Source organism: Sorghum bicolor, chromosome 5 (assembly GCF_000003195.3).
Source record: "Sorghum bicolor cultivar BTx623 chromosome 5, Sorghum_bicolor_NCBIv3, whole genome shotgun sequence".
Classification (NCBI taxonomy): domain Eukaryota; kingdom Viridiplantae; phylum Streptophyta; class Magnoliopsida; order Poales; family Poaceae; genus Sorghum; species Sorghum bicolor.
Window position 1 is genome coordinate 69,900,312 of NC_012874.2, and position 72,089 is coordinate 69,972,400.

General features: G+C 41.7%; 4 protein-coding genes, 1 long non-coding RNA gene and 1 other non-coding gene across 7 annotated transcripts; 3 read left to right on the plus strand and 3 right to left on the minus strand.

Annotated features, from left to right (window-relative positions):
- On the minus strand, positions 11,531-15,216 carry LOC8082095. Its single transcript, XM_021462178.1, has 7 exons — positions 14,971-15,216; positions 14,443-14,529; positions 14,070-14,315; positions 13,786-13,953; positions 12,880-12,933; positions 12,619-12,765; positions 11,531-11,908 (listed from the first exon to the last, which is right to left on the minus strand). Exons 1-7 carry the CDS (start codon positions 15,130-15,132, stop codon positions 11,531-11,533), a joined length of 1,242 nt encoding a protein of 413 aa, XP_021317853.1. The 5' UTR covers positions 15,133-15,216.
- On the plus strand, positions 20,761-20,832 carry TRNAP-AGG. Its single transcript has one exon. It is a non-coding gene; the product is annotated as a tRNA-Pro (tRNA).
- Positions 20,961-28,176, minus strand: LOC8082096 (uncharacterized protein DDB_G0286299). Its single transcript, XM_002451207.2, has 2 exons — positions 27,851-28,176; positions 20,961-22,765 (listed from the first exon to the last, which is right to left on the minus strand). The coding sequence occupies exons 1-2, from the start codon at positions 28,148-28,150 to the stop codon at positions 21,242-21,244; spliced, it is 1,824 nt and encodes a 607-aa protein (XP_002451252.2). The 5' UTR covers positions 28,151-28,176; the 3' UTR covers positions 20,961-21,241.
- LOC110435444 lies at positions 31,801-34,328 on the minus strand. Of its 2 annotated transcripts, none has more exons than XR_002453135.1 (4): positions 34,111-34,328; positions 33,684-34,046; positions 32,881-33,313; positions 31,801-32,273 (listed from the first exon to the last, which is right to left on the minus strand). It is a non-coding gene; the product is annotated as an uncharacterized LOC110435444 (long non-coding RNA). The 2 variants fall into 2 exon arrangements; XR_002453134.1 differs by having other exon boundaries at positions 31,801-32,793.
- LOC8082097 (dual specificity protein kinase shkE) lies at positions 43,138-51,664 on the plus strand. The gene is made up of 13 exons (XM_002449933.2): positions 43,138-43,989; positions 45,207-45,636; positions 45,767-46,373; positions 46,823-46,863; positions 46,972-47,040; positions 48,385-48,485; positions 49,361-49,439; positions 50,046-50,144; positions 50,212-50,280; positions 50,392-50,441; positions 50,535-50,616; positions 50,916-51,010; positions 51,128-51,664. Exons 1-13 carry the CDS (start codon positions 43,691-43,693, stop codon positions 51,231-51,233), a joined length of 2,127 nt encoding a protein of 708 aa, XP_002449978.1. The 5' UTR covers positions 43,138-43,690; the 3' UTR covers positions 51,234-51,664.
- Positions 52,899-54,532, plus strand: LOC110435708. The gene is made up of 2 exons (XM_021461654.1): positions 52,899-53,022; positions 53,692-54,532. Exons 1-2 carry the CDS (start codon positions 52,991-52,993, stop codon positions 54,071-54,073), a joined length of 414 nt encoding a protein of 137 aa, XP_021317329.1. The 5' UTR covers positions 52,899-52,990; the 3' UTR covers positions 54,074-54,532.

Below are 72,089 nucleotides of genomic sequence, written 5' to 3' on the forward strand. Positions count from 1 at the left end.
CCCTTCCCTCTAGACGACCCTCCAAACATTTTTACTTCAACTGAACAATCTCCTGTGAGTAGCAACGCTCTTACCACTTCGTATATATATAGGAACCCAATACTTGGTAGCCGTTGTAATATAAAATAAATGCACCTGAAAAGGCTAGATTCGAATACTGAAAAGCCTAGTTGAAAACTGAAAAGTCTATTTGGATTGTCATCTGAAAATCCTAGATTCGATTACTGAAAAGCCTAGTTGAAAACTGAAAAGTCTATTTGGATTGTCATCTGAAAAGGCTAGATTCGTTCACTGTTTTGGATGTGATGATTCAATGAAAAGCACATATTGGTTCACTGTTTCTGAAAAGCCTACACTGCGATAACCAATAGGAATGGACCACAGAATATGTGCACTACATTGAATAATTCATGGAAAAAATTTGCAAGAGTTTCCCCTATTTTAGGTACATCCAAAGTTATAAATAGACATCACAGTACAATACAAACATTGATTCATCCAAATATCACAACACAAGCACATACGCCATCAGAAATGATAGTTCAAATAGTCCACAAAGACCATACAATCTCATATAGTACAAATAGTCCACAAAGTTCACAGTGTCGATACATGCAAAATAACAAAAGTTATGCCATCAATTCTAAGCTGCTACCATGGTGTTAGCATAGAAGTCATCCTCACTGCCTCCTAGTCTTACCCTTACCCTTGTGGCCAAGAGCATCGGTGCCTGGAGTGTACCTAGAAGGCGAACGACGTCGCCTTCTTGCAACCTGCGTAGGCTGAGTAGAAGGAGCATCAGGAAGCTGAGATAACCCAAGCTCGTCATAGTCACGCTCCTCGGCCACCACCTCTTCGTCCTCATCATCATCGCTTTGAAAAGTGTCCATGGTTGGCCGAGACGAGCTCTGTCCTCCAGATCCTATCAACATTGTTCAAATGATGTGTGCACATAATTCATTATATCATACCATAAAAATTGCTCAGTTCAAGTAAACAACAAATTTGATGAAATTATACCTCCCAAAGAAGATGTACCATGCACAACAGGTGTGTTGCATTGTTGTTCCTGTGGCACATGCACATTCATCGCAGCACTAGTACCGCAACCGCAACGAGCTACAGCACGCCTAAGCCTACGTGCTAGTCTCTATTATGCAAAGATTAAAATTCATATTGTTAGATATATAATAAATGAGGGTCGTAATACTTGTTCTTAGATAAATTCGATGTCAAGTACTTACTCCAAGAAAGTTGTTTAGTGTGTGCTCGTCCACACCTGTTCTTGGAAACCGTTCAATGTCAAGTACAGATTGCTTGATTGCGTTGCCCTATAAGATAAGACATGTATTAGTTTATATAGGTGCAATTTATTCAATACAACAACCGTACAATTGTAAAGTGGAAAGGACATGTACCTCTCGGTCCAAGACAGGTGCTGCCTCGATAAGTGTCCCTTGTCGTGCTACAAGGTTATAGGAAGTGTCCTCATCCTCAGATGATTCGAGGTACGCATAATCTGCTTGGGTCCACTGAATTTTCAACCTTGTTCGTGTAACACCTAGGTACCAAGTAAGGTATGCACGAAAATTGTAGTTGGTATGTGGTTGCTCATTTTCGTAGAGGTTGTCATGAAACTGGTCCCACACCTCTATGTGCTGACGATGCAGCGTCTCAAACTCAACTATCTTCTTCTACTTCTGACGATCAATCCTGAAATTAAATATTAAAGATGAAAATAATAAAACAGATTAAACAACATTGATTCAAAAACTCAGTAGGGGGTTATAAATATTGAACTAGCAACATGGATATAGGGGGTTATAAATTTCAGCAAGCATTTATATTGGACCAAGTATGAAATAAATTTCAACAAGCATGTAAATTTTAGCAAGTAGGTTGGAATTGAATGCATCAAATACGATGGAAATGACTAAGAGTGCCTTTGTTTTCTCTCTCCACCAAAGCAAAAGCCAAAGGAACCAATGCGTTGTCTGCGTCACAGGAAATGGCTACCAAAAGAGTGCCCATGTACTTGCCAAGCAGAAAAGTACCATCAATTGATAACACTGGACGGCAGTGCCTAAAGGCTTGGACACACTGTGGAAAACACCAGAAAGCACGAAAGAATATCTGCCTCCCATTCATTAATTCATTAGGCTTCGGAATGTACTCGTAATGCATGCCTGGATTTGCTGCTTTCATTGCATTGAACATTGCTGGCAGCTGCTCGTACCCCTCCTCCCAGTCCCCATATATCATCTTCCAGGCCCTTTGCTTTTCCCTCCATGCTTTACCATACTTTATATCATACTTAAATATCTTCTGAGCCATGTCCATAATTGTTCTGACCTTCAAGTTGGGCTGACCCTTTAAAGTTGTGCATAACGTACTAGCAATAAGGGTAGAGGTCAACTGTCGATGCTTCTGTTGAAGGTCAGTCTGGGCACAAGTGTGTGGACCTACAATTTATTTTTGTGATCTTAAACTTCCCGGTGGCCTTCTGTTTATGAGCACAGACCCTCCAGTTGCAATCTGACATCTCACACACAACCGTGTAGCGGCGCTCAACATAGGAGTGCAGCACCTTGAAGGGTCTTTTACGTATTACAGAATACTCCTGTAACCACCTTCTTAAGCTGGGCAAGTCAAAGATCATGCCCTTCTGAATTTGAACACTGTCACTAGCCTCAGGAGCCTCCAGCAGCTCGTCATCTCTTCCCACTGCATAAGCATTTTGAGAATGACTGAGGTCACTAAACTCGTGAACTAGTGGATCACGATCAGGACAGAAACGTCTAATAAGCTCCATTTCTTGTTCACTTAAAGGTGCAACTGGGCGTTCATCCTCGGAATCAATAGCTCTAGCTGTGCCATAGGGCTCCTCATCATCCTCAATATTAACATCCAAACTATTAGATGCTATAAAAGCTGCGTCAACATTAAATGATGGAGGCACAGGATGACAACAATCATTACTTGGATTGTCACCTACAACAAAACCACAAATATGGATACAATTGAGACAACTAAATCAAACGAAGGAAGGCTAACAAAATGAATAATGCAACTACGACACTTACATTGAATTGTCTGGGTCATAGGGGTCTCTAGGCAGCCAACCTCATTGGGACCGGATTGAGCATCAGGAACGACAACCACATCTTCCACACCCACCTCGTGACTGGGTAATGGTGGAGCTGAGGGTGCTGGATTGTCCGGTTCCGGCGAGAACCCACCAAGGGGTGGTTGGACAGGTTGCGCACAACCAAATCCAAACATTGAAACTCACTCTTCATCACAGTTTTGACATATTTGTCCCATTGAACCTCGGATACAATTGGGACCAACCGCCTAAAAATTGTCCCTGACCGGCCATGATGAAGTACCCCCTCAACTAAGATTTCTTCTTCATTCGAATTACATTTAAGCTCATCACGAGCACTAACCAACAATTCAGAAAACAAGGGCCGCTCATCAAACATCAAAGGGACCCTTTGTATTCCAACAAAACCAACATTACCAAACTGATCTTCCTCCACACTTCCTCCATGATATAGAGTTACTACATTGTCCATCTAATTGATATACAAAACACCCAAGTTACTAGGCATATAACTAATACAACTAGAACTATAGTACACATACAAATTATTATGTATATGTGTATCTAATTTAATAAGAATCTACCTACCCAACTATATAACTAAATTTGCTAACTACATAACTATGTTAATAATAACATACGACATGAAAATACATAATATTATTACATTTCCTAACTATCAAACTATATAACTATGTTTGGTAACTACATTTATTACAAGTACTACCTATCTAACTTAATTGACACCAAAACTATACTAAGTAAAAAATTGCTAGATGAATTACCTAACTAAATTATAACACTAATAAAACTAATAACTAACTAAATTAATATTTACTAATAACTAACTACAAATAAATTCAAAAACAACCTAAATTATAAAAAAAGGCAACTACAAACTGAAAATTTAAAAAATACCTCGGGTGGGGGGCGGCTGCCCGCCCGCCGGCGGCCACACCGGACCGCGGCACGAGCCGCCCACGCCGCGGATGAGGACGCGCCCCGCTGCCCTTCCGAGGCCGGCCACCAACCGAGGCAGGCTACGCGGGGAGGTGCGCGGGGCAGGCGGTGCGCGGGGCTGCGGGGCGCGCGGCGCTGCGCGGGGCGGGCTTGCGGGGGCACGCACGGCGCGAGCGGCGCGGCGAGCAGGGAGGGAGGAGGAGCAGCGCGGCGAGCAGAGAGCAGGGAGAAGGCGTCGGCGCGTGGAGAGAGGGAACAGGGAGAGGGCTGGTCCGTTTTGGAAAGAAGGATGTCGACGCCGTGATCTACGGCGTCGAGCTCGACGCCGTGATCTGTGGTGCTGAGATTTTTTTTTTTGCCACGCAAGCCGCCACGCAGACGCTACGCTGGGCTCGGCCAGGGACCTCGGCGCCGTGATCCATGGCGTCGAGGCGTGTAACCTCGACGCCATGAAGCATGGCGTCGACTCCCTGGGTCCAAAACTGAGATTAAGTTTTCCAGGGGTCCAAAAGAGAATTTTCTTAAAAAAAAAAGGCCAAATTGTAAAAGGGTTCAGAAGTCTTCCGGTTGGGCTTGAGCAGCCGCTTGGGCCTGGACGAAGATGCTCCTATCTGCTTGTCGTTCCGGCCCAGCGCCTCTTCATGTCATGTCCATCAGCAGCCTGGGCGCCGTTAACTCAAATGAACCCGTGTCCTAGATCGGATGCGATCGTACATGGTGAAGGGGCTAGCCCCGCGATGACATGTTTTGAATCCGATCACGACACCACGACTCGATTCCACTCGATTCCGAGTTGGATCGCTGCGCCGCCATATACGCAAACCCAGCCCTTATATATAAAAGACCTGTTTAGATTCAAAAAGTTTTTAGATTTTAATACGGTAGTATTTTTTTAACAAATATTTGTTTAATCATAGAGTAACTAGACTTGTTTTATTTGTATAATTAGTTTTTGTTTTCATCTATATTTAATGTTTTATGCATGTGCCGTAAGATTCAATATGACGAAAAATCTTGAAAAGTTTTTTATTTTTGGAGCGAACTAAACAAGGCCATAGTAACGTAGCGATTCAAACCAATCAAGAAGAGAGCAAGTCAAGACGTCAAAAAAAAAAAAGTCGTTGTCTTCGTGTCGCTACAAACAAACTAGCTAGCTGTAGGCGTGTCGGCTCTGCTTGAGCCAACTCGCATGTCGTCGTCTGCAGTAGCGGTGCTCTGGTCCGCTTGCTATGCGCTGCGGCAGCGGCTGCCACCTCCATTTCCGCGTGCCCTTAACGAGAGGCAGCCGCCGCCGCGGACATAGCACACGTCGGTTCTACAGTGTCGATTACACCGCCGTGGGGAAGCCGGAGATGAACAAGCGGGCGACGACTGTGGAAGACGGTGTCTATCGACCAAATAAACCGTGCCTTCGATGCACATAATGCTGCGTGGAAAGAATTAGCGGAACGGGTCAAGCGTGATAGGCGCCTATAAGCGTTGGTGCGTCGTACCATCTTCGCTGGTGGCGTCCTAGCTGATGTTTATGTGAATGTGAAGAAGCGTGTTTCTTTAGCACAACTAAAGAGGACAACGAGGAGATGTCGGCTGCGAACAATTGAGGGGTTAAGTGTTCATGCTCCCATTTTATATATAGCGAAATAGTAATGTTGCTCTCTATCCTTGCGATTTTCAAATGTTAGAGGGAGTTGGTATCTATCCTCTAAAGTCCTATTAATGCTGTTACTTTTTTTTTATTATAAACAACATGTTTGGCTATGTAATTTTGCTCCTGTCTTTTCACCTCTATTTTTAGATCAACAATTTAGTATTTTTCATGTGAAATAGACAATTCAAACAGTACAGAAACTCTGAGGAATTCTAGAAAAGTTGTTGACCCCAACTTCCGCGCTCGAATTTCTCTTGTACACTACTCCAACTAAAGTGATGTCTGTGAAGCAAGGCAAATAGTCTAATCTCTATCTCCGGCTACATCTAAATATACATACATACAACTATAAAATAAAACATTCTAAATGATTCCGAAACTTCTATTTATAAGTGAGCCTATTCTTTAGTAGAATAATTTCTTATTAGAAATCCTTTTTTAATAGACTGTAACATAGATAATTTACCCAGAAATCATGTCCTCCGTTAGTGCAAAGAAAAGAATGAATCCCTTGAGTCCCCCCTCTGGTACCGACACACGGCTTAATCCTGATCACATCCCGAGGCAATAATAGAGCGAATAACTAAAAGAGTACTCTATCGCGGACAATAAAAGCATGCTCAACCATTCCTCACTCAACGGCTCCGTCCTTGCTAAGGAAAAAGTGGAACCACTCATAGACGGATCTTTTTTCTACCTTTACAACTCGATCACTTTGTCCGTCCACTAGCACCACACATATTCATGTCATGAAAGAATAGATTTTAGATTAAAAAAATATATACTAGCACATATGAATTTGTGTCATTTACTTGATGGTGGATAAATTTGGCCAATCAGATCAATTCCCTGTCCTCTAAATGGCTATGGCTTTATTATTCAATTCATAGTTGATGTAGGTGATTTCTGAACATTGCTAAGCCGTTGACAATTTTGTCACCCCTTATAATAACTAAAGCAATCTTCTAAAATAGGCCAGAAATACCTTGCCCAATGCCTAAGTTGACAATTCGTGAAATAGTGGTGTTGAAAGAAAATGGCTTCATGAATAGTAGCAGTGCTAGAGCTGTTAGGATGATCCAAGGTGTCAGGTTGGGTCTATGGCTTCCCAATGCCTAAAGGTGACCCTAAAGAGGCCGGTATCACGATCAAAGGTGTCAGGTTGGGTCTATGGCTTCCCAATGCCTACCATGCCTGTAGATTAAAGAACGATAGTTAGGCAACCAGGCAAAATAAAGTATGCACATATATGTCGATAAAAAAGTTGCCACTTACTTATTGCTTATGTTTGATTTGAACCACAAGTTGTTTAAGTAAATGCTTGAGCACAGATTGAAGAAAAGATACCTCTTCTAAAATCTAGCTGAAGCTACCTCACCACCCTCAGACTCCCTCCCTCTACATTGGACGTTGGAAAGCCCAATCCTAACCCTCACCATGTGTGCTCTAACACGAAGAACACGTTGCTGTCAGAAGAGGAAGAGGATTCGAAAGCAGCAGGAAGGGATTGATCACCTCGATGCACTACCAAAATGGTGGAGTTCTTCTAGTGTTTTTAGTTACTAATAAAACACTACCACTAGTCAAAACACTAGGGAATGCTCACTAGGAGATATTTACTAGGGAAAGTTTATACTAAATTTTGAATGCTAAAACACTAGGAGAACCCCACACTACTAGGAGAAATTGAAAAATCTGGTTGTGATGGGCGCAGAGCTACTCACGAATAATCGGCCTTCCAACAAGGCACCAATCCGATCGAGTTGCCCTGCTCGCTTGCGATTAGGGTATGATGCATGGTTACACACGGTCTTCGAGCCGACGGGCTGCCACCTCAGCGATGCTGCGTTGGCCGGGCTATAGTCCTACGCAAGGTACGACACATGCATACGCACGCACTATAGTCCTATGCTGGAGTCACGGTAGCGCTATTCTAGGTGTAGAATATTATTCTACACCACAAGTCAAAACCGAGTAGAAAAAATACTGAGTAGTACTGAACAACGTTCAGTATCATCCAGCCGTACACACAGGACCACGAAATAATAAACAATACTGAAACAAGGGTACTGGACAATACTGAATTCTGTTCAGTATAACAGTTTGGTGTAGAATATTATTCTACACCTAGGGTGTAGAATAGCACTTATATATATATATATATATATATATGGCCTTGTTTAGTTCACTCAAAAAACTAAAAAAATTTTAAGATTTTTCGTCACATCAAATCTTGCGATATATGCATGAAGCATTAAATATAAACAAAAATAAAAACTAATTGCACAGTTTAACTGTAAATCGCGAGATTAATCTTTTAAGTCTAGTTAATCCATAATTAGACAATAATTACCAAATAAAAACGAAAGTGCTACAGTGACCCAAACCAAATTTTTTGGGAACTAAACAGGGCCTTAGTTCCACCAAAAACCCAAAATTTACGAATATGGATAAAAAATATAACTAATTACACAGCTTAACTATAAATCGCGAGACAAATCTTTTAAGCCTAGTTAGTTTATGATTGGATGATAATTATCAAATAAAAACAAAAGTATTATAGTGCTTAAAATTTTTTTATTTCGGCAACTGAACAAGACCATAATAAATTGCGTAAATTAAGCACACATGCATATCCATGTCGCCTGTTGCATGCTTGGTGGACCATTCAAGTTAGAGATTGAGATTTGAGACTGAAGATGACCGATTGCGTGTTCACCGACTGAATAAGCTTCGGAACTTGCTGCAGATTCAGAGATGAAGAAAAACACATGCGTAATAGCTGGCTGTTGCGTGTAATCGCCGCTTAACAGTCATCGATCAGATGCGGCCCGGATACCAAGGCCCGATGCAACGAAACCAGCCCAATTCGTCTTTTCATCAAGCAGGCCTTGCCGGGCCTCGCTCGCAGGCGTATGGCCTCTTACCGATCGCAACTATTAGCCCAGCGGCCCAACTAGAAAAAATATCTCAGCTCTGAAAACGTTGTGCTGAGCGGGCCAACCGGCACTAGGAATTATGCGGTTTCAATTCTATATATACCCAACCCAACCCAATATTTTGTTTCTTCTAAACTAGTAGCAATAGGGGAAATTATTCTTGTTTGAAATAAACTAGCAAATATGCTCGTGCGTTGCAACAGGAAAAAACATTAAATGTCCATGATGACATAATGTTACATATCTTTTTATATTTATTATTATATCTTTTTATATTTATTATTTTGAAAAAAAATTAAAGTCTATAATTTATTTTATTGATAACCATGACATCTATGGTATTAGATAGTTAATATTTACAATAATATATAGCTTGGAGACATATTTATTTAATAATAAAAATAGAAATTAGTCAAATTTTATCTTACTCTAATATTACCTCTTAATATATATTAGTATTATATTAAAACATGAGAAGTTTGTTGGTAGCTTTTTATTTAGATTAGGATTTCTATGAAATATGATATATCAGTTAAATGTATGTAGATTATAAACACATGGGCTTATGAAGTGTTCATGTGATATAACAACACATCGTGCAAAGATAGTGTAAGCATTCTCAAGCATAAATTTAGGTATCAGTTAAATATATGTAGATTATGAATACATGGGCTTATGAAGTGTTCATATGATATAACAACACATCGTGCAAAGGTAGTGTAAGCATCCTCAAGTATAAATTTAGGTAAATTAGTAAATTAGTGAGATATGCAGGAATGGTGCTAAAATTTTTACCATAAATTAAACATCACATTAAATAGACTACCATAAAATTTTCATAATAACTGCAGCAAGATAACTACAATTTCAATTTTACACTAAAAAGCATAGTCAAGCATCTTCAAAAAAAATGAACTAAAATTTGTGATAACTTTTGTTTACTACATGGATCTACATATGAGGAGCTGAATAAAATTTGTTTTGTAATTTTTAGATATTTCTATGATTTACTATGCATTTATCAATTTTCAGCCGATCAATTTTATACTAAAAAGCATAGACAAGCATCTCCAGCAAAAGAAATATATTAAAATTTGTGATATTTTTTATTTACTGCATGGATCTACATATGTGGAGCTGAATAAAATTTGTTTTGTAATTTTTAGATTTTTCTATGAATTACTTTGTATTTATCAGTTTTCAGCTGATTTAAATAATAAAAGAAAGTAAACTAATACGATAAACATTTTGCATCCAGAACCCTATACTTTATTTATTTTCAATGTGGTGTAATATATAAAGAAAATTTTGTATTGGGAACTCTAGAAAAACTTTTATTGTTTTTTCCTCAGTGCCAGCGTTGAAGGCACCGGGATGGAGATTCGGACGGACGAGCGGGCGGGCCAACTCGGGGTCAAGGACCGAAGGGAGCGACAGAAAAATTTTGGCAGACTGAAATTTTTACAATTTAGTAGTAGGGATAGATATTATTCCATAGATCAGAGAAAGGATAGGTTGGAAGAAAATATTATTTTACACAAGAAATAAAATGCTAAGTCAGTGAATGAACGAAGGAAGAAAAAAAAACTATTTGTCCAATGTGTATTTATGTACTCTACGTGGTTGTAATTACATGAAAACTGCTGAGCGACAGATGACGTGGCTGGTAGTTTGGAGCCACACATCTTGGCTCTGAGCTGTGGCTTCAAGCTCAACGCTAAAGACTGTGGCTCTCGAGCTACCAGCCTGACGCTGAGATAGCTAACCTAACCAGACAAATCGCGTCTTTTTCTTTCTCTCCCTCTCGCACTCTTTGTTTCTCCCTCCCTCTCCCTCCTCGCCGCCAGGTAGGCCGCCGCCACTGACAAGCCGCCGCGCCTCCTCTGCCTTCCTGTGCCCACGCCATCGCAGCATCTCGACCACTGTCGTTGCCCGCTCCCTCATGTCCCTGTACGCTTCCTCGGCCGCCCTTGTCTCCCTATCATTGTCTTGCGCAACCGACACCCTCACCTCATCTATCTGCCGATGCCCTTGGCAGCATAGTAGGAGGCCACCAACCACAGTTGGCCGCACGCTGGCACACTCCCTCGCGCCTTAGTGTGATGATTTTTCTGGGTAATAATCAATATGAATTTGGGATTCAGGTGTTTTCTGGAAACTTGCATATTGGAGAGTCAAAAAGCACATGGTGGATACTTGGGTAAAATGAACCATGACAAAGAAAAAAAAACAACAAAATTGCTGATGAAAACTACCTGATTTGATCCAACTCAACATTCAGCACATGATCACTAACACGATCCCTATAGTTAAGACACAGAATATCAGCTTGGTGCTATGACAAAACAAAGGAAATTGGAGACCACATCAACAATTTCAGAACCAAGTTCAATTGTTTCAGATTCATCATGTGAGGAAGTTCTGGGGAAGAAATATGTGTAAGTCTATGGGGGTGACAAAGAGCCTATTTACATACTCCCACCATAAGCCCACCCTGAATACAGCTGTGTGTTCACAACCATTAAACTTTCAAATAATATTATTCAACGGGGTAGGGCCGTAGGGGAAAATTATTGTAGTTTGAAATAAATATTATTCCATAGACAAAGGACAAACGTTGGTTGGAAGAAATGATATTTTACAGAAGAAAGAAATCAGTGAATGAACGAATAACACGCTCCAGCTGGCAAGAAAAATTGCCCAATGCCCTTCTTCCAAAAGAAAAAAAAAAGACTATTTGTCCAATGGGGAAACAAAAAAAATGTTTTGCTACCAAGATTTTCTTTGTTTATTTGTATGATCTATAAATGAATTCATCAGTCACATGTATCTATTTACTCTTGTGTCAAGGAGATGTTTGGGCTCTAAAAGAACAATTCAATTTTTACCAATGCAGTTAGGGTTCTTTCCGGGGCCCCCATAGTAGATGTACGTGCCCCAGTTCCGGTTAGTACCATTCTGTACATTATAGCAGCCGAATTGCGAACTTAGCAAGTCTAAACTGTCTGGTGATTTGAGAATGTTGGACGAACCCAAAACTTGTATGTTCCTAATATAGCTGGCCTTGCCGAAACCTTCCTCTGGGAAGTGTCCACTACCCATCTGTGTGGAAGTTTGGACAGGGTTAGGTGAGTACACCTCGCCGCCCCACATGACGGAGGAGGCACTGTCTGCCAAGTAGGAGAATATGGACGATGGCCAATAGCCCACAACATAGCTTCCCACTTGCAACCACCAATTGCCTCCCTTCGGGTCCTGCAACCCACAATTTACTAGGAAATTTAGCTAATAGGTTTATGCATGGTAAGAGAACATTGTTATAGATCCCTTAAATGCTAAAATTATGCATGCACAAAAGTCAATGTATATCATAAGGTATTGCTCTTCGACGGGAGTGGAAGCGCAAACATATTCAGTTCAGTATATGTGATCCTGCTACTATGCAAGGGGAACTGAAGAACAAAATATGACAGCAGATGGTAATTCCATCACGCAACAATTTAAATCAAATTCTCTTTGTTTTACTATTTTATTATAAAAATACATTAACATCTATGTATAAGTTCAAATAAATGTTCTATCAAAACATATTTCATAGAGAGTATAATGAAATACTAGTTGCCAGTGATTTTTTATAAACTTGGTCAAAGTTAAAAGAAAAGATTAACTGCTTACAATGCCAAAGTAAACTATAACTTCAAACAGATAGACTATCTTCTAAGGCTAGAGTTAAGGAATCATGTTGAAAGAGCCCTTGCACAAAAGGCTAACTCATTAGTGTTGTATTTGCCAAAAAATATGAAACATGCATGAGTGAGACTACAAATAGGCTAGAGCCACTATATTTGATAGCCTGGGCTTAAGTCTGAATGCAGATTAAGAAAGGACACGAAGCTGCTGGCAAAGATTTTATGTGCCCATTCATGATTTTGATTTTGAATGTTCGTAAGGCTTTTGTATTTTACCTTCCAAATTAATATATCGATGTCAAATTGTGAGCCACCATAACTGGAGACAGGGGAGATGCTGCCACCGATTGCAAACTGATTGTTTGTCTGGATAAACCCTGGGCAGTTTAGGTTGTAACAGCCTGTTCTTTGATATCCATCACGCTACAATATTCCGAAGCTATAGAAAATTAGTGTCTCTTTATGCCATTCCCTAGATTAATAAAAAGGGCCTATACTAATTAATGAATAAAAACAGTAATACTGTGTTTTTCTTACAGTCCAGTAGATGAAGATTCTAGTATTGCTATCTCTATACAGCGACGGATAAACCTGCAATTTCATAGCGAGCACATGGCCATTAGCAACAATGAAAGAGAGCAAGTATGTAGGATGCTGGATTATATTATGCTGTGATCTTAGCTATCTATAAGGTTGGCAACCTAAGCTTGTTGTATTTCTAACTCCAGAAACTCTTTTCAGATTTTCTTAAGAATAAGGATTCTAGATTCTAAACTCCACTTTTCTATTAGTTAATACAATGATACAAACCTACATTTGGCCTTCACCGCAGTATTGGTGGTGTCAAATTTCCTTGATAATAAAACAACGTGCGTACTCATAATTTGATTTCCAAAAAGTGGAGTGCTTATATTAACATATCAATGTAAATATGTAACATTTTAGATCCAAGTGTATCATGATTTTAGTCAAAGTAACAAACTTTATAAATATTTTCCATTAACTATTAGGTTATATTATTTGTTTTGATATTGCAAAGTTCGGTAATTTCAATAAAGTTTTATCGGTTACTTTATAGAATTTTCAACATGATAAATATATTAAAACTACAGATTTAGAGGGTTGGTTTACATTATTTTTCATAATGGCATGGGTAATTTGGATGGAAATTTAGGAGTACAATAGATGATTCATTCATAATGACATATGTGAGCACTTTAGAAGCAAAATTAGATCCAACTGCTATTGTTTCCAATAATAATTGTGTCTACTGAGTCATACTCACGTAATCATGAAAGAAAAAGGTTTGCATGAATGAAAACCTACTCTTGATCCTACTCAAGCTCTAGCTCTTTCAGCAACACAATCATGTAGGCTGAAAAGGAAGCTTAGTAGAACCTTTTATGAAGATGGGTTTAATAAAGTTTCCCCTTAAGGTCTTACCTGCCATCCTACTTCAATGGTATTAAGGTCGTTGTTGCTATAGGACCCCCCACTAATCCAGAGTTGGGCCAAACTGAAGTCCTTGTTCTTCGAAATTGTTGGTTGCCACAAATTGAAGTTGGTTTTGGTTCCATAGTACTTACCCTCCGGCACTGCAGCTACGGCATACTTCTCAATGAGAAAGCAAGAGTCAAATGAGAAATTTCAGAAACACTAATAACAATCAATGGTGAATACTAATAGTACTGATGATCTGAAGGTGATTCTTGAATGACATTTTGTACCTTGTGGCCACTCGTCACACCGGGCTTGACAGGGTCATCGACAGAAATGAGTTTTGGGATGCTGCTGGGCATCTTCTTGCCATATCTCCCAATGGAATTGGCCCTCAGGACATCCTCCTCCTTGATCCTTCGGATTGGTACGGTGTTCTCAGGGCACTTGCCATTCTGATGCCATGTTTGGGTGATTGGACGCGCTGTCACTTTGGAGTCACCATGCAAGCCTTTAGGGTGGTAAGAAGGCGGCATCTGATGAAAGGTGAGGAAGGAGCACCATTGGGTGATGTCATGGTACATGCACATATATATGTGATGGTGTGAGGCACTGCACCGAACAGCAAAACGAAAAGGGAAATGCTCCTGCAGAGAGAGGAACCTGGATAGTGTGGTTCTCGAGGAGGGGATGATCAAATGCAGGCTGTTTGTAGATGTCTACACAGTCTATGATATCTCCATCTGGGCTCTGTTAATTTCTCAAAATCAGTTGTCGCAACCAGGTAGAAAAACAGAGAAGATTGCAAGCAAAATAGCACACATGACTCACGATGAACAGGATCAAACCCCACATGTCATGAGCACATGATGGCCATGAGCACATGTCATGAGCACAGGATCTTTCATAATGGCCCAAAGCTCTTAGCCTACCAGCTATGTTTGAAAATATAGTCAGCACAACTAATCTCTAGCTAAGTCTACTTAAGTAAAATATTAGGTCAAAATTTATTACATCTCTGTGATTCTATCTCTTCCCCTCATAGCAAGTATCTATACACTATAGAAGTAAGCTAGCCCATGCATGGATCCTACAATTGATATGGTCTCACACCTACAAACAAAAGCAAGCCAAAAATATTTGGCAAGGAGACTAGAGGAGCCAAGCAGTTGTGCTAAGATATATCTGTACCTCAAAGCTTGCGAGATGAGGCTTGTTGAGCCGCCGAAGGAGATTATGCACCTGCTGCCGCCGCTGCACCGACGTCCCTGCCGCTGCCGCCGCCGCACCCTCCAAGAAGAGAAACGCGCCAGCCACCACGAGGGCCACCAAGTACGCTCGCGTCGCTGCCATTGAGCTCCGTACAGTGCATATGCACGGAGGCAGCAGACGGGACGAGAGTGTTGAGAGGGAGGAGGCCGATGAGCGAGGGTTCCAGCGTTTTAAAAAGGTTACATGGAGACGTCTCCAAAAGCCTGGCTTCGGCGTATTTGGGATTGTTAGAGTATGTTTTTTATACACTTCACATGAGAAAGTTCTTCAAAGGGCATCGGAATCTATCTTTGGGGTGTCAGAGAGTATATTTTATACACTTCACATGTAACAGTATTTCTTTTAATCACGCACGCCGGCCGCCAGGACAGTAATCAGAGGTCAATTTCAGACTAGTTAGCCACTTTTCCATTTTGGATAAAACGTACAGTTTCTAAAACTTGTCATTTTTGAAATCATGCACAAAATTTCTCTTATGCTAATTAAGGTCCCTTTTGGAGCACTGGGAACTTTACTGTTTCCTATGCTTTTCATGTGGAATGAACTTATTTCTATGAAATTCTTGTACAATTTCCCTCAAAAAAAAAAATCTTGTACAACTCCTATGAAATTTCTGCGTTCCAAAGATGGCCTAAATGTGTGTATCAACAAAATCATTACAATTGAATACAAATCCAGTGGTCCACTTTTCTATAACAAAATCTGTATCTTGTAAAGCTATTTTTGGTTGTCTGGTAAATCTTTAATCATGGTGTGCCTCATAAACAAAAAGGTCGAAACTTTCTTAGCATAATTTTTTCAGACAAGTTTATCGTGACAACTTTGATTCTCAGCACAACTTTTTCAACAAAATTTGTTATTGTCCAACTTACTATCATGGAAACTTCTCACCAGAGCATTTTTAGCACAACATTTTCACTAATTATCTTTTTTCTCATAACAAAATTTTCAGCACAACTTTTTATTAGAAAAGAGAACATTGCACACAAACATCCATGTATAAACCTCTCTAATGTTAGAAACTTAGACAGATATAATTTTTTCGCTATTCACCTTGCTCATCTCTTGGAAGTAGGTAATACACTAATCCAAAAAAACTTAAAAACTTTCAAAATGAATTATTTACATGTTATTCAATTGTAGAAAACAAATTTAAAATTCAATTCAATTTGCATATGGAGCTTATAAGTGTGAAATCATATAACATGTGACTACAAGTTTAGTGTATATTTATCAGAAAAATTGTAGACTTTTCTAGACTTCTTTTTCATTTTGTTCTTATAGTTATAGGCGGAGCAAGCTAGGTGGAAAGGTGGTCCATGGACCACCCTAAAATTTAGTTTAAGTTTAAAATATAGTAAATAAGCTCTTTAAAATTATAAAAATGACACATATATAGTATGGTTTTACATCTAAAATGATCCACCCTTGCTCTAGACCCTAGCTACGCCACTGTTATAGTGAATAAATTTGTTGGAAGCTCCTAGAAACTTTTTCACGAGCTCTTCTATTTTGTTCCTGATGTCCTAGTTTATTATCTTTGGGAGTTTTTTCTGAAATATTTGGGAAGCCTCGAGATATATGTCCCACAGTCCGAATATTTTTCTGGATAAAAATTTCTAAAAAGTATTCCTCATGTCCCAATTTATCTTTGGCCTTGTTTAGATCCAAAACTTTTTAGATTTTGACACTGTAGCATTTTCGTTTCTATTTGACAAACATTGTCCAATCATAGAGTAACTAGGCTTAAAAGATTTGTCTCGCGATTTACAGGCAAACTATGTAATTAGTTTTTATTTTCATCTATATTTAATGCTTCATGTATGTGCCGCAAGATTCGATGTGACGGAGAATCTTGATAAGTTTTTGGTTTTGGGGGTGAACTAAACAAGGCCTTGGTCTCCACCACTTTTTAGTGAACCTCTTTTGCAAAAGAGTACATAGATCCGAGGTTTGCATAACCCTGACGACAACGTTAAGCCTGGTAGCAGCATGCACTACAGGATATGATTGATCTCTAGAGTTGACAAAAACTACTGCAAGCCATACCGAACAATTGGTTGCAAAGTTGACATTAAATTTGTAAAGTGAGCCGAGATCTTTCATTCGACACCGTCTTATGATTTATGCCAGTTGTCGTCTTTGCTTGTATATGAAGTCGTACAGGTACATGATTGGGGGTGAGAGGCTGATTGGATACAATGAGTCCAATTGTTAGCAGTGCAGCTAAAGATTGACTAAAGTTTGCCAACCACACCGTTAGTTGCTTTAGCTTATTTATTATAGTTGATTGAGAGAGACAAAAGTAGCTAATGGATTGAGAAAATACCAAAATGGCAGACGCACATACACCAAGGATAAAAGGGGCTTTTACCACGCAAATAGGTCCTAGCTAATTTAGACGGCTTACCTCCACTCTTACGTCCTAGCTCATCCAGGCACTAAGTTCATGTCTTAGTCCTGGACTCATGGCGATTTGTTAACTGCGTTGCGACAATAATCTTCATTGATGGCCATGTTCAGCTCATCGTTAGCCGGAACCTACTGTATGCTGAGCCTATTCACTTGAGCTTATCTGCAAGTCATTCAGTATTATTTTTCTCTTATAATAAATTCTTAAATAGTACTTTTAGTCATAACTTTTCAGTCAAACGAAGGTCCTAAAATGATGAGGTTAAACTTAGCATTACCCTAATAAAAACGATAAACCTGTAGAATCCCGCATATAGCCTGATCCTTCTGCTCACTGCTATTTAGAAAAATATGACAGCTAGCTCAGCTGAGCATCTCGACTTAAACTCCTAGGTCTAGGCAGCATGTGAACGATCGAGCAAATGGATTGATTCCTAGAGTTGACAAATGGCATTGTTAGCAGTTAATTAATTAAATCACTCTTACTAGTTATTAGCCATACCAATCGGTTGGTCGGTATAATTAATTGACATACAATTTGTTAAGAGATCCAATGCAGGCAGCAACACATGCGAGTCTCCGTCTTTTCCTGCAGCCACAATGTCCAATGATTTATGCCTGTTAACTGCGATGCGGCAATAGCTGGCGTATTGTAATCATGTGGTATATATTGACCTAGACGACACGGCCGTGCAATCGCCCTGCAAAAATGCATTTACGTTATATCACTACTGCAAACGAATATTTTGTCGAGGGTCCGAGGTTTTGCTGAGGGCCAAATTCCGGACACTTGGCACAGATACTCTTTGCCGAGATCCAGCCTCAGAAGCCTTTGGCAAAGATGTCCTCGGCAAATTAGGCCCGTTGAGTCAAAGCGGCCACTCCCGTCAGGCTTTGTCGAGGTCTAGCTGATAGGCCCTCGGCAAATTTTTTTTTGCAACCAGTTTTTGGGCCAAATTTTTTATTTTTTTATAAATAATCTTTGCCGAGGGCTCGAGGCCAGACCCTCGGCAAAGACCCCTTTGCGGAGGGTCCAAGGCCTGGTCCTCGGTAAAGATCCCTTTGTCGTAGGCCAGGCTAGACCCACGACAAATATTTTTTGTTTTTTTTTTGTTTTTTGAGCCTATCTTTTTGGTAATATAATACATTGTTTCAAACTCAATTTTAAAATTTAAACCAATTTTGACTTTTTTGTATTTATTAATTTATTTTGATTCGTTGATTTTTTTCGAATATTTCAAATATGAACTGCAGGTGCATGGAATAATGCAATATAGTATTTCAAACAATGTTATTCATGGTATTTGGTGTATGTTCAGTCTCTATCCACGAACTCGCATCAAATTTCGCGCATCTTCTTCGCGTATCATGACGAGCCATTTGCCGGAAAAGTATTTTTAAATTATATATAAAATCCATATGAAGTCCAAAAATCACGAGACTTGTCAAGATGTCATGTTATCCCATATGTAGGGCGTGGTAAAAAATTGAGATGGTTTCGAGCGAATTGTGACGTCGAATGTCTAAAACCTAAACATTTTCTTTTATTTTTTCAGAATACACTAGTCCATCAATCTATGCTCTCGCACAGGCCAGTTATATGTAATGCCTCTAACTAATAGAAATTAATTATATTGAATCGAATGTTTTTTGTTCATTTTTCGAGCAATAGACATCGTAGATTTTAGGTAGTCTGAATCAAACTATGATAAACTTATCAATTACTGTTTTATATATTTTCCATCCACACTCATTGTGTTTTTTCTTTGCATGGCAGCTCTATGTATGTTCAACACACATTTAGTTGAAACCTTAGATTCAACTACGGCGGCTGTTATTGCAGTTATGACCTCATAAATCTAAGTTTTCATTCTTTAATTTTAATATTGTTGATTGTTCAAATTTTGTATATCCACCAGTTAAGTTAATTTGTTTATGATTTTTGTTTGTTTAATTAACCCTGGCATGTCTGGCATCTGTGGTCCACTTGAGAAGGTACACTAACTAATTTATAGATGCAAATTTATTGTTTTGGATCCATAAAGTGTGACCCTTCTTGCATAAAAACTGTCACTACTGCTATATTCATCCGTTTTGTGTGCTTAAAATATGGTTGTCCTAATACAGAAAAAAAGTATCACTGCTATGTCTATCGGAATGGTGTGCTTAAAAGATGATCTTTTTCTTCTAGTGGTACAATTCATGCTTACTGTGTGAGAGGTCATGAGTTCAATTCTTCCTAGTAGTAGGCAACAATGCCCGCCAATAGTGAAATGCATAAGGCGACTTCGTTAGTCCCAAAATCTACTAACTCAATCGTCCGATATGCTCATAGAGGTACATGCATGCGTGCAGGGTTCCAACAAGTATCTACTACTGCTGTACTTCAGTTCGAAAAAAAGATATATCATGAATTTTTACACATACAAGAAAATTGTTCATTTCACAAAGTTTTCTTTAGTGTACTATATATAGTCAACAATGCATCCTATATTTATAGAACACAGTGTTTTTTAAATATTACTGACGGTCTAGAATTTGGCCACTTCATTGACATAGATATTTAACATTGTTTCTATCAATTACGATATTTCATTTTTTTTGTCTTATATTGTTTAGATAGAAGAAACAGAGTAAATGCCTGCAGCACGGACATGTAAAGGTGTGTAGGCACATGGGTCATACAAAGAACAGTGAAATTGCAAGCGAACAGTACAAACACAGGTGAACGGTAGTGAAAAACAATGAGCAGTAACGGAGAAATATTTAAAATTTGGATGAACAGTGCAAAACAAATTATGCAAAACATTTATAAGGTGCATTTATAAAACATTTATAAGGTGGTTTTTTAAGACCACCTCTATAAATGCTATTTATAAAGGCAGATAATATTTTTTTTAGGTATATAAAGGCAGACAAGTTAATAACTTTTGCTTCGTTTTCTTATCGATTTATATAGGTAACCTGGAAGACCGTCCCTACAAATGATTCATTAAAAAAACCATTTGATAAATATGGTTGGCTATAAGGCCATGTTTGGTTTCCCTTGCTAAATTTTAGCTAGCTAAACTTTAGTCACTTTAGTAGCTAAAGTTCTAAACACATTGACTAAAAAGAGCTAAAATAGTTTAATTTCATTACTCACCTAAGAGTAGCTAAAATAATTTTAGCTAGCTAAAATTTAGCAAAGGGAACCAAACAAGCCCTAAATCGAAAAATCTGCCTCTAGAATTGCCTTTATGTAGTAGTTATATCATAAATATATTAATCATATCTCGAGTTAAATAAAACAACAAAGGGCATTTGGTCTAGTGGTATGATTCTCGCTTAGGGTGCGAGAGGTCCCGAGTTCAATTCTCGGAATGCCCCTATTTTTTGCTATGTTGTTGTTAACTTTGTTTTGCTATTTTTTTTATTTTCTTTTTTCAATTCCTTATCGCAGCAACAGAGAACAGTCACTGCACAATTAGAGGGAGTGTAGTATCAAGGCTACAACATGACAATTCACAAATATTATATACTACTAGTTTTTTTCCGAAACATTCACACAATCATATATACTGTTATACATAGTGAAAGCTGCAGATTAATTAACATCGTCTCGTCGAATCACAGAATCATAGCAGCTATGCATGGTTAATCGAGGTGTTTTTCTTCCTCGGTTACAGATTTTACAACCGAAAATTCATTCTTGAGATGAAAACGCAATGCAAGCATGCATGAACGCACGCCTGCACACGGCCACCTCCTCCCTTCTGATCCCTTCTCCGATCCCTTTCTAGCGATGGATGGCGGCGCCGATGGAGAGGAGGTTGCTGGCGAGCTTCTGGAGCTCCTGGTCATGGTCGGTCATCACCGACGGGATGCCGTGCTCCTGGAAGCCGTCGTCGCAGGTGGTGAGGTCCGTCTCCACCGAGTCGAGGTTGGTGTGCGCCGTGTCGACGTCGCCGCGCTTGAGCGCGTCGTCCACCGAGTCCAAGCTCGTCTTGATGTCGCTGTACGACGACGTGCACGAGTCCAGCGCGTCCTTGGTCGTCCCGTCCACGCCCGGCGCGTTCATCCGGTCCGTCGCCGCGTTCATCGCCACGATCACCTTCTGCCGCACCGCCTCCATGGCCAGCTTCAGCACGCCCACGCTGTCCGTCGCCGCCGCCGACGCCGCCCCGGGGAGCCCGCCGATCGACGCCTCGCAGTCCACCGGGTACTCCGTCTTGGCGCACACGCTCTTGATCACCGGGCTCAGGAACTTGGCGATCGGCTTCTTGATCATCCCCGATAACGTCCCCATCGACAGCTTCGGCTTATTCCCCGCCGCCGGCAAGTTCGGCTGCCCGTTGGCGGCCACGTTCGGCGGAACCTCGTCGGGAGCGCCACCGGCCATGGGCTGGCTGCTGACGACCTGATGCTTTGAAGATAAGTACGGGTCGGCGGTGGCGGAGCTCTTGGCCGCCGGCGGAAGCTCGTCGGGAGAACCACCGGCTATGGGCTGGCTGCTGCTGCTGCTGCTGCTGACGACCTGTTGCTTTGGAGGTGCGTATGCATCGGAGGTGGTGGAGCTCTTGGCCGCCGGAGGAAGCTCGTCGGGAGACGTGTATGCATCCGTAGGGGTGGAGACCTGACGCTCTCCTCCCTTGGACTTCGGAGAAGACACGTATTGGCCGGTGGTGGTGGAGACGTCGACCGGCATGGCGTCATCCTCGTCGGATTTCTCCTCCTTGGAAGAGGGAGACACATATTGCCCGTCCGTGGAGACGTCGACTGGCGCAGCGTCGTCCTCGTCGGCGTTCTCACCGGATTTCTCCTCCTTCTTCTTCTTGTTTTTCTTCTCCTTCTTGTGCTTTTTAAGAGACGTGGCTTCGTCCGAATCGCCGCCGGATTTCTCCTCTTCCTTCTGAAGATATGAAGATGCATCCGAATCAATGGATTTCTCCTTCTTGTGTTTCTTGGGAGATGTACTGTCCAAATCATCATCATCGGATTTGTGCTTCTTGTGTTTCTTCTCTTTCTTTTCCTTCTTAGTAAGAGATGCATCTTCGTCAGAATCGTCAGTCTTGGCCTTCTTCTTTTTCTTCTTGGAAGATGTAGATACATCAGAATCATCAGATTTCTCCTTCTTTTCCTTCTTGGATGATGTAGATTCATCCAAATAATCCGACTTCTCCTTTTTTTCCTTCTTTACCTCCGCAGGAGTTTCCTCCTCCTCCTTAGCAGGAACTAGAGACGACGCAACATATTTGTCAGGTTTCTGATCATAGGTGTCGGCGGGCACCGCCGGCGAAGCTTGCGCGTTCAAGGTCTGCTCCTTGGGCTTCTTGGCAGCCTTCTCCAGTGGTCCATATCCGTCGAGGGACAAGGGCTTGATAGAGCCTCCATGTTCCTCGCCGGCGGTAGCAGCTTCTTGACCGTTGCACACCGCCGGGACCAGGGACACGGTGGTGGCGACGACGGCAACGATGAGGACGAAGGGGAGGAGAGGCACCCTCATCGTGGCCCTTGGAAAGAGGGTGGAGACGGTGGTGGCCAAAAGTTTCGACGGGAGGTCCTGAAGGGAGGAGGGATATTTGAATCCGGAGGGAAAGCCAACGATTGGCCGTATTTGGCGGGAGACAGGAGGGCATGCTAGTCTTGGATTTTCCCGGGAAAGCATGAGGCAACGGCAGCCATTAACCTGTAACTAACATAGGCCTTTGGAATCACGCGTTTACCCTGAGAATAGCAGAGGCAGCAGGCGACATGCGAGGAAATGTACGAGAGGAAAAATAGGCCTAGTTGCAGTTTTTATTGTTTGGGTGGGTAATGATGAGCTGTCCACCACACCTGTTGCCACAGCAAAAAGGCATACTGTTGACACTCAAATTTGACTCATCAAGATATAATTTAGTAAATATCAGATATAGCTAAATTTTATGGTGGTTGGGCGCAGAACCTCCTGGTAGGTTGGTACCACCTTGTCTCTGATTTATTCTTACCGTCTGATCGTGTAAAATATTCGCCATAATTAATTTATTTGTTTAAGGGTTGTATGGTAATTGTATAGCCCTCTGTCCCTCACCCCCACACCCCGCGAAGGGGCCGGTCACCCGCCCGGTCATCCTGCACGAAGGGTTTACCATCACCATGCCCTCATAGCCGCCGCCATGCCCTCGCCCCTATCGCTGACGTACACCTCCCATACAATGGTGGTGTTGAAGGCCCATCCTAGCTTTTGGCATCTACACAACCATGGCCAACAATGCCGTCAGGAACGACGAAGTCAAAAATCTGAAAGACTTGGCCTAGCTTTATTGACGCTACGTGTGCCCACCTGCCTTCCTCCAACAACCACATCGGCGATCACTAGGTATACCTCCTGAACCCTAGCTCCATCCCCCTTGTCTTCCCTTCCTATTGTGCCCAAACCTTAGTTACATGTTACAACCATATAACCTTAGTTCATCAGAGTTGATTCATGATTCTCGCATATTTAACATTATAGCAAGGAACTTAACCAAAAGACCGAGGATGCAACCCTCACTAGCGCCGGATCCGTCGAATAGCTAGCCAAGATCAAGGTCCATCACATGGTGCAGTAGCTCCACCTATGTGTCCTCCTCATTGGCGTCCAACGCGAGGATATTCAATCAGCACGTGTGCGCTAGATCCATGCACCCCTTTTGCTAGATCTGCCAGGGAACCAATCAAGATGGACGCTGAGGCCACAATGCTCTATGAGAGAAGGTGTGGAGTCTGTCTTGTGCTCAGCAGCCTAGATCTTGCATCCTGCACCATCATCGTTGGATCTATGTGGTCCCACCATTCGCTGGAGACTAGTGAGGAGGGGTCTGCATGACCTCGCCACCACCACTGCCACCACCCTACCCTCGCCCTCACACGTTGCTGCAGCCACAGGCACGTCGGAGCAGTAGCCATGTGCAGAGAAAATTCCAAGGGTAGGTGTGGGTGGAGCTGTCGCCATGAGCATCGTGTGTTTGAGCTGGAATGAACTATGTTGGCCGGAAGAAGATATTTATCCAACTATACTACTTCAATCGTCCGCCACAACTATAGTACTCAAAATAATATCCTTCTAATATAAATTTATCATTTTACCCTTAATAGCATGAAAAGTTCAAAAAAAATAATGATTTTTTTGTGCTAGTACCACTAATTTGGTATGCACCAGGTGTATATGGTCCCACCAATTTTGTATGCACCTCCTTGTCCTTCCCCTTGGTGCATTTGGTTTTTTAGCCATCAAATCGCTCCTCACCTATGGCCCTTCTTAGTAAATTTATGGGTGTTGGATCCACTAATATATCTACATCAATCTATGTGTGTTTGAGTAGATTGAGGTGGAAACTAAACTGAATTTTTAATACAATCCACTCTAATACACATAAATTGAGATGGATAACCCTAAGTCACTCCAACACATGTGGATTAAGGTGGATACATGAGTGGATCCAAACAAGACGTAAGAGGGTCCGACTAGGAAGAAGCTTGTCCGTAAGGAGAAGGCCGGTCAGCTCAATATGTGCTTCAGTAACCAAAGAGCAAGAACACAATTGCTTTCCTTGAAAATGGTACGAGGAAGACTAGATATCATAGCTATGTTGCTCATCAAAAGCATTTATGACAAAAAGCTCAAGGACAACAAGTAAATGTGCCTGCGGTGCACCTTGTGAATCAGGTACAGACACAAGAGTGAGCCTTCAGACAATCAAATATTTTAGGTCACAAATTTTGTTAATATAATTTTTTTTGTATATTTACTTGGTGGATTGGCAGCAACCTGAAGTGAAACATGCGAGGATGACTGGCTATCGGGGTAGACACTACTGCTGGTAGTACACGGGGCAGGATTTCTTGTGTGATACTAGAAAGTGGTAGTTCGAATCGAAACAGGTAAATTTCTTTATGTGGCCGTACTTTTAATTCCAAACTATTTTATGATACAATGTCCCATGGCCAAGTTTGATCAAACTTGTGCTTAGGCCACTTGACTTAGGAAATTATAGTGTTTACTAAGTTTTCTGGTTAATTGGTTGGTAGACACTTGAGTAAGTCCCATTGTTTCTTTGGAGATTATTAATTCCTGAAACAATATGTTGCTCTAGATATAATTTTCTTAGATGCTATGTCATTGGCAATTGTACTACAATATGTTTGAGACACAAATTGCACTCAATGGCAATAAAAAGTCTATTCTTAAAAGTATTGTTATTTCTCTCTTATGGATAAATATATATTTTTAAATAGACACGTGTGTGTATTGCACGTCCTTGTAAGATAGTTTGCATGATGTTTGCTTGATTGAGTGTGAATAAATCTTTCTAATAGACACGTGCAGGTGCCACGTGCATGTCCATTAGTCTCAAGAAAACAAGTACTCCCTCTGTCTCAAAAAGACCGTTGTTGTTGACTTACATCTTGTTTAATCATTCATCTTATGACAACTTTTTGTATAAATATCATCTATTTTGATATGATTTATTTGATCATTAGAGGTACTTTAAAAATGATTTATCTATTTTAGAATTTGCACACAAAATTTTTGAATAAGATAAGCGGTCAAACGTGATTGGTCAAAGTAAATAACGGTCTTTTTGAGACACTGAAAGTACTGCTGGCTGATTCGTTGTGAGAGAAAAACACTGCTAAATGGTTGGCAGATTTGGCTGATAAACTCAAGCGAACAAGACAACAAGGACTAAAATTTAGGAGATGCTATAGGTGTCATATCGGGTATCACATTGAGTGTCGCATAGATGTTCGTATACTAATAAGACTAATTATAGAAAACCATAACTAATTTGGTAGATGAATCTATTATTAAGCTTAATTAATCCATCATTAGCACATGTTTTCTCCATATTCATGGTCTAATTACGCTTAATGAATTCATGTAAAAAATTATTCACAATTTATACAATTAGTTTTATAATTAGGCTATATTTAGTTCCTCAAATTAGTATCCAAATATGCGACGTGATATAGACTACAGCGGGTGGGAACCGAACACCTCCTTAAGCTGTTGACGCAAATGATCGAATTAAATGGCACTCGTGGCTTACTTGGGCCTAGCCTGGTCCATGTAAAATTGGCCCATGTCCTGTCCTGCTACGAAATGATGTGATGTTGGGCTAGCGTCTTTTTTTTTATTATACCAGAACCTAACAAGCAAAGCATAGTTATTAGGATCGGACCGGAGATTGAACCGGCGAGGTCGTCGGTTCATTGGTTCACTGGTCTAACCGTTTTGAACCGGTTGAACCGCCGGTTCAATTGTTTTAGACCGGTTAAGTTGAGCCGGTCACAAATATATTGAACCGGTATAAATATGTATGCTATAATTAATAATTAATAAATGGTAAATAACACAATTTAATTGTTCATACATATGCAAATACATATATAGAATCCCATGTTCTTAAATTCAAAACATACAAGCTCCATAAGTTTTAGTGCGTTGTAGTTGTTTTATAAGATATATAAAAACATATGATGGAGCACTTGCGAATTGGTGCAAAAAGGACATAAATACTATTTCAAATATTCACCACTGCAAACCAATCTTAAAATGCTAAAATAAATTGTATTATTGTGAAGAGCTCTTTGAGATAATTAAAATGAATATATTATTTGTCTAATTTGGAGTTGGTATCACAAAGCTATACATTTTTTAAATTTAAATAAAACTTTAAAGGCGCTGACGTCAACACGTCCAAAATTCAAATATAGCGTGAACCACCACCGGCGGTAGCAGCCAAGCAGAGGCTGGCGGGGCCCACCCACAGCAGATGCATGCACAGTTGCACACACGCCACCCACCAACCAATCAGAAGCATGCTGCAGTGCTACACGTAGACAACCAACAGAAACCGTCCGGTTCGCATGGAACCGTCCAGTTCGTCGGTTCGTTAAAAAACCGCCCGGTTCAACCGGTTTTTAGCGGTTCAATTATACGGACGGTCTTTTAAGTGAACCGAACCGGTTTAGGCTCTGGTTCGGTCTTTTAGCGGTCCGACCGCCGGTCCGGTCCTGTTCAAATAACTAGGAAGCAAAGTCGGGACGTCCTTGTCCAAAACCAACATGGGACAGCATAATCAATCCTCTTCGTATCTATTAGTCACCTTTTATTTACAATATATGATTAACAGTGAGTACATGAGGTATTCAGTTACATAGCAAAGCGCCCCACCTTATTTCACCGAGACCTCCTCTAGCTTACACGCTCATGATTCCAACGTTTCATCAATCCTCCCATCCTCTCTCATATCCACTATTTCACTGATGATCACGCCAGCCAGCTTTGTAAAATATCTCATTTACCAGAGTCATCAGACTTCTCATTTTTCTGCCTTCTCTACACCTTCTAGTTAGGATATGCAGATTTCTCTTTCTTTACCTCCGTAGCCGAGGCTGTGGCCGTGTCAGCTTCTGCATTGGACTTCTGGTCGGTGTCGGCGGTCACCGCCGGCGTGGCTTGCGCGTCAACGATCTGCTCCATGGCCTTGTCAGTAGCCTTCTCCGGTGGTCCATATTCGTAGAAGGACAAGGGCTTGACAGAGCCAGGTTGCTCGCCGGCGGCGGTAGCTGCTCCGTCACCCTTGCTCTCGGACCGCGAGGTGCACACCACCGGGACTAGGGGCACGGCGGCGGCGACGCCGAGGACGAGGACGAAGGAGAGGAGAGGCGCCCTCATCATGGCCGGCCCTTGGAAGGAACGAAGGAGGGTGGTGGCAAATTAAAGGTGTGGACGGGAGAGGTTGGAAGCGAGAGGAGGGATATTTGAATCCAGAGGGAAAGGCAGCGATTGGCCGCATTTGGAGGGAGATGGGAGAGGGCATGCTGCTTTTGGATTTTCCCGGGAAAGCATGGGGCAATGGCAGCCATTAACTAACACACGCTTTTAGAAGGAATAAAGACTATCTTATAAGAGTATAATATAGTCTTAATGAGCACGGTTATTATGGTAAAAAAAAAGTTGTTGCTTCAATATTTCACATAGAAAAATCGAAGTACTACGTGTGCTTCAGTGCTAATTGTGACTACTTCATTAACATTCATATAAATAATAGTGACACATACCAACAGAATATTGCAAACATCATCATACTCAAGACTCAATACATTGTTTTCTAGTTACGGTTGCAAAACACAAATAATATTACAGTCTCCTTTCTTATTCCTCCCGTTACAACACAACACACTGATATATACTCAATAGAATAGATAAAAGAAAATAGATACTAATAAAACAGTTAAAAAGGAAGCAAATAAAACAAAGAGAAGAATCGGATCGGCTACCAATAATCAAGGTTGTCGTCGAATCGGCGATATCGATCCGGGCGGCGGCTGCTGCTGAGGATGACGGGTGGATCGGCGGAGGCTCCGGCGGCCGGCGGACTCGAGGAGCATGAGGAGGCGCTCGGTTTGGTTGTCGAGCGCGGCTACGCGCGCTGCAGCTCCTTGGCGAAGGCAGGGTCCTCCCAGTAGTTGCACTTGAACATCTTGTCGTTCTCTCTGCACCCACACTCCACATCCGACTCGTCGTCCTCGTACTTCCTCTTCCCTAGGACCACCACATGCCGATGGTGGCGCCGCTGTTTCTTCGCCTCCCTCGAGCTCGTCTCACTCTCATCTATGGTTGGTGGCCTCTTCGTCGTCTTCCTCGTCGTCGTCGTCCAGGACGACGACATCACCAGGTTACTACTACTGTTGGTAGCCGCCGCCGCCGCCGCTCCCTGCGGTGGTAGTGCAGGAGCTCCAGTGCAGCTGCCGCCGCCGCCGTTCATGGGTCTCAATGCCGCCTAGCTAGCGGGTGATTTTTCGTCGGAGATGCGATATATGGATGGATCGCGATATGGTTGCCAATGCAACGATGAACGTGCAGTGCCACTGAAGGACCGAAAACGGCGACCAGAGAGGGGTGAGTGGGAGTCTCAAATTTTCTCTCGAAAATATTTGGCCACTGTCCCTAGTTCACCACCAAACGCGCAACAACTCCAAATCTAGAATACTCACGCCAACTGGTGGCAGAAGTACCTAGAGAGATTCTTTAGGACTATAGATACTCAATGCAAGAGACAAAATACAAATCGAAATCCAAAGGACCAAGTTGTGCGCAAAACGGAAAATCAGAGCCAGAGAAAATTCATTAGAAAATCGCCAAGAAAAAAAACGGACAGAGTAACAGCTTAAAAATGGAGCACTCTATTTTACCAGCGAGAACTGGATCCCTGCAAAACAAATCACTGAATTGGATTTGCTCAGCACTCGATGGTGCACGGCCTACCAATCAGCTGCAACACTAACCACACCTGCAGAAAATAAGAGCATACACAATATCCACTAGAATTCCAAAGCCGAAGTCTTGACTGGCCTTTTCAAAGTAAAGCACTAAGCACACACTGCTGAGAAATCAAGGCGAGCAGAACCAGAGCAAAAATACCAAAAGGCACAAGCACAACAATGGAGGAACTGCTCTCCAACTTGCTGCAGAACGGTCACGACAGGAAGCACATAAATAAATAAGAACGAGCTGAAACCATGAAACTACTGGTCCTAAAAACTGCTTCTGAACCAGACCAAAAGAAATACACAGGAACAGCACCAATCAGAACGCAACTCAGAAAAATCAAGGCAAATAACACTGAAGAGAGCTGAACACCACCACGCAAGCAAGAAGCAAACTTGGCCAATCAAAATCAAGTAAAAAATACACACATGCTGCTACCACGTGCACACCAGAAAGAATAATCAGCAGGCTTAGGCAAATTGCTCCCTGATGAGCGCTCCATGCTGCACAGGACTGAGCATCCTTCCTGGGCACAAGGCCAGCTCGTCCTGATTGCTGGACGCAGAGAAATCGACTGCACGAGAAACCACTCCAGTAGTCTTCAGAGCTCGCGATTCAAAAACAAACGACGACGAGCAGAAACCAAGCGCAGATGAGCGGACGAACCTCCATCTCCCAGGGACGAGCGGTGCTCTGGTGAGCGCACACGGCAGCTGGGCCGGTGTTGGTGCCGCTGTCACTGGACCCAGGGGCGCCCCTACGCACGCCTGTATACGAGTGCCCAAGAACAGCTCACGAACAGAACAACGAGCAGAGGAAAGCGGCTCCAAAAATCCCACAAACCTGGACAAGGACTCAACGATTCATTCCCAAAATTTGGATAAATGAGATTCAACAGGCCACGAAACTATTCTCCAAAAATTATTGTTTGAGACTGACCCAAACTCCAGAAAATATTTTGATTGGACAAAGAACGAGTTTTTCTCCTCAAACCGAATATCGGATCGATCTATGAGCTCATGTGAAATTGAAGTGATTCACTGAATGAATTAACTCAGCACATGTCATAGCTCATCATGGATCAATCGAAACCCACCAAAACAACTCCACAAATGGAAGAAGCAAGAAGCAGGAAGAAACGAGAGTCACGAACAGCAGACTCAGAACACCCAACACCAGGAAACGAACCCCAGAGGGCAACGTGAGGTAAGGGCCTCACTTCCCATCAGATCACAGGTTCCAAACACAACAATACACAGATCAGTCTGAGGATCTCTCTCGTGCTCGCGTTGGTAAGAAAACCTAAGTCTAAAATGAAAAACAAAAATGAGAGAGAGACAGTTGGTTTGGGGCAGCCCCCTCTCTTATTTAGAGACTATTTTACATTTCCTATTTGCCCTTAGATATTTTTGAGCGAACTAGCTAGCTCCAGGGTCATTCTAGTCCAACTCGACATGACCTAAATCCGACGGCCACGGCGCCTTCTCACCGGTAGCCTCGCTCCGAAGCAATCTCACCGATGCCGCCACGTGCCATTAGTCCGCATCGGGACCTCCGCCCGGGTTTTGAGGCCCAAACCCGCGAAACCCGCTGCGAGTAGCGTAGCCCGTACGCGTCCCCCGCCGTGTACACTTGCGCTTATCGATGTCTCAAGTGTCAGCCACCGCAGCTGGCCACCCGGTCGTCTGGTCCGTCAGTCCAAGCCTCACGTCCGCCCTTCACCGCAACCGGTCTGTCAGCACGGCACGCCCCACTTGACCTTCACCCGACCGCTACCACCACATCCAGACTCAACACCTGCACATCATGAAGCCAAGAGACACCGTTTCGACACATAACCCTGTGCCAGAATATCAGTAGAACCACCGAACCAACAAACCACCAAAATATTGGCATGTTGACAATCGCTCATCACACAACAAGAGTGCTCCACAATGGTTATGTAAAAACCATGTGTTCGCAGCCACGGCCATATTTTAGTTATAACTAGGATCATGCCCGTGCGTTGCCACGGGTGTTAAAATCTGAACAATTATTCATATTTTCCAGTTATCATATATGGAAAAACACTTTGCATGCATTATGGTATCCATTCGAGTTTAGACATAGGCAACCAAAACAAAATGGTCAAACATATTGTAAGCCCAACTTGCAATTCACTTTAGCTAAACGCCTCCTTTGAAGCCAATGATGAAAAGTCTACCATTAATACTTAAGCAGTTTAGATTGCAATGGAGATATGATCCTCTAATATTTTTCATCTCTCGTCCAGTACCAATGGTTGCTTTTACGCCATGGCCACAATGATGCAAAAACTATGTTATATTGCTTCCTGCGACCTGAGCAGCATCCATCTTGTAGCTTGACCCTGTTGTTGTGACAGAAGAGGCACACGTGAAACCCACAAGGGCAGGGGGCGAAGCTTCAGTCTGTCTGGTCAAGTTCGTTGCAGCTTCCATCTCTGGCCAACACTTAGAAATGATTGCTGAGAAGTGGTCTGCTTGGAGACATTGAACTCTTGTGGTAGGGACTGTCATCAACATTAAGTGCATCAGCAGCCATTTCCTAATCATAGCCAAGATTTGAGGAGGGGAGATGGGGCATTCCAATTGATGAAGCTGTTGCTTAATTGGTATATTTACCTGGTCCAATCTCAAACAAAATAATGGTAATATTTTATAGCAAACAGTCCACAACAAAACACAAGTTTTTTCAGCTATATTACCCCAATAAACCAACAGACAACTAAACAGGCTATTCATAAGTTACAGAGATCATTTAACAAAGCAGAATGAGCAAATCACTTTATTGCAAAAGAAGTGAAAACATAGATGGATTTTGCCTGCGTTCCCCAAGTTGATTGGTCCATGTTATCTCCAATAAATAGCTTAACAATCCAACACCATATCCGCACTGCCTTATCCAATAATTAGCATCAATTTTTGTTATGAGTTTTAGGCCTCCCTGTTTTCCTTACAGCTATTCCTACAAAAGTAGTATATCTAGTCTCTTTCAACATGTGAATAGTCACCATTCTTTTCCTTTCCTGCCTGCATAAATTGTTCAAAAAATAAACAAAGATCGATCTCACAGACATTTTGCAGTGCAGAGGTAACCTTGTGATCAAGAGAAATTACCTTATTTTTTTGCAGCAGCATTACATCACAAACACATACACCTCAAATGCAAATGTGCAGAACATGTAATAGGGACATGTGCAGAATCGACAATGTCCGGCACCGGCAACAAAGAACAACAACAAAATTAACAGTGTACCCTCTATTGAAAAAGACTGTAAAAAAAGGAAGCCACAGGGAACTGCAAGATACTCATACGAATGAACTTGGTTTTGTCCTACCAGGCAACACCATACAGTGTAGGGCTTGCAGAAGCAATTAGCTGAAGTATCTGAATTTCGACTGGGAAATTGATAATGTCCCTTTGGATCCAAACTTAATTCAGAACCTAAATTGATGGAAATGTACACTATTAGTTGTCATACCTTCTATTTTCTGTACTTTTTGATTCATTGGATATGCGTTGCTCGCACATAAATTCCAGGCTTTCAAACTACAATACGATATATGATGAATGTCAGAAAAATATATCAAACAAATTACCAAACAGATCAACATATGCAATATAACTGGATCTTCCATGTAGAAAAAAACAATGTGCCAATTAATTTTGTTTTATTATCCACGGCCATTCGAATTATAGCTTGCCATGAATTTTTCAAATCTTGCTCATGTTTAACCAGACAAAATACTCATCGGATCAGTATCGGTTGAAACAAAAATTTCTCTACAAAGAGGTTTGCACAACAGTCGAATCCCAAATTTCAGGATGCTTGGTTTGGGGAATCCCTCAATTTGAATAATAGTCTAGCCATTAATATATCAAATCCCAACCGGTAAGCATTAATGGTTTGGAGACTCACCCGAGGCAGTAGATCGAGTAGGCTTCAGCTACAACATGACACTCTTTATGAGCTGCTGCACAATGAATATTGATACTTCTGCAGAACAACTCCAAGATCAGCGCTCCTCCAGAAGTCGGCAAGATCGAGAATCGCACCTGTGACCTGCCCCTCACGTCTTCCTCTCTCCTTTAGGCCACCTCCATTGCACTCATCATCCTATGCATCATCCACACATGTCCTTATCAGGCCGAACAGATCCATCTCTTTCACATCGCCTTGCTGTGCCTTGAGTGCCGGCGGCAGCCGGGAGGGGCCGAGTGCTGTTGCTTGGAGGGAGGGGGCTCAAGCGCTAGCGTCACTGCGTCAGTCATGTCCACGGCTCTGCATCGAACAATAGGGTCAGTCCTTTTCATCGAACAGGGGGCACTCCTGCTCTCCGACTTACCTATGCAGAGCGTTGGAGCTCCGCGGTCTCCACAGATTGTGCGCGGCCACCGCGAGCGTGAGGAATGAGGTGGGTGGGGGTGAGGCCGGGGGGGCACGGACCCTGGCGGCTGCCAGGGCCATGAGGAGCGAGGTGGGCAGGATGGAGCCTGGGGAGCGTGGCTGGTGGATGAGATTGCGAGCGGAGATTTAGGCTTTCCTTCCTTTCCTATTTTTACGGGAGAAGAAGAGGCGCTGGTAGGAGTCTGGGAGACTGAGAGCGAGCGCGCCGAGCGCCGGGTGGGGCCTGGAGCGAGCGACACCAGGTTGCTGTGTGGACGGAATAGTTTTAGATGTTTTAGTTGTGGAGATATAGCCAAATTAAGACCAGACTCAATGCATAGTTTCATGATACAGTTACCAAGAATGTAAACTAGGTAACCGAGCCATAAGAGTTTCATGGAGATGAAACTCCTCTCTCATCTGATGAAACTCCTTCATTTAATGATCCTGCCAAGTCAGCAATTTTGCTTATATGGCATCCTATTTAATGTGCATGACACTCTCATGAAACTTGCATTGAGACTGGTCTAAGCAGGGGCTGACCGTCCTGCCTCCTGCGTACATGGTGTGTAGTCGGACTCGATCGGCTTGACGGCGATTGGACGGAAAGAGAATTCTTGTCCGATCGAGCTGATGAGTTGAATTTACTGTGGCCAACCGGCCGGGTCGATTCGACATGCTAGCTGCGAACGGCCCAATGCAAATATAAACCTAAGGAGGAGATGGATGATCCATTTGGTTGCTCGCTCGCATGCAACTCTACACTGAACATTATTCAGATGGGGAACAATTCCCCCCCCCCCCCCCTTGATCTTCAAAAAAAAACTCTACATTGAACATATATATAGTTTGTATTTTGTGCTTTCACACAAACAACCTTTTTTCTCCTCTTGATGAAATACACGTCGACGAACGTGTTCTAAAAAAAACGTAAACAAGCCGGTGAATAGTCTTGGAGGACCATATATTAGTTCGTTATCTCTCACTTAGTTTGGAGTTACAAAACTTCACAAACCGCGCACCACTTATGTTATTAGGGCCTAGCGCGAGCCGAGTCTAAGCCTATGCGTGTCATATATACCTTGGCAAACGCACATGTGTGGCTAACCTTCCATCTTGTTTTAACCTCACAATACATGTAGACAGTAAGTGAATCTCCAGTCAATTACTCATGCAAGTTTAATTCTTGATTGGATGAATCAATTTTGGTTAAGAAGATATTTGCTAGTATGCAAGCTTTAATAAAAAGCTGGGGGCATATGACAATTAAACTTGTCTGAGCTTGGGCTTTTTGGGGTGGGAGGAACTGGTCGAACTAAGTTTGTAAAAATGCATAATGGACTTAGTTGAGACGATTGAAATGTTTATGTAGAATATACCTAGTTTGGAGTCTGCATAAGGAAATTACGGTTTCAAAAAGAATCACCCCACCAAAAAAAAGTTTGGCAGGCAAGTATGAGTTTGAGATTGTATTTTGACAAGGTTTATAAGGTCATCCTCAGTGAGGGTTTCATGACTCAGTTTTCAATACATTTATATTTTAGAAATAATGCAGAAGAGTTTTATCCCCATAGTACTCTCTCTACTCCATTAAACTCTTATCACCTCTCTCTTCATTAATACGATGCCACATTAATATATTTAATATACATGAAACTCTAATAAAACTCCACTGAGACTAGCCTAATGACACACCGCCCCCTGTTTAGAACTACATGGGACCACGACCATTGAGATTTCCAATGCAACTAAAGATAATGCAAACAAATCTACATTTGACCTCGCTCCTAATCTCTTCCAAACCCAATGTTGTTGTTCCTCTCTCTTCATCCAAAGACCAAGCACTAGTGTAGATAGGGTAGCAGTACCGGTTACATAACCGGGATTGCGAATTCAGAACTGACACCAAAAACTGAAAGCCTATTTATTACTAGTGAAGAGTGACGCCCTAAGGTCCTGTTTAGATTAGAGATGAAAAATTTTTAGGTGTCACATCAGATATGTCGGAAGGATATCGGGAGAGGTTTTAGAAACTAATAAAAAAACAAATTATATAGCTCGTCTGGAAACTGCAAGACAAATCTATTAAGCATAATTAATCTGTCATTAACACATGTGGGTTACTGTAGCACTTAAAGCTAATCAAGGACTAACTAGGCTTAAAAAGCTAATCAAGGACTAACTAGGCTTAAAAGATTCGTCTCACGATTTTCAACCAAACTGTGTAATTAGTTTATTTTTTTATCTACATTTAATGGGTAGGGAACTAAACAGGGCCTAAATTTGCTAGTTGATCTAGGGGGGCAACCAGTGGCGGATGTAGGAATACCCAAATATTTTGGTACACTTTTATGTAAATATGTGTATATACTTATATATAAATGTATAATGCTATAATATATAGTATTTTGCACATTTGAGCTCAAAACATGTAAAAAAACTAGCATTTCAATTAGAAGTCTATATTCTAGAAAGCAAATATTAGTTTAAAGTTGCTAACTTACAGTACAATTGACTATATTTTCAACCTATAGATTAACTTTGTGGAACTAGGAATACCCAAATTTAAAATTCTGGCTCCGCCACTGGGGGCAACCTGCCGACATCACCACCCTGATGGAGTCTCTCCCGAGTGAGAGATTATTTGACGATTTTTTTCTACTTTGTCCCGAAACTAATAGTTATCCTCTACTAATTTTCGTGTAAATATATCTAACCGTTCTTCATCACGAAAGCGTGCCAGCTAAATCTGAGAACCCTAGGTTCACTAGGTTGCATATAGTAGGATCTTTGCGTCATCGCTTAGTTAGACCATGGGTGCAAAAACAAGTGTTTATTGCTTCCGATATATAAACCAGAATTAATTTGAGCTTATGTAGTAAACTATTTCGGCACAGAGATGACTTTACATAAAATATATGGACTATAGAGATGTCAGTGTCACCGCAGTTTTGTTTTTTTTTAAAAAAAACTTCATCTTCATCCAACCAGAAGATGCGCACTACGCTGGGCCTCCTTAACTAGCAAGCAGCCCAACTCAGAAGCAAGGCCGGCCTTTTTATATTTTGAAACAGACAAAACGAGATTGAGATATTCCCCTTCAATATACTCGCAGGAACAGAATGGAGGGACATACGGTTATGTTGGGCGTGAAATGAATATATACCAGAAATGGTACGGTAATACTAAAATCCAGGCAAATCTAGCTGTTGGAACGAACACTACACAGAACCGTCCCCCTCCGCTGACCAACCAGATTATATACATCGACGTGTTCTACCACCACCACCACCTATACTAAACTAAGATCTTATTTAGAGCAACTCCAAGAGAATAGGTAAATTTGGATATGGAAATTGGCTCTCTAAAACAATTTAGCCATTCAAAATAGAGAAGTCCCACAACAGCTTGTCTAAATTGGCTTTCTATTTCTTGAACATGCTTCCACATCATAGGCTTGAATTAAACTGAAACGACGCATATCGTCGAGCACCTCTGGGGCGTGGACACCGACGACGCTCGGGCAGCCGCTGGTGCTGAAGGTTTTGAACGGAGCAGGCATATCACCTCTCTCCGCAAGGCATTCACCTCCCCGCACATCCCGGCAGCGCCGACTCAATGTGTCTCCTCGACTTGCCTCATTGTTGCTGCCACTACGGGCTACGGCGGCGGCGGCGGCGGCAGCCAATCTTGCTTTGGCCTTCGTCTCAAGAGTAGCAGCTTGCTTGACTTTGGGTGGTGTTGCTCTTGACGCCCGCGCCTGCACAGCTGCAGAGCCCACGAATGAGTGTTGTTGCCATGACGATTGCTGCTCGCAACTTGTTGCCATAACAATGGCGGTGGCGCTCGGCACGACGGCAGGATGGATCGGCGTCGGCACTAGTGGGGGCAGGGGCTAGGACAGCCGTGGCACTTGACAGGCAGGGCCCATGGTGGATAGGATGGCGAGCCAAGGCCGCTCGCTTCTTCTCCCGAGCGACAAAAACGGAATAGCTACTTTTGTATTTTAGAAATCCCGTTAGCGAGGCTATTGGAGCCTAATTTTCTCTAATTTTGTCTAAACAGGGTAGGATAGCTAACCTGTTGGAGATGCTCTTAGTTGCTAAAAAATTTCAAAACTAATTTTCCATCACATGGAAATCTTTGGACGCATGCATAAAGCATTAAATATAGATAAAATATTTAATTATACAGTTTGTTTGTAACTTGCGAGCGAATCTTTTAAGTCTAGTTAGTTCATAGTTGGACAACAATAATACCAAATATATAAACAAAAATACTACATTAGCTGAATTTAAAAATTTTGACCAACAAGGCCTAACTGTTCGTTTGGACAGTAGTGCAAGGCATGGACCGGTCCACTTGAAAGCTCTCCGTCACCATGCCATCTGCATCGACGAAGATGATGACATGTCAAGCAAGCAATGCAAGCATCTGCCGACATGAAATTCTTTAATAGTAGTAGGTTGTTATTACTGTAGTATGCTTAGTAGTTAAGTTTGGTTGGCTAGCAGCCATCTGCTCAAGGACCGCGTGGAATCGATCGTCCATGCAGGAGACCAAGCAATGCAAAGAACGTGTGGTGAGAAGGGCGGCGATGTGTTCACCTCCCTGCTCACACACACACACACTCGCAGCAGCAGAGACTAGCAGTACGTAGTAGGCCTTGTTTAGTTGTAAAATTTTTTATAAAATAGATACTATAATATTTTTGTTTGTATTAAATAAATATTATTCAATTACAAATCAACTAGATGTAAAAAACTTATCTAGACAAACTATTTCTATATAATTAGTTATTTTTTTAATCTATATTTAATGTTATATATATATAGAACTATTACTCTGTAGCTGGCTATAAAATAACTTATTTTGTAGCTACTTTAAGTTACGATAATTACTATATTAATTTATAAGATTATACTAACTCCTTACTAAGTGGTTTACTATAATATTACGGTAAATATTCTCATGTGTTATAGTAATCCAACTATCGTAAATATATATACATATTATCGTAAATTAGTATATATAAAATTATCCTAAATAGAGGTGGCTATATACACACACGATTCGATATAACCAAGGATTAGAAAAAGCCCTAGTGCTCGCAGGCACGCCACTCACCAACTGCTCCTGCAACTTGTGTTGAGTACGTAGGCTGTGTGGCCCACGTTTCATAGTCATCGTCATCCAGCTGAACTAGCTTTGCGGCCACTGATGTGGACTGCTGACTGCGAACGCCGTTTGCTCGATCTTCACGGATGTGGGGTACACGTGTGCGCTTTCCGTGGCAGGAAAGCGTGTATAAAAGACTTCCCCAATGCAGCACGGTGCATGCATAGACATCTATATAGGTATTTAGGCTACGGGCCTGGTTTAGTTCACCCCGAAATCCAAAAAGTTTTCAAGATTTCCCGTCACATTAAATCTTGCGGCACATGCATGAAGCATTAAATATAGACGAAAACAAAAACTAATTACACAGTTTGTCTGTAAATCGCGAGACGAATCTTTGTTGATCCTAGTTAATTTATGATTAGACAATATTTGTCAAATAAAAACGAAAATGCTACATTTACGAAATTCAAAAAAATTTCGGAACTAAACAAGGCCTACATATCATTAAAAGCGTGATGGTCTAAAAAATGCTTATATATAGTCTCCTGCAGAGGAGCTGATAGTCCCAAATGACAAAATGGAGAAGCAACAACACCCTATTTAGTTCGCGAAAATTTTTAGTTTTGACTACTGTAGCATTTTCGTTTGTATTTGACAAATTTGTTTAATCATGGACTAAGTTAACTAGGCTTAAAAGATTTGTTTCACAAATTACAGGTAAACTGTGCAATTGGTTTTTATTTTTTTTATATTTAATACTCCATACATGTTCGATGTGATAAAAAAATTTGAAAAATTTTAGATTTTGGAGAGGAACTAATTAAACAAGGCCCAGGTGAAAAACGTGTTGGGGAAGAAAGTGAAAGCAGAAAAGACTGCTGATAAAGCATATGGAGGATGCACCTTCCTGATATCTGCTTTGCATGCGTCGATCGACCAAACGTGGGGCGCCATAGAGTGCTGTTAGCTAACGTTAACGTTGTTGGTGCCCCTAGCCGCCCGCGGGTTCTGCTTATTGGTTTTGTTATTAATCGTTGCTTTAGCTGACTGCCTGATGGTCATTTTATGTACGTATCCGGATATAATATACCCAAAGCTAGTGAGGAAGCATGCATGCACATCCAGATCCAAAGTCATATCATCCACCCCCCCACCATCTCTCTCACATTCACATAACTGCTGTCAGCTTGTTTGATTTTAGCGGCGCGCGGTCCCTTTTTGTTTTTTTTTTCTTTTTATTTTTGCAGATGCTAACTTTCCAAAGCGCAAAAGGCCGGGCATGGAATATATCTTTTCTTCTTTATTAGAAAAAAAAATTCATGTGATTCTCGTATGTACTTATGAAATATATTCGGATGTAAAGCATGCAGAATTGAATAACAAAAAGGGATAGCTAGATAGGGTGCACACGCGAAAAACTTGCCGGCCTCTTTCTCTACTATCTGAGAATTCATTCAGATATAATATACTAGGAGGATTCCTCATACGTATTCATGGGTATAAAGAAGAAATTTATATGTATACTATTGGTAATATAGGAACATGATATAATATATATATATATATAGATTTATTAGTAGAATTGTAGAGATTGTATTCATATAGGATGATATGTCTCGCTGACTTATAAGTCTGGTGCTAGTAAACGTTAATTGCAAACGATAGTTGACTACCGAGATGAACACCTTGCATGTCAAGATAAATTGCTAGTGCTAAATGATAATGGACTGCTGAGATGGATGCTCCGTATGTCAAGAGAAGTAACTAAGTGAGGTTTTGCATGAAGAACATTTTTGGAGAAGCTGGTGATATATACGAGAGCCAGTCAAACGCTTATGCTGCAAGGCTGAAAGCAAGTGGGTTGGAAGATAGGCACGAGTCCCTCTCATGCAAGGCAACTAGGTAGGCAAGTTGCTTGGCTGTGTCCTCATTCTACACTCCATATAGTACTGTGCATATACTGCCTTTCATTTTGATTGTCACAAATGCAAGTGGAGAAGGACAAACCTTAAGTCCACTCCAACAAAGTAAGGAACCAATTTTACTTATTTGACACGATTTTGGAGTGGAGGAAATAAATATGGATTATCGGTGTATATATGCGTGCATGTTTTACCATCTCAACACCCCTATAATTTAATATTAAAAAAGGTCTATTTAGTTGAGCCGTGAGTTATGAAGAATCTGTGTTGTAAGCTATGTGGTGATAGAAATAAATATGGATTATCGATGCATGCGTGCATGTTTTAGTTATGTGCTGCAAAAAAAGTTGTAAACTCGATCCATTTGGTTGAAACTAGGAAACCTAGCTGTTCAAATAGTTAAACTCCATGTGGAGGTCGCCGGTCTCGGCTTGCTTGCTTGCTTGCTTGCACACAGTTGCACTGCCTAGCTGTTCCTGCTGCATGCTGCATGCAACGCGACATGTATCGGCGACACGTACGTACGTAGGCCGGCATGGGATGGGACCATGTGCCGTCTCATGCTGCATGCATGCATGCATGGGTGCAGCATCAACCGCGCGCCACATGCCATGCCACCATCACCGCGCACGGCATGACCGAAGCTTTTGCTTGGCCTTCTTCCTTTCTTCGCCGACATGCGTCTTTTTATCATTTTTTCTGACTTCTGGCCGCCGTCGCCAACAGCGTTTGCTTTGGTTCTTTTTTCTACGTACCGTTGAATGATTGAATGACTAACAGATTCGATAGATTATTGAATTATATAAAGAATAATACTGTTAAATGATTTGTTCGTTTGAGTTTATGTTGTCGAATTTATAAAATATTTGATAATATTTTCCTCTCACATAAATCAGTGAATAATATTTTTGTTTTCAGCTCAGCGAACGAGCGTAGCAGTCAAGTTCGGGTATAGGACAAGTTACGAGTTGTGCATGTGCTCGAAGACATTAGAAAAAACCGATATTGTCTGTTTGTGAAATAAGTGCTGTTTTACCATCCATTTTTTAGTCAAAACTTGGACCCAACAAAAAAAAAAAACTTTGACGGCTTGACTTTAATACATGGAAAACCATTTGTTTAAAATAATATAGATGATATATGTATAAATATTAGCCATATCTATCTATAAACACTACTAGCACTCCTTCCTCATGCATGTAATGGTTTTTCCATTTATTTTGAAAATAAGGCCCTCTTTAGATTGGAGATGAAAATTTTTTAGGTGTCACATCGAATGTGTTGGAAGGATGTCGGGAGGGGTTTTTAGAAACTAATAAAAAAACAAATTACATAGCTCGTCAGAAAACTGCAAGACATAATTAATTTATCATTAGCACATATGGATTACTGTAGCACTTAAGGCTAATCATAGAGTAACTAGGTTTAAAAAATTCATCTCGCGATTTTTAACCAAACTGTGTAGTTAGTTTATTTTATGTATATTTAATGTTCCATACATGTGTCCAAAGATTCGATGGGATGGACGAAAATTTTTTGAATGGGGAACTAAACAGGGCCTAACACAAATGAACTTTTTTTTTGTACAACAAACTGTTTCTGAGGAAGCAAACAAGCACTAGACGTCCTCCAGAGTAGAGTACTCCTGTTAGACAACAACAGCAGGTACAGTAAAACTTGCAACGCACACATGCGTCCAGGCTGCAGATTTGTATACTGCAGAATATTGCAGGGCCACACGATCCGGGCTTATGATTGATTAATAAAGGAACAAAGGTGCGCTTTCCGGAGACGATGGAGCAGACTTGCAGTTTTGCCACAGTTGGGTCGACAGAGACACGAGCAGCCGTCGCTGTAGAGATCATCCCCGGCACCACCATCCAATTCCATTTCCAATTTCAATTAGAATAAACAAACAAATCATATACTATAAAACAATAAGCTGTGGCTCAGGGAATAAAGAGAAAGCGAGTCCAGAAAGAAAAGCCAGGCTGCAGGCGAGAGGAACAACCAAAGCAAAAGCCAAGAGAGAGAGAGAGAGATTGCGATTCAAAGATTCCCTCCCCATTCAGTCCTCATTGCTGCATCTCCAAGCAACAAGGCTGCAGCCGGCCGGAAGATCAGAACAGACCAGAGACCACGCCACCACCAGCAGGCAGCAGCGGCAGCAGGGAGCAACAACAACTCCCTCCCATTTCTGAACTCTTTTCTCTGTTTCTGAATTCGAGTTCAGAAGCTTCCAGAGGTCTGGATTGAGCTAAATTCGCTCCCCGGATTGCCGAAACCAACAAAAGCCGCCGCTTTATGCTTCCTGGATCAGAGGAATCTTCGAGAAATCGATAAAAAAAGTGCCTTTCTTGGGGGCCAACCGGGTCGCGGAAGCCTCCAAAGGCGCCATATTTGCCTGCCACCTTGCGAGCTCTGGGACGAACGCCCCTGATGCTTGCCATTTGAATATTTGATACAATACAGCACCCGGCAGGCGCTCTGCCGGTGATGGCGGCGGCGGAGGAGCTGGTACGGAAGATACGGGAGCTGGAGGAGGGCCAGGCGGAGCTCAAGCGAGAGATTTCCAAGCTCGTGCCGGAGCAGGCGAAGCAGCAGGGCGCGCAGCAGCAGCAGCAAGCGTCGCGCCGCCCGCCGCGGCGCGCGCTCCCCGCGGCGCAGCCGTCCCTGTCGTCGCGGCTGCAGCGCGTGGGCCGCATCGGGCTTACTGACCGCCAGCACATCAGGGCGCTGCACGCGCTGGGCCAGGCCGTGCATATCATTGCCCCCGGCGGGAAGCTCATTTACTGGTGAGGTTTCTTGCGTTTCGTTGTCTGTAAATACTCTGCAGTCTGCACTAGGAGTGTTCGGTGAAATGTCAGATAAGCGTTATGCAGAGGCTCGAACCAATCTTAGACAACAGTAAGCATTCGTTGTTTTCTGTTAAAGGCTGGAAAACGATTTCGATCAATTAGCACTTTTTTCTAGTGGAGGTACCATTGTAGTGATTGGTTGGTCGCTTGTAGCTTAGCCACTCCTGCTGCGCATGCCTTTGAGTAAGAAGCAACTGATTTTGCAATGCTAGCCATATGATTTACAGGAAACTGTAGTTTTAATTGGAGGGATCCTGTTGCAGCATTAAACATGGTTTAATATTGGAATGGTTGTTTAGTTCCAATTTTTTTTGCAAAATGGACACGGTAGCATTTTCTTTTGTATTTGACAAATATTATTCAATCATGGACTAACTAGGCTTAAAAGAATCGTCTCGCAAATTACAAGTGAACTATGTAATTAGTTTTTATTTTCGTCTATATTTAATGCTCCATGCATGCGTCTAAAGATTCGATGCGACGGGGAATCTAAAAAATTTTGCAAAATTTTTTGGGAACTAAACAAGGCCTTAGCTCGTTTCTGTGATCATGCTTTAGTGTTTTATTACCATGGTCAGTTCACCATGCGCATCGAAGTAGAATAAGTAAGTCAGAAAAGTTGGCTTAATATCTTCGCAAAATAGTTAGAGTCAGGATCTTATCAAAAATATATGTTTGATGTACCACTTTAATTCTTTTTGGGTATTTTCCTTGGTTAGTTCGTGCAGATTTAGCTCTTTACCATGTCAAATATATCTGATGCATCACTTACAGCTTGTGGTTAGCAAATTGTATAGACCGTTTTCTATCCTAAGTGAAAGTTCTATGCTGCTTATTTGGTCAACCTGGGTGGCAATGGTGAAGATATACATTTTAAAAATTATTAAATTAAAAGGTCATATGCACAATTGTAACAGAATGTGTAGCGAAAAAATGTTGGTTTATGTTGTGTTGGTATATATCTGGGTCCAAACTCATGGTGTAACTTGATATATTCAGTTACTGTAGATACATTTCATTCTGATTGTTGTTTAGTTGGCTCAGGAAGCATGTTAAATCGTTAATGTAATCTGCAATTTAGCCTATACTTACTCCCTCACTGTTTAACCCTACTGCTACTGCCTATTTTACAAAACACTCAAATCTTTATCTAGGAACCGGTATGCTGAACAAATGTATGGCTATTCTACATCAGAAGCAGTTGGTCATGATGCCCTTGAATTATTGGTTCATCCTGATGATGCTGAGGCAGCAAACAATATTATTGGGAATATATTTATGGGGAAATGTTGGAGAGGGAAGTTTCCTGTTAAAAAGAAGTCAGGTGAACGGTTCTTCATTGTGGCCAATAATACTCCTTTGTATGATGATGATGGCAGCTTGGTGGGTCTCATTTGTCTCTCAGTTGATACAAAGACATTAGAGGATATAATGGGCCCTTCAACTTCAGTGAGGTCCTATGCACATCCAGTGAAGCCCCGGTTTCAAGTCAACAATCGGCCTAAGTGCAATTTGTTAAATAAAAGTTCTTTTGAGTCTGAGCAACCTGTCCAATCTTCTATAGCCTCCAAGATAACAACTTTGGTACGTGTACTTCTGAACAGACAAAAATGGCTTTACTACTCAATTGCAGTAGAAAGTTTCTCTCGTGTCATTTCTTCTTAATTTATGTCCTAGTGTACTGTTTTCTTGATTTTTTAGAATAACACCACAGGCTACCAAAGTTACAAACAGAGTTCGTTCTCGGATGAAGACAGGTCACCATGGCAGCGTCTCTGAGTGTCAGTACTCTGAAGATGATTCCAAGGAAGAACAGGCATCTAGTGGAACAAACACCCCTACAGGTGATGTACTACATGGTGGTTTTGTTAAAGGAGATAATTCCCCTGGGAAGTCGAGTAAAACAAGTAGTGATGACTCAGGGGACGGAAACGAAAGGCTTTACAAGATTAGTTCAAAGGCAGAGGAATTATTGGTCAAGAAGGGGATATCATGGCCTTGGAAAGGGCACGAACATAATGGTCCTGACAAGGGTCATATGAACCCAGTGCAGTTCCATGATAAGCAAGACAATGACCAGATATATCTGGCCAGTCCAGAGTCAATTGTAATTCCAGACTACCAAGATTCTGATAGCACCCAGGAAAGTAAATATGAAGTAACGGGTAACTGGTGGTCTTTCACCAACGATAGCTTCAATAGTTTGGGCAGCAGTTTAAGTTCTAATAGCAGTGCTATTGAGAGAATAGATCATGAAGCAGATTGCCTAGATTATGAGATTCTATGGGAAGACCTAGTAATTGGAGAACAAGTAGGCCAAGGTATTCGCTTCTCATTCTGCAAATGCTTCTATTTGTCTGCAAATGTAGAAACACACTTCTCTTGCTTACTCGTGCTCCAAAAGATTATGCATGCACAAGGTCTTACTTAAGCAACATGCTAAATTTGCTAAGGGGGACACCTAAGCTCCTGGATATGAATTTTGCAGTTTCTCAATAATTTTGGTTTATGTGTTTTTCTTTGGCTGAATCCATATCACTGTTTCCTGAAATCTTCAAAGCACTTTAATTAATTCCATGCTTCACCATAGAATTGGTGGCATGAACCCCATATCATGATAATGTTACATTTTAAGGTCTTGCATATCATGACATTTCCCTCCTTATGATCATGCATATAATCAGACATTATTAGTAAAATAAATCTTTTGTTTACTTATGATTCTGTTTTAAAATAGATATATTTTGCTTATGCTATTCATGTTTGCCAGGTTCTTGCGGAACTGTGTATCATGCTCAGTGGTATGGCTCGGTATGTAACCTTACCTGTGTGAAATGCATGATTTTTTTTTTTGACGAATAATGCATGAATTATTATTCTTAGTGACTGATTTTAGATTCTTATACTATTTCTTTGTAGGACGTTGCAGTTAAACTATTCTCTAAGCAGGAATATTCAGAAGAAACGATAGATACCTTCAGACAAGAGGTAGACATTTATTAATCTATATATGCATGCATATGAACTTGATTTCCTTTTTCTTGAAGCAATTCTATAGCAATTGTCCTTCAGTACTAAATTACGATATGTACCATGGAAAAATGGCACATTACTTGACATGCAAGTCATCATCGCACACTCTTTGTTGTTTTTTCTACAACACACTTAGTTTTTTGAAAAATTTTTGCAGCATGCTTGGACCATTGTTAGCCAACAACTGCTGCACTCACATAAGGCATATCATGAGATATTTAGATATGCAAAGTAGCTCCTCATCTTGTTAGTGAATTACAGCATTTACATTTAGGCAAACCATTTTTAACTTGCACATAGGAAGGACAAGGAGAAATAAGCAAAGAGGGTATAGAGAGAGATGATCAATATTGGATAAATCAACTCAGCAACACAAAATACTGACACATACAAACACATGGCATGGACCATGCTGTAGTAATATCACCATGTTGCCAGTTAGCTCATCCAAGTATGATGCTTCTATGTCAGTGGATTGAGTCATGCTGCAAAGCATTCTGGCACTAGTTGGTCACTGTGGATGAGGTCACACAACGAAGCATACAGACACAGGTTAGGTTGATTACTAAGTCGCAGAAGCAGAGAGCAAGAACATTCTGAACAATTCCTTGAGGCCATTTTCAGCATAATTTTATAGTAACTCAAGATTTCTTTTGCTCTGATGCATTCACAAACTGAACAGATTTGAACCATCCTGAAATTATGTCTATAATCACTGGGTAACTGGGTGTTATGTGCTTGGCATTTACGTTTCCACTTTCTGGTATATCTTTCCTTGACCGAATGCACATCCAGGTAGTCTCCTGCTAGTTTTGCACGATGGATAAGAATTTTGGGTGACTTTATATTGTTGACGACAGGTGTTACATAACAGAGGGTGTTATAGACTTTGATTCACTGAACTGTTTTAAAGTTTTTGCTTGCCATCCTGCAGGAGTTAAAATAAAGTTGATTTTTTTATCTTGTAGCAGGATCTTTTTTTGTTGCTCTCACATCTTGAATTTTTTAAAATTTTCATATTCTCTATTTGCTTATACTGATCTGTGTCAGATGTGCAATATTTTGCTTCCATTATGACTTGTAAGCTTCTGAAGGGAAAATGTTGGTAGGACTTTCATGTACTCAAAGAAACCATAAACAATCTTTTCGCTCTTGTATGGCTTTTCTGTAAAACCGAAAAAGGAATAAACTGTTGACAATTCTTAGTGTTATCTTTTGCTTGTTGTGTTTCTGTAGACTATAGGCTATACTGTTCATTATGTTGTTCAGTTTCTAAATCCATATCCTTCATATGCGCAGGTATCACTGATGAAGAAACTACGTCATCCAAATATTATACTCTTCATGGGTGCAGTTGCATCTCCAGAACGACTTTGTATTATTACAGAATTTCTTCCACGGTGTGTTCTAATCTCTTACAACTAAAGTTGTCAGAACACTAAGTTATGACTAAATAGGACCATTTGTCCATTTGCATATTCTTCTGTGATTGTTACTTCTATTCTGTTGGTATAATGGGATTAACCTATATAGTTTGATTTATTATATAGCTTTATAAAAAACTCATCTAGGGATCAAAGGCCACGGTTAATCTGACACTTCTGAAGTTCTCATGTCCTTCACATCCAATTAACATGGTCCATGTTGTGTTCTTGTAGTCCCTTGTATATTGAGAGTAGTCTGCAGAAACCCCTTTATCCAATTATAATCCAATGGGCCATATACCTTGACCTAATTTAAGATCCTTGGCTTATGTTGCAATTATTCTAATGCCTCTAGACAAAAGTGTAATGCTTGTAATATTGATTGTAATCTTTGGGGATATCCTTCATTTAAAGTATTTAGCACTGACAAAAAAAATCTGGGTCGATCAACCGTTTGTTTTATTGTTCTGACGGTCTTACCACATTCACTAATAGTAGGTCTATTACCCAGTTGTTTAAGTAGCCACTCAGTAACTGGGATATGAAAATTTTCAGTTACTTGTAGTTCTTTCATGAAGATGGGTGCTTGGTTGCAGTTACTAATTCAGTGAAAGTTAATAGTAAAAGTCGTTTCCAGTATTAGATCACTAGTTCACTACACTTCATTGTCAAATTATTCCTGCATCATTTTTACACTAACTGAACAAGCTTTCCCATCAATTGCACTATTTTTTGGTATTACAATTAAATATCAGCTTTTATAATCTTCTACAGTTGTTTACAAGCACAAAACAGCAAAGCATTTATTGTTCCCTTGCTCCATTTCACACTTTGCTGTTTCCATGTCGCAGGGGGAGTTTGTTCAGCTTACTTCAAAAGAACACTGCCAAGCTGGATCCAAGACGGCGAGTTCACATGGCTATAGACATTGTGAGTGCTGTTTATCTTTCCATAAAGTTTTTGGAAATTGCAAGCCAAATAAATTCTAGTATTTTTTTGTAATTAACACAGTGAATTAGCAGAGAACTGGACAAACATTCTTTTATTGTGCTTATAAGAAGCATAATGAGTAAACAGAGAAGCATTACAGTGCCATTAATTGTTGACAGGCATGTGTCAGAGAAGTCAAATTTCACTTAAACTTGCCATATCAGTTAGCTTCAGTGTATGAAAATACGTATAACATGGTATATAGTCTTGTACTTAACACAGTGCTATGTGAAACGTGATTTTGAAAATACATTCACAATTTAAGTGATTCTGCTGTGAGATAAGAAAAACTAGAGCAACTTATGAGGAACTAGATAGCTTGGTATTAAGAACCCAAATTCGCCTGATGAGGACTTGAACTTTGGTGGTCTGGGTGTAGAACCACATCATCACTCAGTTTCTTCTGGGACTCTGAATCACTTGTTGATACAAAAATGGCTTGGTAATTTATATAAATATAACTATATAAGTAATATCTTGGCTGTACCTGTACACAAGCTTATGTAGCATTATTGGTTTTAGAACGCACTGTTTCTGTTTTTGCAGGCAAGGGGTATGAATTATCTTCACCATTGTAGCCCTCCTATTGTTCACCGTGATCTAAAATCATCAAATTTGTTGGTTGACAAGAACTGGACTGTAAAGGTACCACTGGAATTCAAGTTCTCCAATCGCCACATGCTTTCTTTTCTCATTTATGTTGTTCAATCAGGTTGCAGATTTTGGTCTTTCACGTCTCAAACTCGAAACATTTTTGCGAACAAAATCTGGAAAAGGAACGGTGAGTAAAAGAAATTACTTGACAAATATAAATATTGTAGACACTCTCCCGAAGAGTGATAATGTCATAAACGTTGATCTACAGAATCTGATAATCAGCTTTTCTGTGCAGCCACAATGGATGGCCCCAGAGGTGTTACGTAATGAACCTTCAGATGAAAAGTACGTTCAACAAAGACATTGTTGACATTATGTGCGCCTCCTATCGGTTTTAGGATTGGCACTTACTGAACTTTTTGTTCTTGGTAAATATAGGTCTGACGTGTACAGCTATGGGGTTATTCTGTGGGAACTTGTGACCCAAAAGATACCCTGGGATAATCTCAATACAATGCAGGTAAATTATCCCAGAGCATTTTTCTGTTACTCTTTTGGTTAGGCATGCACAGACTTCTATCGTACTGTTTGGTGCCCTTCTTTCTGCTTTTTAGCGAGTAGAGCTAGGCAGACAATTTTGTTTGGAAGAATAACTAACTAGGTACAAATAGTGATAATAAGTAACTAAAGTTTTATGTTTCTTTGATTCTATTTACACTGTCCTTTATGTGTGACTGGTATAGACCAACATTCATCGCCATCGTTGCACTATCCTTGCACCTTGCTCATACAATCAACTGTCACACCGCCATGCTTCAGGTTATTGGAGCCGTTGGTTTTATGGATCAGAGGTTGGACATTCCAAGTGATACCGATCCTAAATGGGCATCGATGATTGAGAGTTGTTGGGATAGGTAAGCATATTGCTTCTTCCTACTAAGCAACCATTAACTAGTCGAATGCATATGTGTAGTTCATGTTTGAACTTGAAGATCATAGAAGCTCAAATCCTGTATCCTTTATTTGAGCAGCGACCCACAAAAACGCCCTTCGTTCCTAGAGCTCCTGGACAGGCTTAGAGATCTGCAAAAGCAGTACAGCCTGCAGGCTCAGATGCTGAAAGGTGCTGTGAAATGAGCACTGAGGAATGCTAAGCTCTCAACCTAACGGAACATGGCACTGGACATTGTCGGCGACCAGAGCGAGCAAAGATGGTGGTTCATCGACGGCGCGCGTAGCGTGCTAATGAAGAAGGCTGACTCCGTGTATCTTCACACCCTTGGTAGAAGCCGAGGACGAGCTACGGTCAGAGTTGGAGGTTGTAGCAGCAAAAGTGGTGCATGGCTTCCTGTATCTCAAGGCCTGATGCTTCAAAATGCGGTAATCTTCGGCCAAGAAGGCAGGACACTTCTGAAATGAGAATGGCCAAGAAGGCCGGACTACTTTTTGTATTGACGCCCCAATTTTTGAAGGGGAAAAATTGAATTGTTCATAAATTTTGTTCTTAGCTTTGATAACGTTCTTGTTTGCACATAGAACCAAAAAAAAAATCACGAGGCCATTACCCAGCCTATTAATTTATGATGTGCTTTTTAACCCTTTACCTTGCAAAATTTCAAACTTACTTAGAGCAACTTCAACGGTTTTGCAACTGAGTTAGGTATTCTTGTTTTTTGAAAAAAAAAGCCCAAAAGTTAGTCTCCAACGGTTTGACAATTGACTTTGGCAAAGTTGGCAACTTGACAAATGGAGGGTCAAGCTATGCATATATGCAAAAGTCCAGGAGGCTTGGCATATGTTTCTGGTCACGCCCGTACCTTCTCCTGCGTGGACTTTCTTCTACCGCGCACCCCTTCTCCCACGCCTGAGCCTCCTCCCGCGCAGCCCTTCTCTCACGCACCGCCGTGGGTGGCTGCATGTGCTAGGGTGGCGGCATTCCCTCCTTCCTCTATTCGGCATTAGGTGCCAGTATCTGCTAGGGTTTCAAGTACTCCATGCATTGATTCCCCTTCTTTTCCCTCTGTTTTGTAGATGGTAGGGGTTTGTAGATCGTCTGCTAGGGTTTCAGGCACCTAGGAGTAGTACATGGCCGGCTAGCAGAAAGATGGTAGAAAGATGGCAGAAAGATGGTCAGGGCTAGCAGAAAGATGGTAGAAAGATGGCCGACTGGCAGAAAGATGGCCGGCTGGCAGAAAGAAGTGAACAAGTGATAGGAGAAGCTATGACCTCGCGACGGGAGAAGTTGTGACCTCGCGACGGGAGAAGCTGCAACCTCGCGATAAGAACGCCGAACACGCGAACCAGCGGCGGCGCACGAGGGAAAATAGAGCGGGCAACAAGTGGGTCCATCATTCTTATTTTTGCAAAAGAATTATGGGGAATGATTGGAGATAGACTCTTTTTAACTTTGCCATATTCATTTGTAAAAGTTGAAAAACTCTATATTTTGTCAAACAAAAAATGCAAAACCGTTGGAGTTGCTCTTAGGACGTAAAAATTGGACCTATTGGAATACTAGTTCATAATGGTAAATTGAACCACACGTTAGTTTAGAAAAATATATATTGGGACATTGGTTAAACTTCTGGAAAGTAATTTGATTTTTTAACATTTTATTAAATTGGTTTCAAATTCTTTTTTTGAATTATAAAGTTTGCATTTTTGACCACGAAAATATGTCGCTTGCAATATTGTTCTGGGCCAAAACAGAAAAAACGAAGCACATCAGGTTAATTTTGCAATCAGAGCCAAGCACGTGGGAGCAACGTTTTTTATATTTATGGCCATGTCAAGGGGTTTACTGCAATTAATTATTCCCGCAGCAATTTGTCCCGCACAGAGGTAGGAACAAGTCAACCGCCGCGTGCCGCCGCCGCCCCCTCACCGACACCGAGATGGCGTCTTCCGCCACGCCGCCGGCCGCCAGGTTGTGACGGCTGCTGACACAGTTCCTTCTCGCCTATAGATTTGCTTGTTCTTGCTTGCCTTATAGAAAACTACTAGTTTTTGGTGCGTTTCCTAGATCTGGTCTCCATCATTGCAATAGATTGTCCTGATTCGGGGCTTAGGGTTCATGCTTAAGTTTAAGCGAACCGTCAGATTGTACTCGATTGTTTCTCGAATTAATCTGGAGTACGAGATATTGGGAGAGGCACCGTCCTCTTGATTGGTTAGGTTCCTTCACGAATTGCTACTGTCATTCCTTGTTCAATTTCTGTCAAAATGTGTGTTAGGGGGCCGAGCATCTGTATATCCGACTATACGTGCGTCAAAAATCGTTAATTTTCTGGCAAACATTAAGAACAAAACCGGTGATCTTCAGGCCTGATGTAACGAGGTGAAACCATCTTATTTTGGTATTTTTCAGTAATTCGGTTCCACCAGTAACCATTCATTTGAGGCAATCTAGCATGCAAATGCTGCCGTCATGAGTTTCTGTACTTTGCAATCTGTTAACTTGCTTTTGTTTCTTGCTGTTATACTCACGAGTTAATCTAGTATGTAGCCGTATTGATTGATTCAGTACATTGATCCCTGACTTGCTGTTACTTACATGTTGCTTTGATATTGCCTCCACGGGCACTGGCACCAACAGGTCAGGGAGTGCAGGAGAATCTGCTTGGTTCATTGCCACTTACGCCACCAACCATATGACAGGCGACAAGAGTCTCATCTCCAACCTGGAACCTGTAAGCAACCAAGTTATCAAAGCAGGTGTGGGCGAGGGGATGCAGGTGTGTGGCAGAGGGTATGTGAACACAGAGACAGTGGTCCTCCCTGACGTGTGGTACGTCCCAGGGCTCACAATGAACCAGGTATCCGTGGGGCAGCTAACCCATGATCCCGATCTAATTGTTGAGATTGGTGGTGGTGCGTGTCGCATCAGCAAGAAGAGTGATGGGTCTGTTCTCGGTAAGGCACGTTTGAGGTCTGATCATAAGTATGCGGTAGATTTCCTGAAGATTAAGCTGAATTAGTTGTGGAGCTTGGCGGGTGTCTTCAGATGCATAGAGGAGTGATAGTGATGTTGGGTACTGCTTTCCTTTATATGGTAGCGCTGGATTGAAAATGGCTAAGGTCTAGAGTTTATATGGTACTTGCAATTTTTATGGTTAGGATATTGTGTGCACCGTATCTGTGCATATGTTATGTCACATGTTGACTATATAAAAAGTACTGAATTGAGTCTATGACCTCTTGGGCATTTAATTATGCAACTTGGGAAGTCCTTGTCGGCAGTGATAATATAATCCAGTGAAATCTGGTTTCAGCTGTATGCTCTGCTACTGAATTTGTGCCTGATGTGTGACCATCTGTTTGTGCCTGATGTGTGACCATCTGTTTGGAATCTGTTGGTGCCACAGTTTTGAACCTGTGCTATATGGTTTTGATGCACTCGGTAAACAATGTTTGTTTGATGAATTTGATTCTTGGCATATATTGTGTCGTCCTTTTTGCTTGAGCTTATCAACCGAATCTGTCAGCCATTTAGCAGTGTTTTTCTCTCATGACAAATCAGCAAACAGTACTTGTATGGTTTATTTATTTTCAGTGGATTAAGTGGTGCTTATAACCGCACACGTGATTTCAGCACCCTGCTTCTAAAATTCGAACCAAACTTTCTGCCTGATGGTTGCAAATCTGACAATATACCCTTGCATTTGTTGCTTTAGCTGTGCTTAGAGTGTGCATGTAGTACGTGGTTGGTATGACCCATTTTTTTGTTTACATAATTTTAAAATACTCTCCGTACTGTCTAACCACAGTTTGAGAAAGCCACGTGTTTTATTAAGGAAGCAGCGAGCCAGTGTGAATGAGTCTAGTGATTCTAAAAAGTTACCAGGAAACAAGGCAATATAAAATTGTGTGGACTGCTTCTAACTATGCGGGTAACTTTCTGCTTGTAGTGCTTTTGCGAAGTGTTTAGACCTTGTTTACTTCTTTCAAAAACCAAAAACTTTTCAAGATTTCTCGTCATACCGAATCTTTAGATGTATGCATGAAGTATTAAATAAAGACGAAAATTAAAACTAATTTCACAGTTTGTCTGTAATTTGCGATACGAATCTTTTGAGCCTAGTTAATCTATTATTGGACAATATTTATCAAATATAAACAAAAGTGTTACAGTGTCCTGAAATTTTTTCGGCAGCAACTAAACAAGGCCTTAAGCTAATTAGATCAGGAAACAAGACAACACAAAATTGAGTGTAGGTGCTTTGTGAAGTGCTTATGCTAGTTAGACCATTGTTAAATACGCTTGCCCTAGGTTTAGGACTAATGCTAGTGAGATTTGCATACCTCTTTACTCATATGGTGCTTACGCGCACCGTTGTTGTACCCGGAGGGGCTTGTAGTCTTACGAGACCATAACAACCGTATTTATGGTGTGGCTGCCACCGTGTACCAAAGGGAAACGAGGACCATGGTGATTCGACTGGAAGCTCGATAGTGAAGGCGGTGGGGAGTAATTCGAGAGAGGCATTACAGAGACCCACTTGCACGTGGGGAAGACCCAGTGCTATCCACGGAGTTACCCGAGGGCTTTCTTACAAGGGGCTCCAACGAGGACTAGGGGGAAGCTTGCATGCTTCTCGATACCTCGGTAAAAATACTTGAGTCATCAAAGTTTTGCATCTCGATCTCAATTGAGCTTTCGCATTTACATTGCTACCTCGGTTGTGTGATTTATGTTTCCTTGCTTAGTTGATAGGATTGGAAGGTTGCTTAACTCTTTTGCAGTAGAGATAACAACACACCTAGCAAAACCGTAGTTGCATATTTAGATAGTTTACTTAATTATATATGTTTTGCTAAGGTTGGAAAGTAGAGGCCATAGTTAGATAATAGGGTTTTAAGTTGTCTAATCACTCTCTCCCCTTAGGCTTCACGGTTCCTTCAATGCTCTATCATTAGGACGCAAATTTTACTAGCTTCAGTTACATGTTTAGTATGTATTAGAGTTGTTTGACATGACTTAGTGGCCTCTTCTTTGAATCGAAGACTTAGATACTGCTTTTTTCTGGCTAGATATTTATGAGGACATAATGGAAACTACAATCATGAAAGTCCAATGCAAAATAGTCCTAATTCAATCTATCCATGACCAATGAAACAAACACCCAAGTTAGGGGAATGTGCACTCGCAATAGTAGGGTAGGATGCTTTATATATTTTTTTAGAGTTCGAGGGCCAACGCCTCGGCCTTTCATTAACATAAAAGACTACATATCATTCGGTTACAGCATAGAGTTTAGAGTCTACTACATCCGGCCTCTGCTAGAGCTGGGGAAAAGCTTACAAGAACACAACAGAAGACGCCAACGCCAACCCAAAGTTAATCAAAGTTCTGAAAACGAAAACACCAGCTCTTTCTCAAGAAAAGAATCACGCTGCATCCAACACTTCATTGAGTGACCTCCACCAGGGGATCCTAGAACCACTTGCCCATTTTTTCGCAAGATGTATGTTCTCCCACTTGGTACAACTTGGATCACCATCATTATGGCTTTCTGGCTTCCCCCTAGTATGGTAACCAGAGAACCTCCCTAGCTAATGCTTTGATCTTGTTTATGAGATCCATTAATTGATCTATCCTTTCTTGTGGACATAGAATTGACTAGTTTTGTAAGGTCTGAGAACAAATATCATTTCTAAGTTTCCACAAATTCCATAAAACTGAAGAAGTGACCATATTAATAACAAGATATTTATTATGACTAATAAGCCAAGACTTTCCTATATCAATCAAGGGTTCTTGTAAACTAATATTCAGAATCTAGGATAAAATGAACCAACACTATTTTGCCACAGCACATGTAAAAGAACAGATGTTGAACTGTCTCGTCTTCACAATAGAAGAGACAACTTTTGTCATCTAACTTTTCCTTTTAGCTAGATTATCTCCAGTCAAGGTTCTGTTATTAACTAGCAACTAGAGAAAGAAAAGAACTCTAGGTGGAACTTTAATAGACCACAAAGCTGGAACATGTACGGGTAAAATACCCCTAAAGTTAATGATTCTATATAGAGATTCGGAAGAGTAGGTTAATGGGGAGCTAGTGAGGTCTACGTCAGGCCGCCTCCCGGCTTTACCATTGTCAGCCAAGAGGACAAGGTGGTCCGCCTAGACAAGGAACACCAAGCTGATGGCACTACTACACATTTTTTGGGTGGCATTTTAAAATAGGCATCACAGGCGGTTGGGCCGGTGGCCTGCCTTAACCGAGGCAGGCCACATAAGGTAACCGCCTCGGTTAATCCACTATTACATAAAATATATTTAGAGACACCTCTTTTTCTAACTGAAGCGGTTGTCTTATCACGTCGCCTCTAACATTCGCGAAAGGCACTGTAGCTATACAATCGTAGCTCACAGCCAAGGCACGACTACGACTGCCTCTAATAGAACCGCAATAGCACAGTCCTAGCTCACAGCCAAGGCACGACTACGACTGCATGGCAACAGCGACAACGATGGCGATGGGGAGCTGGCTGGCCCCGAGCTCCATAGTAGCACCGCGAGCGGTCTGCTGGCCGGCCGCGAGCTGTGCAGTAGCACCTGTGACTGCAAATGCCAGCAAACTAGCCTACTGGATGACCGCGAGCGATGTAGTCATGTGTAGCACCAGCAAGCACCTACACTGTGGTGGCTCGGCATTGGTATGCAAGCCGCCGTGGCAGTGTGGCCGTCGCCGAGCCTATTTTTTTAAGGGCCAAAAATCATTTTCAAGGCCAGTTGTCATAACACAAACATTTCTGAAAAAAGGCATTGTTATGGGTAGATTTTCTAATATGGAACCACCCTTGAAAATGTATTTTTAGGGGCGGTTAGAAGCCCGTCATTGGAGATGCCCAATCTTCAGTGACGATGGCACTACAGCGGTTGTGTTGACCGCCTCTAAAAATCTATTTTAACCGCCACTAAAGAAAATTCGTCTCGTAGTGATCATCCATCAACTGAGGTGGTTTTCCTAACCCAACCGCCTCGGATATACATTTAATGGAGGCGGTTGCCTTTACCTAACCACCTCCGTTAAAACATTAACGGAGGCTGTTGGGGTTAGGGAAAACGCCTCTGTTAATAAGAATGAACCGAGGCGATTTGCTTAAAACACCCACCTTGGTTAATCACTTAACGAAGGTGGTTGGCCAACTGCCTCAGTAAAGGCCATAATTAATCGTGACCTTTCGTCCGAGGCAACTGCTCGCCTCTGTTAAGCTATTTTGTCGGCCTCCTTTAAAAATAGTGTAGTTGTGTGGCAAGGGTGCTTCTCGGGCTGCGGGTGGGGGTCTACATCGTTATCACCGGAAACAATGTTGGATCCTCTCTCCCTCACTTGTCTCTCCTTGCTCGCCGAGCTCCACAGGTAAGTGTCCCATCTCTCCTCGCTTCTCTCTCCCTCACTCTTTACTTCTCCTAGGTAACGAGGAGGCCTGCCATGCCCAAATGGCTAGATTCGATGAGAAGGAGGCCAGCTGCGTCTAGCCACACCTAGATCCAGCGACGGTGGCGTGCGGCTCGATGGACGAGAGCTAGATCTGGCTAGCGGGCTAGGAACAAGCTCGCTAACGAGCTTGGGAATGGGCTTTCCAGTGGGCTCATGATTTTGTTTTTTATTTTTTTACCTGTTAATTGAGACGAGTGTTCTAAGGCTTGTCTTGGTTAGTCAATAAACCGAGACGAGCGAAGCAGCCGCCTCCATAGGTCCAAATTAATTGTGACCTTTAAACGGAGACAGTTGCATTACCTGTCACCGTTAATAAAAAAACGGCTTGGTTAAAATTAATGTATTATTAGTGACATTGAGCACGTCCGCACTGAGGAGCAGATCGTTGATATTCTGACAAAGCCGCTTTCGTGTGAACTATGTGTAAAGCTAGGCGTCGTCAAGATCGTCAAGAAACTTCAGGCTTAGGGGGTGAAATAATGTAAGCAAGTCATGTAATCCTGAGTTCGCTTATTTCCTTTCTGATAGAGAGAGCGTTGAGCTCGGCTTGGAAAGTTGCTCCCGAGCGCGTCCTTGTATCAAGGCAACACGTTGAGACTTGGACTCGGACTTTGGACTGTTCGTCGTCCACGATGGCTCTGAATCCGCCCGGCGACCTAGCTGGATCGCATTCCTCCTCGCCGTCGCTGAATCCGGCGTTGGTGGTGGGTGGAAGAGGAACGCCGGCAAACATCGACGACGACATGTACGCTTCTGCATCCGTATCCGTATCAGCAGCACCTGGTGGTGACGATGGCAGCATCAGCTCTTGCTCTTCGCGACCGCCACGGCCATGGCCAAAGCTCGTGTTGGATTCAGGTGCCGGTATCCACGCGGTGGGCGACCCCAGACTCCTTTATTTCCAACCTCCGTGACGCGCCGGCGGGGATGAAGATCAGGGTAGCGAACGGCGACACGTTGCGCATCACCAAGATCGGCGATCGACATAGAGATGGCAAACGCAGGCTTCACAATCCCAGGTGTTCATCTTGCGCCAGGACTCGATTGCGACGCTATCAGCGTCCGCGAGCTCACGAGGCAGGGCAGGATCTGCACTTGGTTTGATGGGGACCGGGCGATGCTGTACGCGGGGCACGATCTGGTCGGCCTCGCAGCTCGCTCCTCCACACAGCAAGTACTCTACGAACTGGAATCCTTGACCGTCCCAGAAATTATTGCTCCTGATGCTTCGTCCTCTGGTAAATTATTGCCCGTGTGGTACAGGTACAGGTACAGCCCCTCCTCCGCACACGAGAGCCCGGGCCTGCAGTCTGCAGAGCACCTCGTGTGAGGCCATTTCTCGGCACACGGTGTCCATATGCAAAAACAGCTTTGGTTCCATGCTTTGCTGGCTAAAAGAGCTCCCTTGCTCGAGACTATTTAGTACGGGGCGAGAGGAGATCAAACCCATGCAGGAACTGCATGTTATTAGCAATGAAAGAGGAGGAAAAAGGAGAAGAATTCAGGGAGAAGGAGATATATAGCTGTTGGAGGACAGAACGCTAGGATGCCTCTCGCGGCTGCTTCGTTTGGGCTTCAGTGCTTCAGGTTCTTCTCTTGTCGGAATTGGTACAGTGTCCGGTCCATCAGGTTCAGCTTGCTTTGATAGTTGTCACCGTACTAACAATGGATAGCACGGGAAACTCGAACTCGAGACTCCGGCGATCGCCTGGAGCTCGCCGCCGACGCCCAACGGCTCGGTTTTAGTGTGTTCAAGTTCGGTTTGTCCTCCTCCCCGAGGAAGGGTTACATAGGGGTAGGCTGTCAGCACCCTTGGCCCGTTACATGGGCTGGAAGCAAAAGGTAAAAAGATCTAATAGAGTATGGGCCTTTGCTGGGCTTTGCGAATTACACCCATTCAGGTCCACTGACGAAAGTATTTGGCTTCCTGGTTCTTCTTCCTGCTTCTGCTCTTGGTGCTTCGGTACTTGGTGCTTCGGTACTGACGGCTGCTGGCCCGTCGGCTGCTGGCCCGTCGGTGACATCCCTCCCTCCACGAGGAACGGCTTGTCCCCAAGCCGGCGCACGGGGAAACTCCTGACGCAGAGAGACTTCATCTTCCCAAGTAGAGAGCTCTTGGGGTAGGTGGGACCACTTGACAAGCACCTGAGGAACACTGGAGTTGTTGCGGAGATGAAAACGTCGATCCAAAATAGTTTGGGGTACCTGAAAGTAGGAGGAAGAATCTGGTAGTTCAGTATGAACCACAACATCAGAGCCTATGGCTTTCTTGAGCAAGGATACATGGAATACTGGATGTATGAGACAGCCTTCTGGGAGTTCAAGTCTGTAAGCCACGTCACCGATCTTCTCAACCACTTGGAATGGACCAAAGTATCGGAAAGACAGTTTGTTTGATGAGCGGCTTGCCAGAGAAGTTTGCACATACGGCTGGATCTTGACAAAAACAAACTCCCCGGTTTGAAAGCTCCGAAAGGAGCGGTGTTTATCAGCTTGGGCTTTCATTTTACGTTGAGCCCTGAGAAGGTGTTGCTGTATCAACTGCTGCATGAGACTTCTATCTTGCAACCATGTATTCAGGTCAGGATTCTAACTAGGGTAAGGTGCTTCAAATCCCAACTGCTGCGGGTGATTACCATAAAGAACAAAGAATGGAGTATTGCCCAAAGAAGAGTGATATGAGGTGTTATACCAGAACTCTGCTAGTGCCAACCAAGAAGACCATTTAGTAGGACATGAATGCACAAAACATCTGAGATAAGTCTCCAAACACTGGTTGAGCCTTTCGGTTTGGCCGTCTGTCTGTGGATGGTAGGCACTACTCTTGTGTAGTTCTGTGCCCAGCAGTTTAAACAACTCCTTCCACAAGTTACTTGTAAACACCTTGTCTCTGTCTGAAACTATTACTTTGGGTAACCCATGCAGCTTGAAAATGTTGTTCATAAAGGTGACAGCAACTTGCAGCGCAGTGAAAGGATGTGACAGGGGTAAGAAATGGGCATACTTGGAGAACCTGTCAACCACCACTAAAATGCAGTTGTATGAGCCAGACTTCGGCAGGCCTTCGATGAAATCCATACTGATGTGTTTCCAAGACCCATCAGGTACAGGCAAAGGAGCTAGTAACCCAGGAGAAGCAACCCTTTCTGTCTTAGCTTGTTGACAGACACTACATTTTGCCACATACTCCTTCACAGACCTTTTAAGTTGAGGCCAGGCAAAGAGTCTCTTGATTCTATGATATGTGGCTTCATAGCCAGAATGTCCCCCCAGTGCACTAGAGTGTAAGGCAAAAAGGATTTGTTGTTGAATGTCAGAAGAGCTACCAACCCAGATCCTGGACTTGAAATAAATTATGCCCTTGATCAGTGTAAAATGCCCTGAAGGAGACTGCACTGATAATTCCTGTAACAGTCTAGCAGTTTCTGGATTCTTGAGATAAGATTCCTGGAGACTCTGCACCCAGGGTGATACTGCCACAGATACTGCACTCAACTCATGGTTTTCACCGTGTTGCGTCCTGGACAAAGCATCTGCCACCCTGTTCTCCTTTCCCTGCTTATAAACAATTTTGTAATTGAGACCGAGAAGTTTTGTCAGGGCCTTATGTTGCCAAGGTGTGGTCAGCCTCTGATCATCCAAGTGGACTAAACTTCTCTGGTCAGTCTTGATAATGAACTGAGACTGCAGCAGATGTTGACACTAGTTAACACCACTTAGATACTAGGTTGTCATCCCTAGCATGGCGCCAGAGTGTACAAAGGTATTTATAAATGTAAAGGCTCTCTAGAAAATAATCTATTCTATCCGCAAGCGCACAGATAAAACACCTCATTGTAGCATTTCACCAGGATAAGTATTCCAGGTATCGTTATTTATAATTTTGCTTAGGGGATCTCAAGAAGATGGAATTAAATCAAAGGGGCAAAATCTATCAAGGCATAGACTAGAGATAAACTTGCAAGAACATGATTACTAATAAGAAACTCGTCACACAGTCACATACTTTAGCAGGGGGTAAACCATAAAGATAATGATAATAAAGTATAAGTTCATGGGTAGATAGCACAGCGATTAGAAAATAGACTACTCCTCATATATGTAGGTGATGTCGGATTAGCTAGAGAATGGATTCTAAGTTATCTACTAACTACTAAGTCATAATCTACTCTAGTTATCTACAAGATCATATATAGCATAAAAGACTCTTCATTCATGTATAAGGAACATTGATAAAGTAAATCAGAACATCGCATGACTTACTCCACAATACCGGTTCTGCCTGTCCTATCAACGGAGGGTGGACTATATAAGAATCAACGAAGCTGTCACTATCGCGAACTACCACACGACTCGGCCAATAGGATACATTTGCACATAAATAACATCTAAGCACCACGCTCACATGTGATCTATCACCTAACTCCCTCGCGTCAAGAGCTAAGCGCTTTGCAAACTTATACATAAACTCATTATCAATTAGAACTATATCAAATATAGAACTAGAGCAAACTAAGAACATAATAATTAGAAACATAATGCAATTAGAACAATAGAATTAGACAAAGATATGAATAATAACAATCTTTATTACCGAAGATCCGAATCCAGAGCGTAGTGCTCTACTTCTCTAATTGCTATCTAATCAACCTCTGAACTTGAAGGATTAGGGAGTAGCTAATTCTAATTCTCTGTGGGAGAGAGATCTAAACCCTAACTTTGATGGCTACCTCTGAATAATGATTTCTCCTCCCCTCCTCCAGGGGCCAGGGGGTCTGGTTTTATAGTCCCCTCAAGTGAACGTGAGCCATTGGATCAAACCGACATAGATTGTATGGTTTAGATTGATCCTTTAGGTCGGTGGAGTCTTGCCCCGAAGCAGAGTCCTGATTGGCCTCTTGGCCAGGGCGGGCGCCCAAGGGGGGTGGGCGGCCGCCCAGCTCCCGAGCCCGATTCGCGTCCCGTTCGTTCCCGTGGCTTCTGGATCCTTCTAGATTGAGGAAAATTGCGCGGCACGTAATTATCTCATTGTAAACATGACATGTGGGCCTTCTCTCCATATTTTCTGATAAACCCCTGCAGAAATAGATAAACACCAAAGCTCGTGGAATTCTGTCAGATAAAACCCTAATTCTAGATGTTTGTTTCATATTGATCCTTTTTCATGTTTATTTGATTATTAATTTTAGTACTTAAGGACCGTCAACAAACTCCCCCAAGCTTACCCTTTGCTCGTCCCTGAGCAAATAGCTAAACTTAGACGGATCAGGAGTTGCTTCGATGTTTTCTTTCCTGACAGGTACACATGCTTTTACATAAAAATTCTTCCAGATTAGAGTGAAGTGTTATGGAGTTTAGTACCTGCACTTAAATCTTAAGTAATCGAAAGACAAAATAGTTAAGTCAAGCACTATCCCTCCTGTCTATACTTCACCTTTGTTCTAGAGTTTTTCATAAGTTTTCAAAATAAAACTCAGAGTTCCCAGCAATGATCTCTCAAGTCTCTCTATATGTGGTATTTGTGGATCCTTACCATGATATCACTTACCTATAGCTAATAGAATATTTAAGTGGAGCTCATAGGAGTGGAAAACAGCTCATACATATGTTGTCTAATCGAGCCATGGATCCAAAGGAACTCAGCATATAATTAAATCAAGATGTGCATGTGTGGTGGAGTAAATGATAGTGATGGTGAAAATGCAATAGTGTTAATAAATCTTAGTTCTCATTGCTCCTCATATTGCTATCTCTCCTCTTATTTTTGATCTTTGCTTTGGGAGAACATGGGCTATCTTTTTTCTTCTTCTTCTTTTTTTTTCAGGTGGGTAATAGATACCCCTAATTCTACTGTCGGACACTTGTCCATTTTTTCCGCTCAAGTGGGCATTTTGTACCCCTAATTCTACTTCGGACACTTGTCCATTTTTACCTCTCGTCTCACTCTTTTTCTTTCTTTTCCGAGGTTCCGGGCACTTGCCCCTTTTTATTTCCTCGTATGTTTTTGCATAACCCATGCCTCTTCTGCATTGAATCTTTTTAGAGAGAGAGAATAACAATACTTGGGACAGTGAGTGATAATATTTTTAGCAATTTTAATGAATGGTGGTGGATGCTGTGGTAGATGTGTGCAAGTGAATATCTTAATTTAACCACATGAAAAGCTCCTAAGGGTCGACATAGCTCGATCAAACTCAATGTAAATATAATAAAAGATGTTATAGCAAGTATGGTTGTGGTAGGTAGTTTTGTATGCTAGGAACTCATCATGTGATTTGTAAGTTTTCAAAAATAAATCTCCAGAACTTAGTGTAGTAGGAACAAGATAAACAGCAGCTCAACTTTATATCATGCCTTTCTCTTACCTAGACTTTAGTTTTATGCTTCCCAAAGATAGTGATTTTAGTTTTAGTAATTCCTGGAAGAACTCTTAATATAAAAGCTAGGTACTTGTAAGTAAGCAAACAGAGCACTTGTTCATCATTTCCATCATGCATCTTTTTGGTCTTTTTATTATTTTTTTTAAACTTAGCAGGAAAATAAAGCACACTTATCTACTCTTTTTATTTTGTTTTCATGTTTATAGAATGCAGTAAATTAAGAAAATATTTATTTGGTTTTCTAAGTTTTTTTCCTTTTAAGATAAATTAAATACTAAGCCAAAATAGAATAAATAAGAAGAGCAAATAGAAACTTACTTGATAAATTGGGGATAAACTCCCCCAAGCTGGATGTTGACGTCGGTCTTACCCGATGTTCCAGAACCGCATCATGGTTGTGATGTTGTCGTTCATTGTTGTTGTATCTTGTCTCAGCTCTTCTACTGCAGCGGCATGGTCCTGGTTCCATTTTTGTTGTTCTTCCAGGAGTCTTCCATGTTCTGCTTGCGTGTTCTGGATGTCGAGGAGGGTGTTGTCGGTACGAGTGAAGAAAGCACCGGCCTCTTGATAGTAGTCATTCGTGAAGGCGTAGGAGGCGTCGGAGTATCGTCCTGCATCAAATTGGGGTGGAGGTCTGGATCCTGAAGCTCCATATGGATCAGTGGAGTACCTGCCCGTATGAAAAGGCGGGTTTGTCCACTGGTCATCTTGGCTCTCCGGCCATGTCTCCTCTGTTGGCTCTTGTGGTTGCGCATGACGAGCCCATGGGTCTCGAAGGACTCGTGGATTGTAATCGCAATAATGCAGGTGTGCTGCTTCTTCTGGTCCAGGGTCAGCTCCATACCAAGTGCGTTCTCGGTGAGTGGTTATCCTTTCAGATGCCACTCGCTGTGGAGTTCTCTGGTTCACTGGTGTTGCTGCAATCTCAATCAAAAAGTTTTGCACAGAGTAGAGGCCAAGGTTCGGGTTAGGTAACCGAATCTTGCCTTTATCATCATACAGCATATACATTATATTCCCCTCTTTCTTTAACATCCGAGCTTGTCTAAATGTGTCATAGCCATGATAAATTCTTAATTCTTCTATGAAGTCCAACGATGAGTTTTCTAGTAAGTGAAGATTAGTGGCTAGACGAGTGATAAGTGAAGTACATCCTACTGGTCCCTGAAGACTAGGTATACTAAGCCAATGTGAAACTAATAATGTAACAAGTGAAGTGGGTACTTTACTAATAGCAGCATATAAAAGTTGTAAATCTCCTACTCTTACTTTCCTAATATCGTCACCATAGAAAAGATTGTACCCAAGCCATTTGTGAAACATCCTAAGAGTGGGGTGTTCCATGTCACTGGTTCGGGCTTGACTATAAAAATTATCTCTAGATATTTCTCTCCAAAACTGGTGTCTCTCAAAATTGGGTAAATCGGAGTCAATGTTCAGGATGCATCTTGAAGAGAAACCAAGATGGTCGCTCAGCTCTCTCTAAGATAACATAATTTCCTGTTTAAACATCTGAAAAGCAATTCCCCCCTCATAGTATTGTAAAGTGCAAAGAAATTCGAGGGTGAGAAGGCGAGAACCCAGCTCAGTTATATTCCAAAAATTTGTCCAACCCATCATCTGAAAAATTAAGTCAAATTCAGTGTCCATACCTGTTTCTCGTAGTAGGATTGGATCGATAGTAGGGGTGTGAATGAAATCTTTGTTCTTCAATTGCTGATAGACTTCCTTCTCTCTTCGGGTCTTTAGTCCAAGGTCTCCTATCTTGAGAAGGACCTTGACTTGCTGGCCTGATGAAGATGATGGAGCTTGTGTGGGTATCGGGTCGACGCTCATCTCTAATGGCTGTGAGGAATGTCGGGCGGAACTCCTTGTACCAATGTTCTTAAGAGCCTTCCCTGCATTCTTCACCTTCTTAAACATCCTGCAAACAAAAGTTGGCAAAAACACAACTAGTGGAAAATGTGAGATAAAATGTTAGTGGTTAGTTGTCCGGAATGTCAGTAGTCCAGGGGTTAATCGTTCAAGACAAGTTTCTATTTTGGTAGAGCCTCCCCCTAAACAACTTTTACTTCCGCTTGGACAGCGGGATCACTATTTGCTAGGTGACAATCACTTTCTCAAAAGAACTCCAACCTTCCACTCTCCTCTTTCTCTCTACTCTCTTCTCTTCACTACAAGAGCTCCTTCTCGGGAAACTGAGATTTGTATGGTTTTCTGAAGTGTTTGTGTGAAGAGAAGGGGAGCTGGAGGTGGCCTTTTATAGGCTGATCAGGGGACAGGGCGGGCGCCCAAGGTAGGTGGGCGGGCGCCCACCCCTGGTGTCCATCCTGGGTGTGCCTCCTCCACTTGCTTCCTTGCTTTGATCTCACGCAGAATAATATTGTGTTGATAGTGGTTGTACGGTGGAAAGATGTCAGGTGAGTGGAAACATATTGGTGGATGAAATTATATGATGGGATGTATGTGAGGTGAAGTGTATGACATGTGGGACCCAAAGAGTGTGGGTCATGCTTCTAGAAGATCAATATAAATAAATATAATGCAGGAAAATCTATGAGAATTGAATCTTAATGAAAATGATATTGGAAAATATTTTTGTGCCTCCACAATAATTAATAATTATGGGTTGTTACACACCACGAATATTATTTATATGGGGCTTTTTGATTATAATAATAATGCTATGAATATATATGACTAATGCAAGAATTAATTATGCAAGAATTTAAATATGAGAAAATTAATAATGCAGATAAATACCGATTTACCTCCCGGTGAGGGTTTAGGATTTTTAGGTCCCCCAAGCTGGACCTCCAAATCTTTTAATCTTCTGAGTTACCTTCCTCCGGAGATGGTGTCTCCAGTGGTTCTTCTTGAACTTCCTTCACTGTAGAGTCTCTCTCTGGTCTGGGTTTGAATGTGAAGTGTTCTTCTTGACCGTTTATGTTGAACTTGATTTCTCCTTTTCCGACATCAATGTGGGCATTGGCAGTGCTCAGAAATGGCCTTCCAAGGATGATGGACACTTTTGAGTCAGGACTCATGTCCAGTACTACGAAGTCTACTGGCACCAGGAAATCTCTGATCTTGACTGGAATGTTCTCGGCGATGCCCAAGGGGTGTCGAACCGATTGATCCGCTAGTTGTAGGCACATTGATGTTGGTTCTAAGGCTGCATGATCAAGCTTTTTGTAGACTGATGCTGGCATCACACTGACACTTGCTCCGAGATCACAAAGTGCATTGTTGAAGTGTTGGTTTCCGATCGAGCAATCGATAGTGGGACATCCGGGATCTTCCTTCTTCTTTGGTGGCTTATTGAGGATGGCCGCACTACATTCTTCTGTCAGCTTGATAACCTCAGTGGTGGGCAGTGGTCTCTTCTTGTTAAGAATATCTCTGATGTACTTTGCATATGTAGGTACCTGTATGGCATCGAGTAGAGATATGTTGACATATAATTTCTGAATGACCTCTACAAACTTACCAAACTGCTCATCCGACTGCAGTCCTCTGTTTCTTCTGGGAAATGGCAAATAGTTGGTGTCGTAAAAATCTTTCCTCATTTCTCTAGTTCTTGGTGGTTGGAGCAGATCTTCTGCTTCAATTGGGCTTTCTTCTTCTATCACTGCTGGTTGCACTGGTGCTGATGTTCTTTGTTTCTCTTTTGGGTATGGTGGATCTCTGGTAGCTTTACCTCCTCTAGTAGTTATATTCTTTACCTGCTCAAGGTTAGTAGCAACAGGCAGTGCAGCAGCTAACTTTATTAATTTAAGCTCTACCCTTTTATTAAGAGTGTTTTGCTCATCAAAGGCAGTTAGTAGAAAATCCATTTTATTATATATATCTTTTAGAGATGATTCATTTGTATCTAGCCTTTGTTTAACTTCATCATTAATTTTGGTTTGTTGAGCAATTATCTCTTTTAATGAAAGTTGCTTGACAGTATTACCTGAATTCATACCTTTGCTATTGGGTTGACTCGAAGTTGGTTGATATCTGTATGCTGTCTCAATGGCCCTTTGATCTTCTTTGAACTTGGCCCTCTGGTCAATCCAATGGAGCAAATTTTCCATCTTACTTGATAACACATTTACTTCTTCGGGTATTTCTTCAGTTTGATGACAATGTTGAGCTTTATCTTGGAACCAGCTTTGGTTTTCTGCTATCTTATCCAAAAGTATCTCTGCTTTTCCAGTTGTAAGCTCCAAGAATGATCCTTTAGCAGATGCATCTAGGCACTCACGAGCCTTCTGGGTTAATCCATGGTAGAAGGTCTGCATAAGTAACCATGTGGCCATTCCATGGTGAGGACAATCTGATATGTATCCTTGAAAACGCTCCCATGCTTCTGAAATGGCTTCTGTCTTTTGCTGTTGGAAACTGACAATATTTCCTCTTAAGGCAGTTGTTTTGCCTATATGGAAAAACTTTGATATAAAGGCATCTGACAAGTTCGTCCAGTTGTTGATGTTATCTTGATGAGTGTAGAACCACTTCCTCGCTTTTCCTTCTAGTGAGAATGAAAAAAGGCGAAGTAGTATGACGTCTTTGTCAACTCCGTTGATGTGGATTGTGCTTCCAATCTCTAAGAAATTCTGCAAGTGTGCACTAGCATCTTCATGTGCCTTTCCACTGAATTGTGTAGCTTGTACCAAATTGATGAGGCTTGACTTGAGCTCAAACTCGGGTATTCCTTCTTCTACTGCAAATCTTGGACCAGTTAGAATGTTGTCAAGACTTGGAGCAGAGAATTCTTGCAAGGTCTTTTGTGCCATAGCTTCAGCAATTGGTAGCTAGCTTCTTCTTCTCTTGATTGCTTTGGTTCTGATGATGAAGAGTTGAATGTACCCAAAGTCAATCCTATTATACCCTGTATAAAAATATAAACATAGAAAAACAACAGGGTGAACCTGCCAAAGCAGCGGTGCCTTGTTATGATTTCTCACTTAGTAGCTATTTTTATGCAATTATTTCTCTATAGTCTAGTCTAATATTTTATATAAATAACCTTGATTGATTTTCTGGCTTTCCTTAATATTACCCTTTTGTTCCCTTTTATGACTTATTCCTGAGACTCGTATAATTTCTATAATGATCCCCGGCAACGGCGCCAGAAATGCTTGTTGACACTAGCTAACACCACTTAGATACTAGGTTGTCATCCCTAGCATGGCGCCAGAGTGTACAAAGGTATTTATAAATGTAAAGGCTCTCTAGAAAATAATCTATTCTATCCGCAAGCGCACAGATAAAACACCTCATTGTAGCATTTCACCAGGATAAGTATTCCAGGTATCGTTATTTATAATTTTGCTTAGGGGATCTCAAGAAGATGGAATTAAATCAAAGGGGCAAAATCTATCAAGGCATAGACTAGAGATAAACTTGCAAGAACATGATTACTAATAAGAAACTCGTCACACAGTCACATACTTTAGCAGGGGGTAAACCATAAAGATAATGATAATAAAGTATAAGTTCATGGGTAGATAGCACAACGATTAGAAAATAGACTACTCCTCATATATGTAGGTGATGTCGGATTAGCTAGAGAATGGATTCTAAGTTATCTACTAACTACTAAGTCATAATCTACTCTAGTTATCTACAAGATCATATATAGCATAAAAGACTCTTCATTCATGTATAAGGAACATTGATAAAGTAAATCAGAACATTGCATGACTTACTCCACAATACCGGTTCTGCCTGTCCTATCAACGGAGGGTGGACTATATAAGAATCAACGAAGCTGTCACTATCCCGAACTACCACACGACTCGGCCAATAGGATACATTTGCAGATAAATAACATCTAAGCACCACGCTCACATGTGATCTATCACCTAACTCCCTCGCGTCAAGAGCTAAGCGCTTTGCAAACTTATACATAAACTCATTATCAATTAGAACTATATCAAATATAGAACTAGAGCAAACTAAGAACATAATAATTAGAAACATAATGCAATTAGAACAATAGAATTAGAGAAAGATATGAATAATACCAATCTTTATTACCGAAGATCCGAATCCAGAGCGTAGTGCTCTACTTCTCTAATTGCTATCTAATCAACCTCTAAACTTGAAGGATTAGGGAGTAGCTAATTCTAATTCTCTGTGGGAGAGAGATCTAAACCCTAACTTTGATGGCTACCTCTGAATAATGATTTCTCCTCCCCTCCTCTAGGGGCCAGGTGGTCTGGTTTTATAGTCCCCTCAAGTGAACGTGAGCCATTGGATCAAACCGACATAGATTGTATGGTTTAGATTGATCCTTTAGGTCGGTGGAGTCTTGCCCCAAAGCAGAGTCCTGATTGGCCTCTTGGCCAGGGCGGGCGCCCAAGGGGGGTGGGCGGCCGCCCAGCTCCCGAGCCCGATTCGCGTCCCGTTCGTTCCCGTGGCTTCTGGATCCTTCTAGATTGAGGAAAATTGCGCGGCACGTAATTATCTCGTTGTAAACATGACATGTGGGCCTTCTCTCCATATTTTCTGATAAACCCCTGCAGAAATAGATAAACACCAAAGCTCGTGGAATTCTGTCAGATAAAACCCTAATTCTAGATGTTTGTTTCATATTGATCCTTTTTCATGTTTATTTGATTATTAATTTTAGTACTTAAGGACCGTCAACAGCAGATAGGGACGCCAATGATCAACAGCTAAAAGGATTGCATAACATTCCTTCTCATATGTAGAAAGCCCTTGAGCCTTTGGTCCAAGTGCCCTGCTAACAAAGGCTAATGGATGACCTTCTTGCTGTAACACGGCGCCAATTCCCTTATCAGAAGCATCTGTTTCTAGCACAAATGTTTTAGAGAAGTCAGGTAAAGCTAACACAGGTGCTGTAATCAGTGCTGTCTTAAGAGTTTGGAAAGAAGCTTCAGTCTCAGAGGTCCACACATACAATTCCCCTTTCTTTAATAAATTGGTGAGAGGTCTGGCCAATATTCCAAAATTCTTGACATATTTTCTATAGTAGCCTACCATCCCTAAGAAGCTCCTCAGCTCCTTGACTGATTGAGGGGCTGGCCATTCGGCTATGATTTGTATCTTCTTAGGGTCGGTGGAAACCCTAGCTGGGCTAATGACATGTCCCAGATAACTTAACTCTTGCTTGGCAAATGAACACTTTGAAAGCTTCACATACAATTGGT

Coding starts and splice junctions, on each gene's coding strand:
- LOC8082095 (XM_021462178.1), bottom strand. CDS start 15,132: ATGGCAGCGACGCGAGCGTACTTGGTGGCCCTCGTGGTGGCTGGCGCG. Junction 13,954..14,069: donor GTGTGACGAGTGGCCACAAG/GTACAAAATGTC, acceptor CTCATTGAGAAG/TATGCCGTAGCTGCAGTGCC. Junction 12,766..12,879: donor GAATCTTCATCTACTGGACT/GTAAGAAAAACA, acceptor GGAATATTGTAG/CGTGATGGATATCAAAGAAC.
- LOC8082096 (XM_002451207.2), bottom strand. CDS start 28,150: ATGATGAGGGCGCCTCTCCTCTCCTTCGTCCTCGTCCTCGGCGTCGCC. Junction 22,766..27,850: donor CCACAGCCTCGGCTACGGAG/GTAAAGAAAGAG, acceptor AAGAAGCCCAAG/GAGCAGACCTTGAACGCGCA.
- LOC8082097 (XM_002449933.2), top strand. CDS start 43,691: ATGGCGGCGGCGGAGGAGCTGGTACGGAAGATACGGGAGCTGGAGGAG. Junction 47,041..48,384: donor TAGATACCTTCAGACAAGAG/GTAGACATTTAT, acceptor TCATATGCGCAG/GTATCACTGATGAAGAAACT. Junction 50,281..50,391: donor CAAAATCTGGAAAAGGAACG/GTGAGTAAAAGA, acceptor TTTTCTGTGCAG/CCACAATGGATGGCCCCAGA.
- LOC110435708 (XM_021461654.1), top strand. CDS start 52,991: ATGGCGTCTTCCGCCACGCCGCCGGCCGCCAG. Junction 53,023..53,691: donor GCCACGCCGCCGGCCGCCAG/GTTGTGACGGCT, acceptor TGGCACCAACAG/GTCAGGGAGTGCAGGAGAAT.